General features: G+C 46.5%; 3 protein-coding genes across 3 annotated transcripts; all 3 read left to right on the plus strand.

The window, feature by feature from the left end:
- Positions 1 to 2,416: 2,416 nt before the first annotated feature.
- PXMP2 (peroxisomal membrane protein 2) lies at positions 2,417 to 15,485 on the plus strand. The gene is made up of 5 exons (XM_026717104.2): positions 2,417 to 2,607; positions 4,407 to 4,511; positions 6,686 to 6,848; positions 12,626 to 12,745; positions 14,966 to 15,485. Exons 1-5 carry the CDS (start codon positions 2,498 to 2,500, stop codon positions 15,035 to 15,037), a joined length of 570 nt encoding a protein of 189 aa, XP_026572889.2. The 5' UTR covers positions 2,417 to 2,497; the 3' UTR covers positions 15,038 to 15,485.
- A 3,188-nt stretch (positions 15,486 to 18,673) lies between these two features.
- SMARCB1 (SWI/SNF related BAF chromatin remodeling complex subunit B1) lies at positions 18,674 to 32,236 on the plus strand. The gene is made up of 10 exons (XM_026717038.2): positions 18,674 to 18,806; positions 18,932 to 19,043; positions 19,128 to 19,157; positions 22,947 to 23,076; positions 23,315 to 23,452; positions 25,257 to 25,384; positions 26,399 to 26,565; positions 30,197 to 30,387; positions 30,790 to 30,921; positions 31,487 to 32,236. Exons 1-10 carry the CDS (start codon positions 18,714 to 18,716, stop codon positions 31,524 to 31,526), a joined length of 1,161 nt encoding a protein of 386 aa, XP_026572823.1. The 5' UTR covers positions 18,674 to 18,713; the 3' UTR covers positions 31,527 to 32,236.
- A 2,990-nt stretch (positions 32,237 to 35,226) lies between these two features.
- Positions 35,227 to 58,162, plus strand: LOC113447050 (solute carrier family 2, facilitated glucose transporter member 11-like). Its single transcript, XM_087913464.1, has 13 exons — positions 35,227 to 35,374; positions 35,948 to 36,101; positions 43,860 to 43,998; positions 44,525 to 44,685; positions 49,858 to 49,982; positions 51,106 to 51,235; positions 51,576 to 51,724; positions 52,601 to 52,788; positions 53,157 to 53,267; positions 56,928 to 57,029; positions 57,174 to 57,249; positions 57,402 to 57,529; positions 57,886 to 58,162. The coding sequence occupies exons 1-13, from the start codon at positions 35,227 to 35,229 to the stop codon at positions 58,084 to 58,086; spliced, it is 1,812 nt and encodes a 603-aa protein (XP_087769590.1). The 3' UTR covers positions 58,087 to 58,162.
- The last annotated feature ends 5,325 nt before the right edge of the window (positions 58,163 to 63,487 follow it).

Raw genomic sequence — 63,487 nt, forward strand, 5'->3', positions numbered from 1 at the left:
CAAGACAGAGAACATCTCCTGAATGTTATGATCCTTAAATGGGAGGATGCATAGGGGTTAAGTGCTTTGCCCAGTGGTTTTCTGTTAGATAATAGATGAAATGCATGAATGAACTGGAAGGCTCCTTGCAGGTCTTCTAGTAGAACTCCCTGCTCAAGTAGGAGAACCTACAACTATTTCAGATACGTGACTGTCTAGTCTCTTCTTAAAAACCTCCAGAGATAGAGCTGGTCCACAATTTCAGGAGGCAAGCTGTTCCACTGGTTCACTGTCCTGTCAGGAAGTTTTTCCTTAATTCCAGGTTGCTTCTCTCTTTGATTAGCTTCCAACCATTGTTTCTTGTCCTGGCCTCTGGTGCTTTGTAGAAGTTGACCCCCCTCTACTTTGTGGCATCCTCTCAAATACTGGAAGACTGCTATCATGTCACCCCTAATTCTTCTTTTCTTTAGACTAGTCAAACCCAAATCCCACAGCTGTTCTTCATGTTTTAAGTCTCCAGGACTTTGACCATCTTTAGTTTTTTTCTCTGAACATTTTCCAGAGTTTCAACATCTTTTTTGTAGGTGACCAGAATAGGATGCGGTATTCCAGGTGTAGTCTTACTTTAAAAAGGTACCAATACATTACATGAAGTTGATTCTATTCCTGTTTATACAACCCAGGTTTGTATTAGCTTTTTTGGCTGCTGTTGCACATTGCTGGCTCATATTCATGGATAGATAGGTAGGTAGGTAGGTAGACACTCAGACATATAAATAGGTAGGTAGGTAGGCAGACAGAGATATTGATATATATCTCACACCTATTTGTGGATTAGAGTTACAAAACAAGTTGCAAAAGAAGGAGCAATCTATCATTCTGCCATCTTGTGCATCCAGTCTCGTCTGTGGATTTGGGCCACATATCTGAGGTCGCCGTTCTTCTTTCAACAGCCACGGAGATTTTTTTTTTTTGGCCTCCTCCCTGGCCATCCAGCAATTCCCACCATTTCCCAGAACCATGGCAAGCCCAGCAGTCCTTCGGAAGCAAGGAAAACAAACACCCCCTTGAAAGGCAGAGCTGTCGGGCCCTCGCCCAGGTATCCCGGCCTCCCTCTCAACTTTCGGCTGCGTTGCGCTTCTCAATAGCATCGATTCAGTGGCTGCCGGTGGAGCGTGACTGTTGCACATCTGGACAAGCGGTTAAAGCAACAGCTGGCGGATAGGGTGCCCCGAGCCACCAAAGTAAATAGAAGGGGTTCTATGTGCTGGGAACCCAGATTTAAATAAACACAGACATTTAAAAAAACAGAGCCGGGTCATTTGGCAAAAGAATGGGCTCTTCAATCTGTTTGCCCAATTTCTTTCTTTCTTTTTTTCCTTACAGAAGGCAAAAGCACTTTGGGGTCACCACTGAGTGACAACCAGGATCGTCTTTTAGAGACCCGAAAAGTCAAATCTGACTTTGGGGTGTATGTGGTTTTTTTAAAATCGTTTTCCTTTAAAATTGTTTTTCAAAGTCAAATCTGATTTCGTGGTGTATGCTTTTTTTAAATCGATTTCCTTCAGAGAATTGAGATCTGTGTAAAAAAAAAATTTTTTTTAAATCATTTTTTCCTTCCAGAGAGAATTGAGGTCTGTGTAAAAATTATTTGTTTTTTAAATCGTTTTCCTTCCAGAGAGAATTGAGGTCTGTGTAAAAATTGTTTAGTCAGAAATGGGATTTTTTAAAAAAATCTGTAATAAAACTTTTTAAAACAGGAAAAAGAAACAAAGAATCCTGGCACGAGAGAAGGGATGGGGGTTTCTCCGGGTCCTCCTGACCGCGGAGTCTCCTTCTCGCCCGTCTCCGGCTGCCTCCACTCGATGCCGTCGCCCTCACCTCAGCGACCTCGACGGCGACCCGCCCGCCTTTCCCGCGCTTCAGAATATCTCGCGAGATCCGCCGACACTTCGTAGCTCTCGCGCCCCGAAGTCTTTAAATCAGGGATGGGGAAGCCATCCACCTATGACTTGTGGACTTCCGCTCCCAGAATTCCTCAGCTAGGCTTGGCTGGCTTAAGAATTCTGGGAGTTGAAGTCCACAAGTCATTAAAAGGGCCATGGTTCCACACCTCTGGCCTTAAAAACCAATCAGATTTCTACGCCTGGGTCTCGCTGCAACGCGACGAGAGGAGCAGTTTATTATTCCTTTCCTTCCATTTCCCGTTGTCCGTGTTCGTCCCTCCTCTCCGTTCTATCAGTCCATTCGCTAATGCTCTTGTCCCGCCCTCGCCCTCTCTTCTCCGATTGAATGAAATGAGTCATCTTTCACTGCCACCCTGCTTCTCTGCCTTCACCCTCCTTCGGGCAGCCAATAGTAGGCGAAGAGCCCGCCTCCGTCACGCCCATTCGTTGCCTGAACCGGAGCTTCACTTCTTTTTTTTTTGCCTCCCCCTGCGCCGATTGGCTTAGAGGCGGAGGCGCGGCTCCTCGGCCGCCAAGGCGCATGCCCAGCGGGGCTCGCCAGGTCTGCGGGCATGTCTCCGGTGCATTCTAAGCCCAATTCGGTGCCGCTATCGCGGCGGCTGCTGACACGCTACCTGCTCCTCCTCCGCCTTTATCCGGTGCTCACCAAGGCCGCCTCCAGGTGCGTGCGCCGGCTCGCCCTTCCCGACGCCTCTTTCAGAATCAGAGCTGGAAGGGACCTTGGAGGTCATCTAGTCCAGCCCCAGCTCAAGCAGGAGACCCTTTGCCATTTCAAACAGCGGGCTGTCCAGTCTCTCCTTAAAAGCCTCCAGAGATGGAGCACCCACAACTTCTGGTGGCAAGCTGTTCTACTGGTTAATTGTCCTCGCTCTCTTCCCCCCCACCACTCCATCTCTTCCATGGTCCACAAAGAATCAATCAGCATATGGAACAGGCTTCTCAAGAGCCCCCTCCTGTGCTGGAAGAATCACTCCCCCAAGAAAATCAATCAGAATAAAGATGGAAGGGACCCTGGAGGTCTTCTAGTCCACCCCCCCTGCACAAGCAAGAGAACCTATACCAGGGGGCAGCTACCTTAAATACTCAAAAGACCCATTTGGACCTGTTTCCCACAGAAAAGAAAACTCCACGGGCCAATAATTTAACAACCAGTATGACTTGTGTGGGTGTGTGGCCAACTCCATGTCACTCACTCACTCCCACCCAGTCACCTCCTGCTCTGGAATATGGAGCAAGTCTCCATTCCCAGCCATCACCCTTACTTTCTCAAGCCAGGAGAGTGATGGGGAGGAGCCAGACAATAGTGGGATCAGCCGATAGGAAGTCACATCAGAGGGCCGAAAGAGCCGCATGTGGCTCCAGAGCAGCAGGTTGCAGACCCCTGCCTTATACAATTTTGGATAATTGGCTGTCCAATCTCTTCTTAAAAACTTACAGTGATGAAGCACTCACGGCTTCTGGAGGCCAACTGTTCCACTGGCTGACCTCACCGTTAGGAAGTTTCTCCTTAATTCCAGTTTGCTTCTCTCCTTGATTAGTTTCCATCCATTGTTTCTTGTCCTGCCTTCTGGTGCTTTAGAGAATAAATTGACCCCCTCCGTCCTCTTTGTGGCAGCCCCTCAAATACTGGAAGACTGCTGTCACCTCAGCCCCTAATCCGTCTTTTCATTAACCTGGACAATGGGACTGCAGCCCTTCAGAAAAGTATCTTAAAACAATGAATGCTGTACAATGTATGTTTAGAATAGAATAGGATAGAATAGAATAGAATAGAGCTGGAAGGGACCTTGGAGGTCTTCTAGTCCAGCCCCCTGCTCAAGCAGGAGAATCTATAGCATTTCAGACAAGTGAACAGTCTAGGCCAGCAGTAGTCAACCTGGTCCCTACCGCCCACTAGTGGGACTTCCAGCTTTCATGGTGGGCAGTAGGGGTTTTGTCCCCTACTTTATAAATCACCATTACTGTGGAACCGGTGGGCGGTTAGAGAAAACTTTATTACTAACAGAGATATGAAAGTGGGCGGTAGGTATAAAAAGGTTGACTACCCCCTGGTCTAGACGCTTCTTCAAAACCTCCAGTGATGCAGCACCCACGATTTCCAGAGGCAACTTCTGTTCCACTGGTTAATTGTCCTCACTGTTAGGAAGTTTCTCCAAGTTGCTTCTCTCTTGGATTAGTTTTCATCCGTTGTTTCTTGTCCTGCCCTCAGATACTTTGTAGAATAATTTGACCCCTTGCTCTTTGTGGCAGCCCCTCAAATACTGGAGCACTGCCATCGTGTCACCCCTCGCTTTTCTCTTCTTTAGACTTGCCAAACCCAAATCCTGCAGCCGTTCTTCATTATGGTTTAGTCTCCAGGCCTTTGGTCGCCTTAGTTGCTCTTCTCTGAACTCTTTCTGGAGTCTCAGTGTCTTTTTTACACCTTTACATTTTTATCTGATGCGTCCTTTCTTCCCACAGTGCCTTCCTGTCAGCTCTAGGGAGTCTCCTGTCTCAACTAATTGAGAAGAGCCAGAAAAAGAAGCGCCTTGACTGGCGGGAACTCCTCCGGTTTGCTACCTATGGGTAAGAGGGGACGGGTGGAAGAAGAAGCTCGCGGGAGGTGCAGCCAAGCAATTTGAAAAGTCTGGGAGGGGATCTCGTCCCTGGCGTTGCCTTTTGGATGTTGTTATGTCATGCAGTCTCTCCAATAAGCCTTCGGTTCCCAAAATTGGCGAGGCAACCCTCACCCCCATTTTTTGGCATTGGCATTTAGTGCTTGGGGGTGGGTTCAGGGGCAACATGTCAACCGTCCCACTCAGTCATCTGGCAAAGAAAGGCCATTTGTTTTGCCAAAACACTGTTCTGACCTAGGCTTCCCAAAATCATGAAGCAGACTCCTTGTCCCGATAAAACCCCTTTTATTTAGTTTGCAGTGAATTCCTCTCTAGCAAAGTCTCGGCTAAAAGTCCTTGCAGACCTTTATCAGGCTTGGAGAGTTGGCAGGCTGATATCTTTCAGGTGCCACACTGTAGCCAACAATACTTGGCAAGATTGCAGGAACCATCTTCACGCAAATGAACTGATTGCCTCCTGCAAAGCCCCACTCCCCTTTCGCTCCTCTTTTATTCCCTATGGGAGGGGCCATTCACCGTCCACCTGTGCCTTTACTCCCGAGTCGACCCTTGTTCCTTAGCTGTTCCCTTCTCCTGGCAGCTCTGTGCATGCGCACACTGGGAATAGGCTCCAGCTGTTCTTCTGCCCCACTGATGTCCGACTCCAAAGACAGCTGATACTGTCGGACGGCCCTGGCCCCACCTCTGCCTCCGATGCAGAGCAGCCTTCTCCAGACACCAGGACCAGCCCATGTTCTGCCCCAACCTTCTCACTGTCTGAATCTGCTACCAGCTCTGCTGGCTGCTGGTGGGCCACAGCATATATTTTACTGAAGCTTAAATGGTTACGGAAGTAACAGAAGCTGAATCTGAGATTTTCCCACGTAAGCAATAAGAAAAACCCTCCCTAGTTAGCTTTCTCTCGGCTGCTTATCTTTGCTTTTTTCGAAGCTTGCTAGCAACTCCCATAACTGGAAAGGTGTGGGCATTTGGGAGGGGAAGAGTGCTTGAGTTGTGAAGCAATGTTGTGGGAACTTGCATGGACTCTGACAGGAACCAGAGGTGCCAAACTGAGTCATCTTGCTCCCGACTCCAAAGGCAGCTAATAACTGTCAAATTCACTGATGTTCTTCTGCCTCACCGATGTCTGACTCCGAAGGGAGCTGATAACTGTCGGACGGCCCTGGCCCCATTTCTGCCTCCGATGCAGAGCCCTCATCAGAACCTTCCCCAGATGCTAGGACGGGCCCGTGTTCCTCCCCAGCCTCCTCACTGTCCGAGTCTGCTGCCAGCTCCATCAGCTGCTGGTGGGCCACAATACCCCTCTGTTATCATCCCCATTTTCCAGGCGCATTTGAAGATGTTTTGGTAGCTGTCCCTGCGATGATGGTTGGAAAAATGGATTGGTGTTGCATTCCATTCCCATTCCCTGGGATGTCTTGGGTTGTCATGGAGATGGCTTTCGGTTTCCCCTTCCCCTGTCTTCCCCCTCAGCTCCCTTTCCCCGTGGCTGATGGCAGACGGGCCTCTAGTTGCGAGCCAAGGATGGCAGCTCTGTCACTCCCCTTCCATTCTGGCTGTGGCTGCTGGGCTTCAGTGCTTCTTTGCCTATTAACACCCCATTAACTTCTCGTGCATTTTATTCCAAAGTCCAATTAAAAGCTCTTCTGTTCCAGATGGCAATCCCCTTAGCTCTAGGCTTTCCTTGAATTTCCTTCTCTTTCTACCTTCTGCCTGTCCTTCTGTCTGTTGGAAGGGACCTGGTAGGTCATCTAGTTCAACCCCCCCCATCCCCACCCAAGCAGGAGGCTGTACACCCTACCTCTCTGGATCTCTCCTGGGTTTGTCCACTTGGCTGGGGCTTTCTCGCTTTCTCTCTCTTTGCACCTCTCCCCCTTTTGTCTTGTCTTGAAGTTCCTTTCCTCTCTCTTTCATCCCTACCTTTCACTTGTCCTGCAAAGTGTGCAACTATACTCCACGTTCTGTGGATGGTCAATTTCCCAGGAGTAACCGGAATGCTTCCGGGGGCTTGGATGATGTCACAGCAGCTCAGCCAGCTCCTTGGGGAGGGGGCATTGCGGCTTATTAAATATTAATCTGTTTGAGGCTGGATTTTATAATTGGTTCGTTTTGTTCCTTTTGCAGTTTCTTAGTCACTGGACCTCTCAGCCATTACTTCTACCTCTACCTGGAGCAGCTCATTCCTTCCGACACGCCTTTTTCTCTCATCAAACGCCTGCTGGTGGATCGTCTCGTTGTCTCCCCGGCTTTCCTGGCCATCTTTTTCCTGGTCATGAACTTTTTGGAGGTAGGGTCTTGATTAGGAATGATCCGAGGCTCCAGGGCTTCTAGAAATGAGGGCAGCCGGTTGGACTCCGGTTCCCCTTGTTGGAATCCAGATCAGAGGTGGCATTCAGCTGGTTCTGACTGGTTCTGGAGAACAGGTAGCGGAAATTTTGAGTAGTCCGGAAAATCGGCAAATCCCACCTCTGAGTAGCCCCGCCAACCCCATCTCTTCTCTGCCTCCCATTGAGTCCCAGCTGTTCAGCTGGGTCTCCTTTGGTTGCCCTGCACAGGAGAATGGAGCTGGAAAGCAGGTTAGTGGGGTGGGGGAGGGAATGGGGATTTTGCAAGATCCTTCCCCTGGAGTGGGGAGGGAATGGAGATTTTACAGAAATTTCACTTTCTTCTCTCCAATTTCTGGCTGAATAGAGACAAGCAGTCCAACACTACAGAGGCTTCTAGGCAAAGTTAATTTTATTGGATTATATCAGGTATCCTCAAAGTATAACTCACAGTTATGTTGAGATTCATCTAATGTCCAATCTTTGCTTCAATAGTTGCCTCAATAGTGTGAAAAGATGGTTATCTTCATCCTATAGTGTTATAGCAAAGGAGAACTCCAGCACGATGCTGGGGTCCAGGTGATAACGCCCCAAAACCACCTCAGCCCAACCAGAGATCTATTCAATGACCAATCAGGATTACAGGTGTGACCACGTGACATGAACTACATCTCCCAAGAAGCATTAACTACATTTCCCGTGAAGCATTCCCTTAAGGGGACAGCTCTCAATCCCAAACTAATTCTATACTGTCTAACCAGCACAGTATCCTTCCCCTGCCACGCCCACCATGCCACGCCCACAGAACCTGTAGTAAAATTTTTGAATCCTACCACTGATCCAGAATGGATGGTTGTCTGACTTCTGCTTGGACATATCCAGTTCTACTGTCTTTACTGGGAAGGGTAGAGACAGGATTTTTTTTTCTTTCTTTCAGGTAATCAATACAGATAGGGTATTTAGGTCATCAGGACTACCAGATTCTGGCTGGGGAATTCTGGGAATTTCAGCATCCCTCCCCCCCTTTCCCCCCATTGTTTTATTTACTTTATTTGTATAACATATAAAAATTCCATTCCATTCCAAACAGTGTGTTGTCTGGGTATAATTGTTTGTTAGGCAGTCATAATCAAAATATTTACAATAGCATTCATCACAGTAACATTAATACTGTTATGACATGTACAGAATAACTCTTGAGTAACAAGGATATGCACATGGAAACGTTTATGAGAGTAGTTATGAATAATTATCCAGCCACACACAGATACACTAAATTGAGTTAAAATTTACTTTAAGAAATAGCACAATGGTCCAGGTCATATACGTTTAACAGTCCAAAGTATATCCAATTGTCATTTACAGTAAACAAAGATATCAAAGTATAAGCACAGCATAAATACAACAGAGAACCTTAGACAGCAGCAGAATGTCAGAGAGAGCAAGCTATGATCTCTAGCTCCCTCTTATGGCAATTTGCAATATAATCAACCAATCGGAATATACTATAAATCAATACAGTGATTTTGTCTTAAAGCTACAAACATACATTGTTGGTTTATATATTGCCAACCCAATTAATTGGTGGACAGATTCCTAACAAATACTGTAATAACAATAATATTTAGCTTGTGTATTTTAACAAATTTCCATTTTAACATTTATCCTTTTTTATGTCCCTGCATTTCTAACTTCTGTTTTTATTGTCTAATCATTGATAAAATAAGTCCCATGTCAAAAAGTATTCCGTTTCTTCTTTGTCCTTAATAGTAAGCGTTAGTCAATCCATTTCTGCACATTCTAATATTTTCTTAATTACACTCTCATCTTCCAGGATCTCATCACATTCCATTGTTGAGCATATACAACTCTAGCTGCAGTTAATACATGTAAAATCAAGCATATAGTCCCTTTGTCATATTTTTCTCGTAGAATGCCCAATAAAAATATTTCTGGTTTCATAGGTATATGCCGGTTTATCATTTTTTTCCCAACCAAGTATGTATTTTTGTCCATTTTTTTTGGCTTTTGGACATGTCCACCACCTATGGTAATATGGTAATAATATTCTATTGTATTTCCAACATTTAGCAGATCTATCCTTGTACATTTTTGCCAGTCTTATTTTTCAGTCTTTTTTTATTTACCATGTTTCTCATAAAATAAGGCCAGGTCTTTTTTTTTTTTTTTTTGGAGCCCCGAAAAAACATCAGGGGTGTCCAACCTTTCACCTTCCCTGGGCCACATTAGAAGATGAAAATTTGGTTTGGGCCGCACATAAAATAAAATAACAGTAATGATACCTAATCATCCAAAAAAACCATAGAAAACATAGTTAACATATTAAATTTATTTGGAAATTAAGTTAGTGAAATGTTTTTATTATTTATTAAAAATTATTTATTAAAAATTATTTTCTTTTTATCACAGTTTTTTTATCACGGTTTATTTTCTGGCCAAATTTTGCGGGGGAGCTCGCTCGCCTCACGCCTACCTCTCCTCCTGCAAATGGCCCGGCTGGATGAGGCAGGACTGGAAGGCAGAAGCAGCAGCGGCGGTGGGGGCAGAAGCGGCGGCGGTGGTGGGGGAAGAAGCGGCGGCGGCGGGGGCAGAAGCAGCGGCGGGGGCAGCGGCAGCAGGGGCAGAAGCAGCAGCGGCGGCGGGGGAAGAAGTGGCAGCGGTGGCGGGGGCAGAAGTGGCAGCGGGGACAGAAACGGCGGCGGTGACAGCGGCGGCAACAGCAGGAGGTGGCGCTCTGACGGCGCCCGCCTTTTCTGTTGCTGCTTGGCCTGGCGCTCGCCTCGCCCCACCTCGTGCCTGCCTCTCCTCCTCCTCCTCGCTGGCTCTGGCACGAAGGTTGGGGTGGGCACTGGGCCGCATTACGAGGCGACCTGGGCCGCATGTGGCCCATGGGCCGCGGGTTGGACAAGCCTGATCTAGGCCATCTTTTCAGGGGTGACTTAATTCCCGCCCCCCTTGCATCCTCACCTAAAGCGCCCGCGGGCAGCCATGCCTCGTCACCAGCTGCTCCTAATGGGTGATCATGGCAGAGTGCAGAGAGCTCCCTACTCCTGCCAAGCACCTTTGCTGCAGACCCGAGACCTTCGGCGCCCACTGCTGCTTCTGCGTTTGGAGCGCCACTGCCGTTTGGAGCGTGTTTGGAGCACCGCCGTCATTTGGAGCGCATTTGGAGTGCATTTGGACCGGCGGCACTCCAAATGGCGGCGGTGCTACAAACGCGGTGGCAGCTCCAAACGCAGAAGTGGCAGCTCCAAATGACAACAGCGCTCCAAACGGCGCAGCGCTCCAAACGCGGAAGCGGCAGCTCCAAATGATGGCATCGCTCCAAACGCAGAAGCGGCACCGACAGAAGGGAAAGCAACGACTGGAGGAAGCAGCAGCGGCGGGCACCGAAAGTCTCGGGTCTGCAGCAAAGGTGCTTGGCGGGAGTAGAGAGCGCTCCGCCATGATCACCTGTTAGGAGCAGCTGGTGGTGACGCATGGCTGCCTGCGGGCGATCCTAACGGCAAGTTCCCCCCCGCCCTTCCCCCCCATTTCGCATGTTTTGAAATAGGCTTAAATTTGGGGGGAGGGGCTTAATTTCATTTTATGCCTAGAAAACATGCTGGGTCTTCCTATTGGGAGGGCCACATTGTTGGAGAAACACTTTATTTATTTATTTTGACAACAAACATCGACAAATACAAACATAAAACATTAAATAAAACTATCATTCCATTATACGGTGTGTTGGTTGGTACATATCTCTTGTGCACAATGTCAGCAGTCTTTCTCTTCTAGTTTATATTAAACTTCATATATAGGTCAACAATACATATTAAATTGTTATTATTATTAACTCCTTATTAGACTATAATTATAAATTCACATCATCCTTTTCGAGCAAATCTCAACTTTTCCAAACCCGAATTCATAATATTCATTTCATTATAATCATTATATATATATATATCATTATGTTGTCTTATCTTTACTATTATGTTATACTTATATTGTAACATATTTTATTTCCCTATTTTCTTATCTAACCATTGATAAAATAAATCCCATATTTTATAATATTCTTTATCTTCTTGTTCTCTAATTTCTAATGTCAATTTACTCATTTCTGCACATTCCATTATTGTCTCGGTTTTTCAGTCTTGAAGTTGTTCCGTTTGAGAAACCCTGCCTTCTTAGAGCAAAGGGGTAAAATCAAGAGCCAGGGTTACGAATCACAATTCATAGGTTTTGCCCGTTTCGTTCTGAGAGTTCAATTGCATTATTCTACAGGACGATGAGTACAATACAGTAGTCTTCAACTTTGGACCATAATTGACCCCCACATTTCTGTTGTTGAGTGAGTTTTGCTCCATTTCATGACCTGCCTTGCAGCAGCTGTTAAGTCAATCGCTGTGGTTGATGAGTTAGCAACGCGGGTGTGTTGTGGTCCGCCAGCGGCCTGCGGAGCTGGCAGCAGAGTCGAACAGTGGAGAGGAACATGGGCTAGTCTGGGAGTCTGGGGAGGGATCTGCGTCCAACACAGAGATAGGGCCAGGGCCATTTGAGAGTTATGTGCTGACTCTGGAGCCTCCAGAATCTGACATCAGTGAAGCAGAGGAACAGGGGGAGCCTGTCCCCAGTGCGCACATGCGCAGAGCTGCCAGAAGGCAAGAACAGTTAAGACAAAAGGTGGGGGCTTGGGAGTAAGGCAGGTGATTGGCCCTTCCCATAAGACGTAAAAGAGGAGCAAAGGGACAAGAGCCTTTGCAGGAAGCAACTTCGTTCGTTCTGGTCGGTTTAAAATCTGAAGCTCCATGTTGAATTTGTGTACCATTTGGCCTTGTACAGTTAATTGGCAATCTAGTCATTGGCAGCATTTCAAGGGAGATAAAGGTGGGTGCTTATCAGCCTTATCCGGAAGGATTGTGGCAGACTTCTGCTGAATTATTCACAAACGTTTTGGGACCATTATGGGCTGTGAAAGCATATAATCCACAGCCGCTGAAATAAAAACAAGGTTTTTGGGAACAGCTTGTGATTGTTACTTTCTCAGGAAGCCTTGGTCAGAACAGGATGCTAAGCGAATCCAACTTGTCAGAAGGTCACAAAATTGTGATCACGTGACCCTGGGCTTTTGTCCTGCTGTCGGCACAAAAACAGCTGGCTGATATTCGACTAGGCCCTTCTCAGTCTTTGGAAGCAAAGAAGGGGAAATCATGCCAAGAAAACTTTAGGTCTTTGCCCAGGAAGTCACCAGAGTCCAAAAAAAACCCCAATTTGAAGTCACCAAAATAACACAAAAAAGCTACAATAAGATAAAGTGCCTTCCAAGCCCACCTGGAATGCAAGCAGTGTGTTTCTGGCTGCCCAACCACTTCCAGAACAGTGGGAAAGAGAGGGGGAGGTTGAAGGCGCGTATGGATCTTTCAAAACCGTGTCCCCAAATTCACAGGTTTGGGGTTCCCTTGTCATTTCCTTCCAACCATTGGAAGGGTTTCAAAGTTGGACCACTTTCCAAAAGAAAACCTGAGTGAATTTTTTTTTTAATATAGCCGCAAAACTTACTCTGTGCCTCTGATTTTTCTTGGCCTGTCCTACCTCACAGGGTTGTTGTAGCGAGGCTTCCTTATTGTATTAGAAAACAATTTCACTCTGTGGTGTTTTGGTACCTCTTGGGAGCTGGGCAGGGACAGTTTATTGTTCCTTTGCACATCACTGATAACCGTTTTCATTTCAGGGGAAGGACCTGTCTGAGTTTTCCAGAAAGGTAAAATCTGGCTACTGGACATCCTTAAAGATGAACTGGAAAGTATGGACCCCCGTCCAGGTTATTAACTTCACTTATGTCCCTTTGCAGGTAAGGGGGTCCTTTTCTTTCCTCACGTTTCATTCCCACGGATTACCGTATTTTTTTGGAGTATATACGATGCAAAGTATAAGACGCGCCTAGTCTTTGGGGACGAAAGAAAAATCTGCCTCTGCTTTCCAGCATCCATGCAGAATTCATCTGCCCGTTCCCGCTGTCTCTCATTCCCCACTCCCCATTCACCGCGGCCCATTCGCGGCCCATTCGCCATGGCGCATTCTTGAACAGCTGGTCAGCGCTGCATCAACCCCTCTCCCGCCCCCCCACTGCAATATTGGGTGTTTAAGATGTCCCCCCTTTTGGGTGTGTGTGTGTGTGATGACCCGGGAAGCAGCACACACGTAATAAATCCCCAAACGTAAATAAATGTCCTTTAATGCCTCCAACTTGGCCTCACTGTTCAATTGTTCGCAGCTGGAGATTCAACTCTTTCCAAAATAGTTTCCCAAAAGAAAGAAATACAGTCCAAACTCAAAAGAACAGATAGCGGAGAAATAATAAAACCAAAACAAACCCCACTGAAGGAATTTTCACGACAGACCAGGATAAATAATTGCAAACTTCAAGAAGAGAACAAGGCACAGTCTGTTGGAAGAACGCCAACCAAGATAAACCTCAGCCAGGAATAAAACATGCTTTGCTTCTAGCAATGCTGTGTTTTAAACACCCCTCCTTTATACTATTCCCCCCAGCTGAAGCCAATGAGGGGGATCATGGCCGCTTCCTCTCCCGTAAGCCACGTTGTTCCCTTCTCTGTTCCTCCCTGCATACCTTAGGATGAAGAGGGGATGGGCCTGGGTCTTCCTCTGACTGTTCATCCGGCCTCTGTCCTTCCCCAGCCTCCTCCACAACCTCCGGAGCCACACTTCCTCTCCTTGTCGGCTGTTCCTCCTCTCCCTCGGAGTCTGTTTCCAACAGGGGCATGACACCTATTGGGGGTGGAGGAGTGTGTCTTATACTCTGAAAAATACGGTACTTCATTGGCTTGTGTAGGTGAGTCCACTTCCACTGGCTAAGCCAGCTGTAGTGGTGACCCATCAAATCTCATGAGTCCTTGGATGGGAGACCACCAGCAAACGGCAGGGCTGTGGGCCAGACTGGGAAGTCAAGAATCATCCAGGGAGGAGACAAATCACGTCTGCCCTGGAGTTGGGAAATTAAAGGAAGCACCTCTGGGAGCCGAGCTTTTCCCACCCACCACGAGTCAAGTTTTCCACACCTCAAATTTAAATGGAAATCAAACTCGTCCATATATCGAGTGTGGTGCGGTGGGCCTAGAGGTCAAGCTCTCGCCTCACAGTCAGCAGGCTATGAGTTCGATCCTAGGTAGAGGCAAATATTTCTCTTTCTCTGGGCACAATGAGAATATCTCTGCTGAACAAAACTCCGCATTGGCGACAGGAAGGGTATCCGGCCAGTAAAACACTGCTAGCTCCATTCAGTTGCTCAGACTCCACCGTGCAAGGGATTATGGGGTCGTTAAAAGAAGATGATGAAATTTGTCCATATATATCTTTGTTGTGAAGTTATCCGGTCCCTTGTTACAGATTGCTCACTCCCTTTCACACACACACACACACACACACACACACACACACACACATCTTTATTGTACTTTTTTCTTTTACAAAATTCAATCAACTTTAACAATACATATGATTCACCTTAACAATGAATGGTAATACATGCAAGTAATAATAAATACAAGTAAGCAAATAAACCAAGTGTTATAAGTATTCTATATATATGCGTATATATTGATACTAGTATATTTTAATGTATATATAAGTATGTACATAATTCTGATTATTTCATATATAGATATATATCCATAAGTGGATAAATATATATAAATATATGTATAAATGTATCCAGCTTAATTCCAAAGACTGTAAGTACAAGTATGTTAAATAACCCTATTATCTATATTTCACCTTTCCTTTGCTCGCTCCCTTTTAACTGGAGTTCTCTATTCTTGTTCCCGACTTCCTTTCTCTCCCGCTCCCTAAGTACCAAATATATACATCTTGGCTCTGCCAAATAGGGGCACAGAAAACGCATTTGAAAGGAGGGGAGATTTCCCCTCAGTGCTCTGTTCTAAGGTGGCTTCTCTACTCAAGGACCCGTGACATTCTCATGGATTTTATTTTATTTTTATTGATTCCTGCTCTTCTGTCCCTGTTAACTGGTGTCTTTTTCTTCTCTGCGAAGTTCCAGGTGCTCTTCGGAAATCTCGTGGCCATCTTGTGGTTCGCCTATTTGGCGTCGGAGAAGAAGAGATGAGGCGGAAGCCGCGGGCCTGGCCCGGCAAAAGAGCTGGCCGTGGCTTTCCCCTGAGGTGGTGGAAGGAAGGAGAAGAGGAAGGTGGCTTGTGAGCGGCCTCGTGGCCGCTTCTTCTCTTTTGTAACTTGCCTTCTGGCTTTCAGCCTGGCATCTAAGGTCTGGATGAAGGGACTTCCCCTGTTTGCTCCCCCCACCCACCCCTCACACACACCCCTAATAGCCACGACTAACAAAAGGCCCCTGGGCTCCTCTTTTCAGATCTTTTCCAGGTGCAATTGCTGGAAAGATTTTTTTTTTTTCTGCCTTTTCTCACAGGGCGCTTATAGGGTGGTGGTTAATCGGTTAGGCAGGGATCAGAACGGGCCATAAATATGTGGGTGCGTGCTTTCCGAGCAATAAACATAATGAGAAGAGTCTTTTGAATTAAAAAAAAAAACCTACACAATGATTGTGTTACAGTTTTGTGTTTGCGTGTGTGTGTGTATCCTAAAAATACGAGTTCCAGGTGTAGCTATAAAAGAAGAGACAGACAGGGGAGGAAGCAATAGAAGTTAGGCCTCCGTCGAATGACATGTCTGAAGTAAAAATGATAGAGCTACTCACAGGTGGGAGGAGGGTAGATGGGCCTATGATGTGCGCAATGGCTAAGTTGACCAATGATGCATAAGGCGAATCTCTCTTCGATGGTAGTTTTTACACACTGGTGATGTTAGCAGAGGCCAACGAAAGCTAAGTGCATAATATAGTTCCAGAGATCGTGATGTCTCTCTCTGTGTGCAGCTTCTTTCTTTGCTGGCATCCTGCCCTAAAATGCAGGGGAGGGGATGGAGAAATTCAGGGAAGCAAAGCTCAGTCATGGGATGGTGGGGAGGACAAGCTGATAAGAACCAGAGGCGCCAAACCAGAATTAGCCAGCCGACAAGGACCCCTGGCCTAAGGAACAGAATGCGAAACTACACTGAACAATGCCAAGCAGCAAAATGGTTCCCGAAACATCAAGAGCGCGTACTGTTGGACACTGATGGACTGGTCAGGGAGGGACAGGCCAGAGGGAAGGGAAAAATGTATGACCTTTGTGCAGAATAAATACTCAGTCCGAGCTTTCCTTTCGCTGCAACCACTTAACTTGAGTAAAAACAACCTATCACTTCAACCAAACTGTAACCTAACATGGGCGTAGCAACGGCATCTTCCAGACCCTCCACTGCCACCTTGTGGAGCAAGCAACACTCACAGGCACATTTCTGCGTTCAGCCCTCAAGTCGTCAGACTTCGCTACACAACCTCTAGCGCCCCCTTGTGTTGCAAGCTCACAACGCCCCCTAGAAACAGCCATACTGTGTGCTGTACTAGCATCGCCCAAACTCTGCAGCGCCACCTACGTGCTCAAGTATTAAATCCAGCAGCAATTATACTTTCTGCTACCTGCTTGCAGCGCACCCTTGTACAAAAAAAGGGAACTGCACGGAAAATCACTAAATTTTTCCAAAGCCACCTTTTACCAATTTGAAACATGGCAACTGCTTCAGCCATGACAGATGTCCCTGTGGTACCAGAGGACTTGAACCCTCTACCCACCTTTGATGTAAATGTGGTGCCTTGTTCCCGAAACCCAATTTCAGAAGTTCAAATCTCTACAGAAGTGGCGATAGGTCTGAAATCCTACAACCTCAGAAAGAGTAAGAAGCTTACCGAACCCATGGAAGAACACTTGAGGAATGATTGGGAGAAGCAATATCACCACTACGCAGACTCATGGGCGGAGCTTGAGAAGATCTGTGACGCCCCAAAACACAAGCTGATCCTTACGGAGCTGTGAACAGCCAAAGAATGCTCTGACTTACCAGGACTGGCTTGCCTTGATCTCTTCATGACGCAAGAAGCAATCATCGCCAAACTCCCAAAAGAAATATTAGAACGATGGATTGTTTTGTCTGAGGCCTTTCTGGCCGCAAACCGCAGACAAGACCCACCCTTTGCCTTTCTCCAAGAATTTGTCTTCCGGCAAACAGAGTCCTGCAACCGCTTCAGAAACCTTCGCCTCAGACGCAGAGTTTACCAACCAAACAGAGACCGCTACCGCAACTCTGGACCTCTCCAGCCTCTACTGCACATCTCTACAGATCATCACCAAACGTCAACACATAACACTGAGATCGACTCCTCATCCACACACAGTTGGGGACAGAACTCATCAGATACAACCCAATTTAGATCTCCGAATACAAGGAGAATACAGTTTTGTCCTATGCACCACACTCGTCACTCGCTGAACAGCTGCACTGGGTTTGCAGCGAAATCACTGACCCAACGAAAAGAGTTCCTAAGCGAATACCAATACTGGTACAAGTGTTGCGAATCCAAACATTCACCCAAATATTGCACCGCCAAAGTGCAATGTCACATCTGCAAAAGTGACCAGCACCCGATTGCGCTGCATCCAGACGCCAAGCCACCACGGCAGATATCTCGCAACCCTCCTTCAAACAAGGAACCTTACTGTACCACAGAAGCACACAGGGCTCCTCGGCAGGCTGCCAAACCCCTACCTAAACTGGCGATGAGTGTGCCAACTGCACAGCACTGCGCGCCGACTCACCATGCCCTCATTTGTGCCTTCCCATCTGTTTAGCCAAAGTGTACCCTGAAGGATGCCCTGAAGATGCCGTGAAAATGTATGTGCGGATAGACACTCAAAGCATGTGCACCCTGGCCAGATCCGCACTCTTTGACCTCTTTGAGGTGCAGCAGGACGAACTTCACTTCACTGTATCAACGTGCCATGGACCAAGAAGCACGGCGGGGAGGAGAGCGACTGGACTCTGCATAGAGTCGTTGGATGGAAATTCCCGGTTCCCACTGCTGCCCGTTTTTTTGAATGCGATGGGGTACCGAATGACCACAGTCAGATCACAACACCTGAGGTCATAAGTCGCATGCCTCACCTACAGCACCTGACTCATCACTTCCCCACATCCGGAGAGAAATAGGAAGCGGGAGAGAAAGAGAAAAAACTCTGCGCTAATATTTTTATTTGACAAGGAATGGCTGGGAGGGGCGGGGCCAGGCGAGGCACCCCTTGTCATGCGCGACATTGAGCTGGCCACACCCACCCAGTCACACGGCCACCAAGCCGCGCCCACCAAATAAGCCACGCCCGCAGATTCGGTAGTAAAATTATTTGAATCCCATCACTGAAACCTATGACTACTTTTTCTTTTTTTTCCCCCAATGTATAAGGATTGTTTTCTGTACTATTCATGTGGTCTTGTATTTTCTGTTGTGGATTGCACCAGCAGAGGCTAAACCAATTTCGTTGGTTATACATGATGCATATTATATATACATGATGTATAATAACAATAGAGGTTATTATTATTTATTATAAGGCGGCATGGCTGGCTGAGGAATTCTGGGAGTTGGAGTCCACGAGTCTTAACGTTGCCAAGGTTGGAGACCCCTGTAACTATAAGGCCTTCCAGGCGCGCCTCCCTTCTTGGCTCGGCCCCACCCGGAAAGGCTTCCACGCGCCACCCGCGGCCTTCTCGGGGTCCAAGCGCCTCCACAGGAGCCCGGTCTCCACGGCGACCCGCAGCGAAGGCGGGGCCGCTTCATCCGGGTCCCCGAGGGGGCCGCGCGTGCGCGTTGGCGTCGCGCGCTAGGCCGTGTCCCAGCCATGATGATGATGGCGCTGAGCAAAACCTTCGGGCAGAAGCCCGTCAAGTTCCAGCTGGAGGAGGACGGCGACTTCTACATGATCGGCTCTGAGGTGGGTGGCAGACCGGGCCGGTGCCCGGGTTCCGCGGCCTTGTGGCGGGCAAGGCCGCCGCCCTCTTTCCCCCTCCCGGGCGGCTTCTGACCTGCCGGCGGCGCCCCTTGTGTGTTGCCTTGCAGGTGGGCAACTACCTGCGGATGTTCCGCGGCTCCCTCTACAAGCGCTACCCGTCGCTCTGGAGGCGCCTGGCGACGGTGGAGGAGCGCAAGAAGATCGTCGCCTCGTCCCACGGTGAGGCCCGCGGGGGGCTCGGGGATGGGGGTCGCGCGCGAGGGGAGGCCCGGCGTGACGCTCCCTTTGCTCTCCTCCCCGCAGAGTCGCAGCGGAGCCACAGCCCGAGGAGATGTGAGTTTCCCACGCGCGGGGGCGGGGCGGGGGGGCGTGGGGGGAGGGCAGCGGGGTCCTGAGTGGGGGAGGGGTCCCTTGCCCGGGCGGTCTCGGGGTGGGGGAGGGGAGGCTCAAGGCGGCCTGCCAAGCAGAAAAGAAGGGGACACCCCCAGCCCCCAGAAGCCGAGCAGGGAAGGCGGGGAGAGGGAACTCGCATTTAGCTCAAGAAAAGCCTCCCTCCCGTGGGCCGTCTTCGGAGGTCGCCCAGCTTGGAAGCCGAGGTAAGGGGTCGGTCCCCAGTGGCCCCGCCAGACCTGGGGGGGTGGGGGCAAGAAGGGCATGTAAAGTACTACTAATAAAGGAGAATATTTGGAGCTCAGGGCTTCTCTGAGCTGGCTGGGTTTCTTGCAGACGTTTCAGGACCCAGCTAGATAACATCGTCAGTGCAAGAAGGAGGCGGGTTGCTCTCAGTTGATATTCTGGTGTCTTGCCTGTCTGTGCGGACCGGCTCTCCATCCTTAGCAACTTTAAGACTTTTGTGGACTTCAACTCCCAGGATTCTTGGAGTTGAAGTCCACAAAGTGTTAAAAGTTGCCAAGGATGGAGACCACGGCCTTAGGCTTTGGTTGGGCTCTTTGCTGTTGGCTTCTTGGTGGTTTCCTGATCATGGGTTGGATGTTAACCTTGGAGTTAATCTATGCTGCTGTGGGTGCTGGTGGAGAGCTCCCTTTTGCATAGTCTATAGATGTTCATGTCCACTGTGTCTGTTGACAGATGATTTGTCAGACTGGCAGGCTTCTAGAAATTCTCTGGCGGTTTTTGCACTTGGCTTGGTCTAGGCTGGTCACATTTTCCCCAATTGAAATGATGGTTAAGTCTGCCTGCATGTTGTGAAATTAAAGAATTTTCATCATCAGTTAGTGTTTGTGGATGCATTCTGCCAGTTTTCTGCCTGTTTGGCCTACTAGGGGTTGTTGCAGTCTTTACATTGTATGTTGTAGATCAGTGCCCCCCTCCCCAACCTTTTGGGCACCGGGGACCTCTTCCGCGGAGACACATTTTGAGCAAAGGGAGTGTGGTTTCATGTGCTTCCTTGGATGAGGCTTCGCTAGTTTGCGCGGACCGGTTTCTGGCATGCCGCGGACCAGATATTGGGGACTCTTATTGTGGGTGACTCATCCTTCTGGGATTGCGAGGTCTTTTGGTCTGGATTTATTTTTTTTATATTTTTTTTATTGAATAAACACAACAAAGAAAAAGGAAACATTAAAAACAATGGACATGGTGCAATCATCCCAACCCACATAGTTGTCTTAAATCACTAAGTCATACAAAACATAGTACATATTTATAGTCTATATACATAGTATATAATAATGTAAACATAAACCTTAATCATTTTGCGATAAAACTTATCCCATATTTTATAATAATCCGATTCATCCTTATTTTTTAGTTCTTTTGTCAATTTGTCCATTTCTGCACACATCCAGATTTTTCTAATTCGATCATAATTCTCTACCATTTAAAATATCCTCATAAGTAATAATTTTCTCTTGTCGGAGTAAATGTGGGTACATCAAAGCTTCCAATGTAGATAGCTATATTGGTGTTTCTACGTAAATTTGTCTTTTAGCTTTATTCCATCCCTTTCTGTAGCATCTTGCAACAAATTTGATTTGATTCTTGGTTTTTTCTTTTGCCATATGAATCTCAACATCAATTTATTCAGATCATCAAAAAAAAAAAAATCCAATTTTATGGGGGCATTCTGAAAAAGAAATAATAATTTAGGTAATATATTCATTTTTACAGTCACTATTCTACCCATAAAAGATAATCTTAGTTTGTCCTATTTTTCCAAATCATCTGCTATTTGTCTAATTAATGGATTATAATTGTCATTTTTGAATGTTGTACATCTTGCAGATATACTAATCCCCAAATATTTTACTTTATCTACAATTGGGATGTCCATTATCCTGGCCAGTGTTTCCTTTTGTTTATTTGTCATATTTTTTTTAATTAATTTTGTTTTCTCTCTATTAATTTTAGCCCTGCAGCTTCTCCAAATTCTTCTATATTTTCTGTAAGTTTTGATCCTAAATTTTGTGGGTTCTCTAAGACAAAAACTAAATCATCGGCGAAGGTTTGCAATTTGAACTCTTTTTTATTTTTAGTCCTTTTCTGTTTCCTTCTTAATTGTTCTCGTTAATACTACTAAAGTCAAAATAAACAAAAGCGGTGATAATGGACATCCCTATCTTGTTCCTTTTTGTATTTTGAATGTATTTGTTGTTCCCCCATTCACCAATATTCTAGCTTCTTGCTTATTATATATTGCCGAAATTATATTTAGAAATTTTTGTCCAAAATCCATGTATTTAATTTGTTGCAAGGTGAAATTCCATTTTAAGTTGTCAAATGCCTTTTTAGCATCTAAAAATAGTGCCACCTGATCACAGCTATGTTCTTCATAATACTCTATAACCTTTGTAAATTATTAAACACTTTCTTCCTTTTCACTGGGGAATTTATGCCATTAATATTTATCGATATCAATTCACATCTCTTTATCTATTTCTTTGCCTAGTGCTTCTTATTGTTCTAATTTATTTAGGTTCTTTATCTGTACTTTTGTATTCTTCCATTTTTCCTTGTCTTCCATATCATCTATCTTTATTATTTAGTGAACTTCCTTCTATATTTGTTGTTTCTATTCCTCTTTTTTCTGTTATTTCTTTTTCTATAACTGCCTCTTGGTCTGGATGTTTTTGAAGGGCTCTAGTTGTCTTGTGTGCTATGCCGATTCCGTGTGGTTGTTGTAGTCTGTTGGTGGTTTCTGAGATATTCTTGATGTATGGCAGTGTAATTCTTTTTAGGATTGTATTGGTTGTGTTCCAAAGGTGCTTTTTCAAGCAGGCAACTGGACTTTCTTGTTTTTCTTTGAAGCTGTTTCGCTTCTCATCCAAGAAGCTTCTACAGAGCTGAAGAAGCTTCTTGGATGAGAAGTGAAACAGCTTCAGAGAAAAAAACCAGAAAGTTCAGTTGCCTCTTGAAAAAGCACCGTAGGGACAACTATGACCTAGATGATTTACAATCTCCATAGATGTTGGTTGTGCTGTACTGGGTTGAGTGATCAGGGACTTTTTGATAAAGTTGCACACATATTTTAAAGATTAATAGAGTTGGAAGGGACCTTGGAGGTCATCTAGTCCAACCCCATGCCCAAACAGGAGACCCTACACCATTTCTGACAAATGGCATTCCAGTCTCTTGACAGCCTCCAGCGAAGAAGCTCCCACAACTTCCGAAGACAAGCTTTTTCATTGGTACATGGCTCACACCGTCTGGAAATTTCTCCATATTTCTAGGTTGAATCTCTCCTTGATCAGTTTCCATCCATTATTCCTTGTCTGGCCTTTGGGTGCTTTGGAAAATAGCTTGACCCCTTCCTCCTCTCTGTGGCAGCCCCTCAAATATTGGAAGATTGCTCTCATGTCACCCCTGGTCCTTCTCTTCCCTAGACTAGCCAGGCCCAGTTCCTATAACTGTTCTTTATATGTTATCATCTTGGTTGCTCTTCTCTAATAAATCTGCTCAAACGGGTTTTGCAGGAGCATCCGTGGAGGGTGTTTTTGGCTCCCTTTTGTGAATGGGGGTGTGTTAGAACTTGAGGAGGGAATGGGAGCCCACTTTTGGCTAGTGTTACCTTCCTGACCAGTGCCAGTCTTGATTTTTGATCTTTTAGTTGTCTGAGAGGTTGTCCACAACCCCCAGTTTCCGGGTCTCCCTTTCCTGCTCCAGATCATGGCTATACCACCCTGGCCACCAGTGTGACTCTCTTAAAAGCTTCTGAAGTTGAAGAAATCCTGGATGGAAACGATGAGAAGTACAAAGCCGTCTCCATCAGCACTGAACCTCCCACTTACCTTAGGTAAGCAGCTAATTTATTTCCCTCTTGTTACATGCAAAGGAAGGCCATATGTATCTTCTGGCTCTGGCGGTGCAGCTGTCTTCCTTACAACACTTGCTTTACTGGATGTATACCACAACATCCACACCATATTTACGGCCGGTGTAAGCGTTGCATGTTGAACTCTTTCACTCAGGAAAGAAGAATGCTTTAAAGAATGTGCGCTTTTCTCCTTTTCATGAGCACTTTTTTCTTCAAGGGAACAGAAGGCCAAAAGAAACAGCCAGTGGGTTCCAACTCTTCCCAATAGCTCCCATCATCTCGATGCTGTGCCCTGTTCAACCACCATTAACAGAAACCGCCTGGGCCGAGACAAGAAGAGAACGTTCCCACTCTGGTAAGTGTAACGATTTGTTGGGAGTGAAATACTGGACTGCGGAAGCCTGAGCGCTCATTTCAGCATTCCACAGACGGGTTTTTACCTGAAAAAGAAGCGTAGTTGTGTAGGAAAAGAAAAGGCGTTGCTATACAAACCATACCGAGTACTTTCATTTTGGAGAGGTTCCAGATTTGTTGGCGTGCAAAGTTTTTGCGTCAACTAGAGACTAAGCTTTTTCAAACGCAAAAATCTTTAGCTTTTGAACTAAACCACGTGCAATAGTCAAATTTCATATAAATGATTACATGTCTTTTAAGGGATAGTGAGTTTTCCTAGATTACTGCCATTGCTTGGTAAATTCTGAAAGAAATAAGGCTACATGATCTACCGAAAAGATTGAAGAGCAGGTGGCAGTGTGATCATGAAGACCTTTGTGCAACTCTAGGGCTCCAGTTGACCCCAGCCATGGACCAAGAACCTGTGCTCGTGGTCACACGTGCCTTGGTCATCTCCCATTTGGACTATTGCAACACACTTTATATGGGGCTGCCCTTGAAGACCACTTGGATCTTATAGTTGGTCCAGAATGCAGCAACACACTGCAATACACCCCGGAGCACCCCTTCTTCAACCAACTGCACTGGCTCCCAGCAGATGTAGGTCCACTTTAAAGTACTGGTAATCAATTATGAAGCACAGCATGGAATTGGGCTGGTTTATCTGCAGAATTGGCCATCTCTAAGTCCCAAAGATCTAATAGAACAAACATGGTCCAGGTCCATTCTGTGGAGTATATTATCTGATGGGATGTGCTTTCTCTGTTGCGCTGCCCACCCTGTGGAACAGCTCACCATCTAAGTAGGGTGGCACCTAGAGTGGCCTTTCATGGGGTGCTGAAATCGTGGTGTTTCTCTTTGATTGGTGATTGGGCCAAGGCTCTTGATCACTTCTACTTTATCGCATGCCATTTACCTTTATTAGTTTTGGGGGATTTAAAATCATGTATTTATATAGATAATTGTTTGAGAATATTGGAACTATTAATACTACCAACAAAGAAAGCTTTCTAATGGAAAAAAAAACCTACAAATGGGATGAACCAAAATGTTACATCCGTGTGTATCCACAGCAACTTTAAAACTAACAAGAAGAATATTATTCTTTCTGATTAAGAGAATAACCTGAACTCCTAAAGCATATTTCCATCTATAAATGTTGATTTAAAAACCCATCAATACTTGTCAGAAAGGCACAAAATGTTATCAGTATATAATAAATTATGGTAATTGATGTTCCATTTTTTCTTAGCCAATGGCTCTGAACTCAAATCAAAAAGGAGGGAGTCGACATTTATGTCAAGCTCCTCGTGGCATCCTAATAGGAAAAAAACTATTATAAACCTTCCTAACTTTTTATAAAACCATATTTTAATCCAGTGAACAAAATTGAAAGCATAACTGGTTGGCTAATTGTTGAAGAAAATCTATCAACATTTTTAATGGAGTTCAACAGCCTGTTTGGTGAGGCCTCTACCATATCCTATCAAAAATACTCTTAATTGTATGTGATTAACTGCACTAAAACCACCTCCAGTGGTTTCACAAACATAGTAATTATAGTCCTAAACAAATTAAGAAAATTAACAGAAAGAAGTAGCTGCTCTCCCTTAGAAAGGATGGGCGTGCCTTGAGGTTCCTTCTCCTGCAAGGGTAGAACCATCCCCAGGTCCCCACCCCCCAATTTCCTCCTTTTTGAATCTGCCCCCCCTGCCCCCCCAGTCTGCGTGTCTGTTTCAGTGACGGTCCTGCCATTTTTTTCCCAGCTTTGATGACCATGACCCAGCAGTGATCCACGAAAATGCCTCACAACCAGAGGTGCTGGTCCCAATCCGGCTGGACATGGAAATCGATGGGCAGAAACTGAGAGATGCTTTTACGTGGAATATGAATGGTTTGTAAAGAAAGATGTGCAAATGGTCTAACCATCCTGATTCCAGGCATTGGAACCATTCACGAGCAAATGTGACGCTTCCCTAAAAATACATTTTACCTACTCTTAACTTCAGATTGGAAGGTGTACAGACTTGAGGTTTTTTTAACTGTGAACAGAAAATGCACCAGTTCTATAAAGGTGTTTTTTTTTAGAATAATAATTAGAATTAGAATAGAACAGAATAGAATAGAATACTTTATTGGCGAAATGTGATTGGACACGCAAAGAATTTGTCTTTGGTGCATATGCTCTCGGTGTACATAAAGAAAAAATAAAATACATTCATCCAGAATCATAAAATACAACACTTAATGATAGTCATAGATTACTAATAAACAATCAAATCATACTAGGAAACAATAAAAACACCATAAGTTGTAAAGATACAAGAATTATTTGTTTAGCAGAGTGATGGCATTCGGGAAAAAACTGCCCTTGTGTCTAGTTGTTCTGGTGTGCAGTGCTCTATAGCGTCGTTTTGAGGTTAGGAGTTGAAACAGTTTTATGTCCAGGATGTGAGGGGCGTGTAGATACATTTTTGATGTTTTCATGTAAATTAGTAAACCAGAAAATATTTTCTTTTTAACTATGCACCAATTAGCTCGGCTCAGAAAAGGCTTTGGAGTGAAACCATTAGCATAAGTTGGCCACATCTTAGGGCCCTCAAATAAGGCAACTGCAGCAGGTGTTTGAACTCACCAGGCCTAGATGGGGTCTTTTTTACACTCCTGAGTACAGCCTTGATTTTGTTAGTGCCAAATGAAAGCTTCATAGAAATGCGTTTTGAAAATCTCTTTGTGCCTGTGAATGTATTGTGTGTACTGTATTTTAAGTCATTCCGTTAACTGGTTAAACAACCAATTAAAACAGTTTTTCTTGTAGCCTGACAAAAGTGCTTCAGAGTATTTATAGCTCAGAGGCAAATATTGCTGTGGCATCTGCCTAATAACGCAGGTTTCTCGTTTCCTTCAGAAAAACTGATGACTCCAGAAATGTTTTCGGAGATTCTCTGCGATGACTTGGATTTGAATCCCCTCACTTTTGTTCCTGCGATCGCATCTGCAATCCGACAGCAAATCGAGTCGTACCCTACCGACAGCATCTTGGAGGACCAGTCAGATCAGCGGGTCATCATTAAGGCAAGGAGAAGGGAGGCAATGGGGAAAGTCCCACGAGGCTCTCTGGCGTGTGAAGACAGGTGATGCAGAGCATAGAAAGAAATCCAGAGAAAAGGAGATGCAGCAGGTTTTTTCCACACCATTTGTTACGTCTACCTGTGATTTTCTGTCCATTGGAAGCCATTCTTGCCTCCAGCACATTTGTACACCAAAGATTTAACTTCTTGCCTCTCTCTTTTCGAGCGTCTCATTACCTCTATATAAAAGGCCTTTCCCTTTCTCTCCTCCATTTAGTCATCTGTTGTTTATTGGTTTTGTATTCTACTCATTGGTTTCTATCTGTATGATAGCCTACTACTTTCTGCGTTCACATCATTCCATCACTCATTAGTTCCATTCCAGTGGTTCAGTTTTGCTTTACCGCACGCTTCTTACGGAGCCTGTTCCCTGTTTTTATGTTTCTGCTGACCTATCCAGCCCTGACTCTGTATAACAAAGCGGGCAGAAGCCCCCCTCGGATGAAGAGAGCTTTCTCCCCATCTGTCATCCATCCTTACTTGCGACGAACCACCTGCTGCTCCACAGCAGGTCTACCTGTCGCCTTCCCTCGACTGTCCCATCTTACTGTGAAATACCTTTTGGCTCTCCAGAGAGCTCGATCTTGGCATAATGTGTTCAAAATACAATACAAATAAGCCCTTGACTTAACAACCACAATTCGGACCAGAAAACCACTGCTTAAGTAACGGTCACATGAGTCCCACTCATTTTGTGTTAAGCAAATCACAGGATCGTGAAAGAAATCCTCCTTCCCCCACTGACTTTGCTTGTCAGAAGCCAATCAGGAAAGGTTGCAGATGGTCAAAACATGTGACCCCGGGACACAACGGAAACCATTATAAACAGATGCTGGCTTCCAAGTGCCTGAATTTTGATCCTACGATTGTGGGGATGATGCAATGGTCATAAGCGCAAGGACCGTTAACCTTTTTCAGTGCCATTGAATTTGGTTGTAATTTGAGGACTAGCTGTAATTTGAGCCTGGACATTTGTGTCTCAAATGGAAACTCCACATTGATTTGTTCTGTTGGTTTGTTTTTTCTTGGCTGTTCATGGCATTCTCGGGAATTTTCTCCAGTTCCAAACCATCAATATTGTTTCTGTCCCGCTTTTTCAAAGTCCAGTTTCCACGTTCCTGGAGTGTTGCAATGGGAAGTGCCAGGATTGTGGATGCAGCCACATGACATCTTGCTTTGCGACCATATCACATAACAGGGCAAATTCTAAACCCAGTGTGGTTGTAAGTTGAGGACTACCAGGACACAGACTCGTCCCAGCATCTGAATGTCTTTCCAGGGCTTTCATCACTACCAAGTACTGCAGCACAGTGTATTTTTTTTTTATAATACATTTTTATGAGTTAATCAAAGTATAAAATACAAAGATAAATTTTAAGAAGTAATAGAAAACTGAGTGGGGTGGGGGGAGAAAAAGGAAAAATATGGTATAAAGAGGGGAAAAGAAAGAAAAAGGCACCAACTTCCAACTCTCAAAATTTGGAAGCAATTTCCAAATGAAAACAAAACTATATTCTCTTTGGATAAAAAAGTCTTACCACTCCTAGGTCGGGAATAGTATGTGCTTCTGTTTACTCATTAATTTTTATAAACTCATATTAAAATAATTCCCTATATTATTTCAATGTTTGAACCCTAAAAGGGGAAGGGGGTCTAGTTTTTGATACTTTACAAACTTTAAAAAAATTACTCAAATATTATATATAAAGAGAGAAAAAAACCCTTCATTTTAAACCAAAAACCCAGAACTACATTAAAACTTTCAATTTTTATATATCACACCAATAAAAATCCAATTAACTCCAATTAGGTCATTGGATTTAAATCACTCCGAGTTTATCTTCATGGTGTAAAATCTTTTATTTTCAAATTTGATCAACAATATTTTACAAACTTTGGAGATTATTCAACGTTACATAGGACAGAAAACATACATTTAGAAACTCATTTTCTAAATACAAACTACCATAGAACTTTCTTTCAATACATGTATCAAATTTATAAAAATCCATCCTAACTAATTAAGTCATTAAATTTAAGTCTCTCCCTCCAGCTTACCTTCATAGAACAAAGTCTTTTTATTTTCAGGAATGTCTATCCGAGTCTCAAGAAATCCTCAGCCTTCTTAATATCCATGGGGAAAAAAAGTCCCAAAGTTGTTTTGTTAAAATTTTGAGATTAACTTGGAGCACTTCCCCGTTGAATAAAAAAATCTTCTCTGAAATGTCTATCTTATCCCAAACTTGACCTCTTAAAAATTGTGAATTTACTTGGCACTCTTGTTTCAAAAGCACTTGCGAAGATTATATTCAAACCATCATCATCATGAGGTCAAGATTTATATTCCAAAGTTAATTATTAGCATTGTCCAGTATTTGTTGACTTGTCACAATGGGTTTGTTTACACAATTTTTTTAAATCTAATTTTGTCTCTTGTTTTTTATTTTAAATATTATCTGTATGATTTGTATTTTAAGTCCCTAGCTGATTTATGGGTATAGGTCCGTGAAGGTGAACCTATGGCACGCATGCTGGAAATGGCATGCGGAGCCATCTCTCTGGGCACACCAGCTGTCGCCTGTTGCTCTGCTGGTCTTGGTGCACATGGGAGGGCTGTAAGAACAGCTCCCTGGCCGGCGCATGGGCACACCGGCCAGCTGGTCTTCACGCATGTATGCGCATTACAAACTGGAAGACTAGGTGGTCAGTGTGCACATGCACATTGGGAAGCTGAGCTTCTGGCGGATCTTGAGGGAGGATCCTATGATTCTAGGATTCTCCCTAACCCAGGAGAATCAGATAAGTGAAAGGGAAAGTCTGTTCCTTCGGTTGTTAAGTTGGGGAAAAAAAGACAGTCCAGAGAGAGGAGATTCTCTGGGCGTGTCAGGAGTCAGCCATATCGCTGGTTCTTTTACCGTTGAAAGTCCTAAAAGGCAGAAGCTGTTCATCCTTTCAACATCTCCATTGTCAGATCTGAGGGTCATTGCCGCACCTGTTGTCATTGTTGTGGTTTTCTTTACATTTAAGCCGAGTTTCATTATGCTTCTCACTTTCTATTATCGAAGTCTGCAGATCAGTTGACTTTTCAACTACTGCTTTTGCTTTATAAGCGGTGTGCATTTTATTTTAATATGTTGACTACTGTCTCTTGTAATTGCATTGCTGTGTTTGGCTAAAAGACCTTAGATGAGTTTTCTTTACATTATCGTTGCACGCTATTCTGAACGATGGAGATACCTAGATTTTTATAGGAACAAGCAAGTCCTAGGAAGAAGATTCTGATGGGACATGAAACGAGTAGTTGCCTTGCATGGTACCTCTGTAGTGTTTAATTTCTTTGCTGGAGTTTTTCCACTGGCTACCCCGACATGTCCTGAAACAGGTGGAGCATGGAATCTGTTGCTCTCCAAAGGAAGGTAGTCAGCAGCGTGGAGGCCTTGTGTGGAAGTTCAGTCTGTAGCTTTTGATTTCTTTGACCTTCATATTCTGCAGGAGATGGAGAGGGATGGCATAGATTCAGATTTGCTTGACATATAAATAATGGAGACCTCCTCACCTGCGTCTTCTGCTTCTAGCTCAACATTCATGTCGGGAACATCTCCTTGGTGGACCAGTTTGAGTGGGATATGTCTGAGAAGGAGAATTCCCCCGAGAAGTTTGCCCTGAAGTTGTGCTCGGAGCTCGGACTGGGCGGTGAGTTCGTCACCACCATCGCTTACAGCATCCGGGGGCAGCTGAGCTGGCATCAGAAGACGTACGCCTTCAGGTATGTGTGCTTTGATCCTGTCCCCAGCGGGGGGATCTGAGGGACGGCCGATTGGTGGACCACCAGGTATTGCTGAATATTTCCTTTGGCTGTGCTGCTCAGGACGGTTGGGAATAGACGTCCTGAGAGGCACAGCCCTCGCACTCCTACCACGTGGAGTTCGGCTGTTGTGACTGCAAGAGGCTGTAATGCAGCACCTCTGCTTCCTTGCACCTGGGAGTCCCAAGTGTCTTCCCCAATCCGAAGCCAACTTGTCTGCTTAACTTCAGATCCAATTCTGCTGGAGGTGGCAGTCCCTATAGGATGTGAGTGAGAATACAAGGGTGTGACCCTGTACTCCCAAGATTTGGAGCTCGGGACTTTTGTTAGCCCTGATCCTTCTCTCCCGTGTCATCCCGTTAGTGAGAACCCCCTGCCGACCGTGGAGATCGCCATCCGTAACACCGGGGATGCCGACCAGTGGTGCCCTCTGCTTGAAACCCTCACGGATGCAGAGATGGAGAAGAAGATCCGAGACCAAGACCGGAATACAAGGTACTGCCTCCTGCCTCTCCAGGTGGAATTAGTTTTTTTTTTCGGCATGGGATCAAACGTAACTTGGTCTAAAGTAGCCCCCACAGCGAGGTAGACGGCAAATCTAACCAAGAAATACAAGTGCAAAACTTGCGATGTTTCACCGATTTTAAAATTAGAGTTAACTAGTTCTGACGACCAGAAGAAGGGTTGTGAGTCACCTTAACTCTTCTCAGGGTCTTCAGGTAAGGTTTGGGATGGTTCATGGACCACCAAACGTATGAAAATAATTTCATAAATGCTACTTTAATTAATGGCTCTAAACAACAATGGGTTGAACTTGTGGGGTCAGTAACTGCCCTTTTGAGGAGCCCGAGCTAATTGCGCCCCTGTAGTTTGCAGGGAACTTCCCTGACAAACGTCCTCGTGCCGTGGATTGTGCGGATTGCTGGGACTGAAATGGGGGTGGGGATTTGTTCTCCCTGCACAGCAGTTGTCCCGTCTTCTCTTCCAGCCGGTTTCCCCGTTTAAACGGAAATGGTGCCAAAAAATCTGCTGATGATGACTCTTGTTGTCTTCCCTGCAGGCGCATGAGGCGTTTAGCCAACACGGCTCCAGCCTGGTAACCTCTGCCGAGGACCTTCAGTTACCAGAAGGACTGGCCTCCTGCTTGGGGGGGGGCCTGCAGCCCTCCCTGGACTAGCTTGGCAAGCCAGGGGTCCCTCCTTTCCCCAATCTCTACCTCTGGGGGTCCAGCAAAGACGAATTGTGGCAGCTGTCCAAACCTCCTTTTCCCCGGCCCCAAACCACTTTTTAAATAAATAATCCGTCAAGATGGAAGATGCACTTCCAGATTCCTTTTCTTTGTCCCCCAGTGTATACCAGTTGTTTTCCCTTTTTTTCTCTGTCTGTATGCCGAGCCGTTGGTTTTTCTTTGCAATATTTGGGGAAGTGGGGGAAATCACTAAGCCATTATGTGACACATCGTTTTGGTTTTGGTGTAGCTTGTTGCATTATCTCAGCTCATTTTTTAGTAAATGGTTAAACAAACCAGTATTATCTAGAAACTCCATTGATGGCTTGTTTTAGAAGTATGTTTCTTCCACTTTTGCCTGACCGTATGACTGTCACTCTGAAGTTCTAGAGTCATAGAAATGAGCTCGGTGATGTTTCTCTTCTGGCTGAACACGAGTCTCTTTTAAGCAACACCTGTTACAGTCTGCTTTGGAATTTTGCCCAGTTCTGCAATTGCCTGAGACGACTCCTTGATTATATTTTAATAAAAGTTTCCATCCTGATATAACACATATTGAAATAAAATGGGGATATTTTAGAAGCTGTATAAGGCTGGATTTATAAAGGTTTATATTTTTTATATTACAATTTATTCATAAACTGCTGTGGACATAGCCTACCTGGATTTCAGCAAAGTGTTTGGTACAAGCATAGCAAACTCTTGAAAAGTTGTACAGGTTCTGGCTTAACCCTTGAGTGGTTCAGTGGGTAGAAAGTTGGGTCAAGGATGGAGCCCAGACTGTGACTGTCCATGGGCCACTGTCTGTGACCTGTGACAAGTGCCACATTCCCGGGCTCAGCTCTAGCTCCTCTTCAGTTCAACCGTGTGATACACCAGAAAGATTGCTAGGTAAGATTTATCTTTTTGCTGATCATACATACATACACACACACACACACAATTGTCATGTCCCTTTTTTCAGTACTCTTGTAACTTAGAACGGTCACTAAGGGAACTGCTGTAAGTCGAGGACTACCTGTAGTCACCCAGGAATCCAGTCTGACTTGAAAGAATAAAAAGGGAATGCAGTGGCCTCTCACTGATTTCTATCAATAGTCTCTGTTCTCACCCCACCCTTAATAATGCTTCCCAGGCCTTTTTGCCCTATAGTAGATACGGGGGACGAGGTGGCTCAGTGATAAGACACTGGAGCTTGCTGCTTGGAAAGTTTGGCGGTTCGAATCCCTAGCGCTGCGTGACAGGGTGAGCTCCCGTCCTTTGTCCCAGCTTCTGCCAACCTAGCAGTTTGAAAGCATGCATAAATGCAAGTAGAAAAATAGGGACTCCTTTGGTGGGAAGGTCACAGCGCTCTGTGCGCCTTGGGCATTTAGTCACGCCAGCCACGTGACCACGGAGACGTCTTCGGACAGCGCTGGCTCTTTTTAACGGAGATGAGCACCGCCCACTAGAGCCAGAAACGCCTAGCACACATGCGCGAGGGGAACCTTTACCTAGAGTTGATAGGAGGGTTTAAGGCATAAAATTAGGGGCAACTCCTCTGTATCCCTCCTGAAATCTCAGGTTGGACTTGCCTGCACTGAATCAAGAATGGGAAAAAGACAGAAGCCGCCTGCCCCAATTCCGTAAGGAGCTTGGCAAGAAGTGGGAAAGGAAGCGTAGTCGAGGGGAGATTTCCTTTGACATCTTTAGTCACCGAACATCAGTTTTAGAAGTCTGTTGTGATCTGCCAAGCAGATCCAGCTGCCCAACCCCCTTTCCGGCGTGCACATGCATGCACACGCGTGTGTCACGAGGAGGCGATGGGGAAGACATGGACAGGGAAGTGGGGGTGGGGGTGGGGAACAAGACCGCACCTCAGGTCTGATCAGAATGGCCAGATTCAGGACAGGGAGCCTTTTTTTTAAAAAAAAACGGAGTTTGTAGAATAAAAATAAATTAACACATTGAATTGTGCTTTATAACGTCCAGCCCCTGAGATGCTAGAGTTGTAAATGACAAAAAAAAAATCAGAATATGAGAGGAGGAGGAAATTGGAAATTAAATCAGTGAAAAGGCTTCCAAGAAATAATAAATATTTCTATAGCATTACTATGCCCTGCTATACTGCGCCACTTTTATTTGGTTGTAAACAGGCTAAATCTTCTCTAGGCCAAATGGGCAGCATGTAATAATAAAGTTGTTCTAGTCAAGAAGTCTTTGTTTAAAAAAAAAAAAATTAAAATCTCACAGTGAGCATTGCTCTTCTTCCTATCCATGACTGGTAGCATCTCTATCTTTGTGGCTAAACATTAAGAAGTTACGCCATACTGATTATATTGAATGGCCACATGTTTGTTATATTTTGATATCTCTGCAGCAGTCCTGTGGTTTTCATGGTTACATGTTTCATTCTTTTTTTAAATACAGATTGAGTTTAATTTAATCGATCGAGTGGTTAAGGCTGCAACCTAGAAAACCGGGAGACTGTGAGTTCTAGTTCCGCCTTGGGCAGCAAAGTTGGCTGACTGACTTTGGGCCAGTTTCTCTCAGCCCAACTCATCTCAGGGGTAAATAAATAGTTGTGGAGAAAATAAGAGAGAGAGAGAGGAGCTTTAGGCCTGTTCGCCACCGTGAGTTATTTTATAAAAACGATAAAGGTGAGACGTTTGTGAGAATTACCCTTTGTGGCTTCCCCCATTTACCCTTTTCCACCCACGTCTACCCGGCACAATCATTTGCTGCAGAAGGTCCTTAGGCTGCTGTGCGTTGGGGCTGTTTGGGGCATTTGGGTGTGTACAATGTAGGTGAAGGGACTTCTCTTTTGCTTATGCTACCATTGCTGCTTCTGATGCTCTGTTGGGTTCATTAATCCCACAGAGTCCTAATGCTCGGTTTTGTCTCTGGATGTTGCCATTGGTAAGCCAAGGATTGTAGTTTCCTATTATTCATGGACCCAGGCAGCTGTTTATTGAAAAGCAAAGGGGTTGCCAGACACTTATTTCTCTCTGCAGGCGGCTGCCCTGACCAAGTAGGGAAGGGCAGAAAATACATATTTTTTTCCCTTGGGAAGAACTCCACGGTAGGAAATAATGTAGACCAGCGGTGTCAAGCTCAAAGCCCGCAGGCTAGATCTAGCCCACAATGTGGTCGGATCTGGCCCATGCCGCTGTCCCAGAACAGTAAGGGGCCAGCCTGTGTCACTTCGGCCCGGCCCATCCTGACAGGCGTGCATGTGTGCAGGTCCGGCCCACGCCATCCTGGCAGGCGCGCATGTGCCTAGGAGGCAGGCGCATGCTGGGATGAGGTGGGCCAGGCCAGTGCGCGCGTGCACCCACCGCCTCCTGTGCAGATGTGTGCCCACTGGGGTGGCATGGGTTGGGCCTCTGCGCACATGTGCCTGGTGGGATGGGATGAGCCGGGCTGAAGAGACATGGGCCAGTCCCTTACCGTTTCCAGGATGGTCTTTCAGGTGTGTGTGTATGTGCAGGTGTGCAGGGGAGGTGTCTGGTAGCAGGGGTTCCACAGCTGGCACTCCAGGAAGCAGACGTGGCAGCGGCAGCACTGGCAGCAGGTAGTCAGGGAGGCACATGATGCACACCATCAGATGTGCCTGCTCCCATTCCCATGTGGCTGGGACAGGGCAGGTGGCTGCCCAGCGCATTCAGGAGGCCAGACCGTGTGTGCCTCCTCTCCCCTGCGCCTCTGTCTCCGGCTACTTCTGCTGCAGGCCAAGACAAGGTGAGGAGACTGTGGGGCGGCTGCTGCTGTCAGAGGCCATTGGCCCACCTACTCCATCCTGTCTTGTTTCTTGCTTGCTGTGGGAGAGCAGGTCGCTACTGGTCATCTCGCCCCTCCTTGGCCCGTGCAAGGAGCATCTTCCCTTCGCACACTCGACACACCTCGGCACTGCTATAGCGCCATCGAGGCTGCCAGCAGCTCGCGCAGGTCCACGAGGCGACTGCCGTTGCCCCCCGGAGCACCAGGCCCACCCAGCTTGAAGGAGGCAAAGCGGCCAGCTAGCAAATCCAAGTGGACGGTGGTAGAGCGCACCCTGGCTCAGCCGGCAAAAGGTGGCCATCCCAAGCCGGGAAAGCCAGATCCCCACCAGCCCCATGGCTGCCCAGTCCCATACGGGATTGTATGCCTCTCCCCTCCCCACCGCCCATCTTTGCTGGGCCCGCGCATGCTCTTCCACCTCTACGGCTGCTTCGCCTACTTCTGGCTAGTCTGGTCTGCTGAGCGGCCGTGGTGGGAGCCCACCGCAGGGCCAAGGTGCCTCAGGTACATGAGGGGAACACGCTCCACCCACAGGCCAAGGGCAAGACCACGAGGGGGCCAAGGAGAGGTTTAGCGGCGACTTGCTCTTTAACTGCAAGGCAAAACAGACAATGGGACGGAGTAAGCACGTCCAGCGGTCCTCGTTGACAACCAGTCCGGTGGTGGCAGAAGGCTCCGGAACCTCAGTGTGGGTCGGATCAGCATTATAGTTGTCTCTGAACTTTCTCTCCTCCCCCCGGTCCCTGGAGGACAATTATAACGCTGATCCAGTCCTCAATGAAATCTAGCTTGACACCCCTGACGTTTCTGCTAGTAGAAGAAAGGGAAAAAAAGTGGGCATATATCCATTGTAGTTGTTTCTATTCTTGAATTAAATGTAGTTTATAACCAAAAAGCGTGTTTTGTCAGGGAATGTGTGATGCTTGAACCAGAATCTCAGTAGTGTTTGTTTCTCCGGTTTAAAAGTCCCACCTATTGTGATTTTGATCTGGATATGAAGAATACTGAAGAGAAAGACTGATAGTAGACTGGCAGTACTTGAGGGGTTCTCGTAGAGAAGAGGGGCTCAGCCTCTTCCCCAAAGAACTTCCTTGGAAACATGAGTTACTGTGCGTGTTCATAACATCTCCTCCTCTGGCCTACGAAAGGAGCCCTCTAGGCAAAGGTGTATGGTTAATGAGGTGTAACTCACAGGACAGGAAACCGTAGTGTAAAATTTACAGCTTAAAATACAGGAAGATCAACAGGACAATAAAAAACCCACTTAGAAAATTGTTCCTGTGGGCTATGGCTCTACTGTCCCAGAGGCAGCATGGTAGTAAGGTTAATCTTTGACACATAACTCTCCCCAATTTAAATTCATCATGTATTATCTGAATTGCAACTTACCTTCATCATGTCCAGTAATTGCAAACCTCTAGTAACTTATGGAACAACAGACCTCAGAGTCAGATGGCCAAGGCCCGTAATGGTGAACCTATGGCACGCATGTCAGAGGTGGCATGCAGAGCCCTGTCTCTGGGCATGCGAGCTGTCGCCCCAGTTCAGCACAGGCCTCCTGCCGGCCAGCTGGTCTTAGGATCTCTGCTGCACATGTGTGGGGGAGTGAGGTGCACATGGGTTGTGCGCGCAGAGGTGGGGGCAGAGGTGTTGCCTGCGCATACGTGGGATGTCACGTGTACATGCATGGTGGTGCAGAATAATGTCAGTCTGCTCCATTCAAAATCCAGGAAAGAAACGCTCAGACTCCAATGGTTAGAGCAAAGTTTTCTCTTTTACTAAATTTCAAAGTGGAAGCTGTGGGCCGTGCACGTTTGTTGCATTTTGGGAATACGCACAGATGTGCTTTGGGCACTTAGTGCCAAAAAGGTTAGCCATCTCTGGCCTAGGCTGTGGAGAGCCCCGTTCAAGACCATCTTTGGCCATGAAAACTTTGGGACTTTCAGCCCAACCTGCCTTACAAGGTTATGGGAATGCTCTAGATCAAGGGTGTCAAACTCATGTTGTCACGGCGTCATCACGTGATGTATCGGGACATTTTTCCCCTTCTCTAAACTGGGCATCCGGCCCGCGGGCTGCGAGTTTGACACCCCCGCTCTAGATGAAAAGTTAAATTCATAATGTGAATTATGAGCTGGAAGATGTGACAAGGCAAGGCTCACATTCTAGCAGAAGCCCCCAGAGACCCTCTGCCTTTCATGGTTTCATGGCTCTGAAGCTTGTTCTGCTCATGCTGTACAGGGCGCGTGAGCTGCGAAAGCCACACGTACCAGGCAGGGCTTCCTCGGACGGCATCGAACCCCATTGATTCTGACATCCCTAGCAGACTATGCTTTCTCTTCAGCTGATCGACAAGGCTGGGGAGGGGCTTCAGAGCAACATTGTCCCCCAGTCTGTAGGCTTCTAGAGTATTCCCATTCTCCTTGCCTCCTGCTCCCAGTTCAGTGGAAACTTTCAGAGCAGCTTCCCACCTGCCAAGCTAAATGTTTGTATCACGGTGTAACGGGTGACTAAGCACACATTCCTGACTTAGAGATTCAGACAGTCCTCCAGCATTCTTCCCAAAGGGTTCAACAAGACTGGTCGGGGGCGAATCTCAAGCAGGATGAGCGCACTTCAGCAAGTGGTACAATTTTAAGTTTTATTTATGGGATCAGCTGGTGGACTTAGCTATTCTTCCAGAAATCCATGGGACGTAGTGGGGTAATCACTCCTCTGGGGAAGCCCAGGGCTTGCAGGAGTTGGGGGGGACCTCATCATACTTCCCTGGGTGAGGGGAGCTACTCCCCAAAGCAACAAGACAGCCCCGCAGTCTGCCAGGTAGAGGGAAAGTTGGTCTTCAAGGGAGATAACTGGTTGAAAAACAAGTTGAAAAACTCCTCAAGGGAAACAGCAGCCGCAGTTGTGATTTTTAAAAGTTGGCCAAGCATCCGCCTTGCTGCAGTAATGCCGATGCGGATTACTCCAAGACAAAAAGTGACAGAGGTTTCATTCTTCTGGTGGCTTTTAAGACATGGAGCTGGTAGCAAGATTTCAAGGTTGGTGAGTAGGTTCAGATATTTAACATTCCAACCACCTGAAATGCAATGTGAAAACCACAAAATCTCTAGGCAACAATCAAATTCCTCTCAAAGGAAGCCCCTGCAGGACAAGGTTAGGGAGCTGCCAGTCCCCAAACTTCCCTTTGGGCCAGTCAAATGTGGCAGATCGCTCCCCAGAGTCCCCCCGTCCCCCCCAGCCTTCAAGGTTAAGCCGCTGCACCCACCACACGGAATAAGGCAACTGAATCTTGGAGTTGGGGAAGAGGGGGTCATTTCTGATTTGTTTATTAATAAAGTTTAAAGCATTGCTTTAAGCCAGAGGTGGGTATTCAGCAGGTTCTGACCAGTTCTGGAGAACCGGTAGCGGAAATGTTGAGTAGTTTGGAGAACCGGTCAATCCCGCCTCTGACTGGCCCCGCCAATGCCATCTCTTCTCTGCCTCCCATTGAGTCCCAGCTGATTGGCTGGGTCTTCTTTGGTTGCCCTGCCCAGGAGAACGGAGCTGGAAAGCAGGTTAGTGGGGTGGGGAGGGAATGGAGATTTTACAGTATCCTTTCCCTGCCACACCCACCAAGCCACACCCACAGAACCGGTAGTAAAAAAAAATTGTATCCCATCACTGCTTTAAGCCCATAATGAGTCCCTTTGTATGTAACTAAATAGAAATTTAATTTACATAGTTCTATGTACATAGTTCTGTAGATCAGGGTCCCCAACCACCGGCTGCGGACTGGTACTGGTCCGTGGAACATTTCCTACCAGGCTGCCGGTTTACTGGGCGCCGCCATCTTGTTTGACGAGAAAGTGCTTCCGGGTGAGCTTTTCAGGTTGGAAAGCGGCGTTTGGGTCCTGAAGGAATCCTCGCGCCTTAGTTTCATTGAGGGGGCTTGCAACTGAAACTAAGGCGCGAGGATTCTTTCAGCACCCAAGGCAAGGCAAGCTGAGCGACCATCCCGAAGCCATCCCGGAGCGAAGCCCATCGACAAAGGTACAAAGGAGGAGTTGAAGGTGGCAGGGAGAAGCGGGGGATGGCTGGCTGGCCGGTCACTCAGCTCGCCTTGCCTTGTCATGCGTGCTGATGCCGGTACCGGGCCGCGGATCATTTTGTGATGCCGGTACCGGGCCGTGGCACAAAAAAGGTTGGGGGCCACTGCTGTAGATAGAACCTCTTATGTACAGTGGATATAGAAAGTCTACACATCCCTGTTAAAAAGCCAGGTTTTTGAGATGTAAAAGAAATCTGATCAGGATAAATCACATCGAAATATTTTCCACCTTTAATATAACTGTACAAATAAACTGAAATCTTTTAGGGCAAAAATGACAATAAAAAAACTTACAATAATGTGATTGCATAAAGTTGACACCGATAAGCTAATACTTTGTTGAGGCACCTTTGGATTTTATGGCCACATTCAGACTTTTGGGATAGGAGCGTCTCGGTGTGGCATGTCTTGCCTTGAGAATCCGCCCGCTGCTCCTCACCAAAGAGGTCACAACCCCACAGATTTTCAGTTGGATTCAACTCTGTCCTGTGCTGGGCCTTTCCCCCAAAACTGATCTGATGAAGCCATTCTTTTGTTGGTTTGGAGATATTATTTTTGGGTCGTCGTGTTGAAAGGTAAAATTTCTTGTCAGCCCTCTCAACTGGCTCAGCTACAAAAGAAAAACTCTCAGGCCCGTGGTTAGCCCAAAGTACACTTTATACTGAAGCCAAGTGGGTTTCAGAAAAGGCAATGTTAGGCCTGGGAGTTTTGTGCCCAAAGCATTCTTAACTTCTTAATTCCATCCACCTACCTGGTTATCAAAGAGTGTCCAATTAGGTGCTAACACATTGTTTGGGTAACAATCCCTGTCTTTGTGCATTCCTTTGGGTGACCTTGGAACGGCCAGTGATTCTCGCAGGATGCATGGTTTTGATTTCTAACGCTGACCTTCCCTTTACTCCACCCTACTGATCTCTCCCCTCCGTTGCATATGGCAGGCTGTCAACAGGTAATACATAGCACAGAACAGTGGTGGCGAACCCTATGGCATGCGTGTGCCAGAGGTGGCATGCAGATCCCTCTCTCTGGGCACACGCGGCATCGCCCCAGTTCAGCTCCACCACATTTCTCTGTGGGATTTCTCTCCATTGTTTATAGAGAAACAAGTTTCCCTGCATATAAAGCAAAAACTCACGAAGGAAAAAGATCTCACCTCTTGCAGAGCTGCTGTTGGCATGCCCTGCCTCCTGCCAGCCAGCTGGCCTTTGGGTCTCTGCGGCACATGCATGGGTGCACCAACGTGTGTCCACGTGCCTTTGGGAATTGCACACGCTGGACATGTATACCTAAAAGGTTTGCCATCACTGGCATAGAAGAACGTCAGCTCTGACCTTCCTCTTCATCTTCAGCATTTTATTTTATATATATATATATGTATATATATATATATATATATATATATATATATATATGTATATGTATATTTTTTTATTTTTAAATACATATATAAGTATTGAATACCTAAACAACGTGGCATCTGGGTATCATTAATTTTGATACCAAATAATAGAGATAATATTGACAATCTTGGTAATCTTAGTTATATTAATCAGACATCATTATAATAACATTGTACATAATACAATAATCTTTCAACTTCTGACCCTTTCATCTACATACTGATTGTAAAATACTATATAGTAATTGTGATGACCCGGAGTGTGACACAAAAATAATGAAGTCACAAAAGTAGAATAAATTCCCTTTAATGCCTCCAACTTGGCCCCCAATGTCCAGTTATCCTCGGCTGGAGATCAAACTCTTCCAAAAACAATCTACGAACGGAAGAAGTCCAAACTCAAAGTAAAGCTAATTAGAAATAAAAAACCAACACAAACCACACTGAAGTAATTAACACGACAGACCAGGATGATAAATTGCAGACTTCCAACAGATAACGCAACACCTACAGTTGGGAGGATGCCAAAAGCCAGATATGACAAAAATAATGCACGCTTTGCTTCCAGCAAGGTGCTGTGTACAAACGCCTTTCTTATTTCCTGTTCTTCCAGCTGCAACTAATAAAAGGGATCAGGGCCTTTTTCTCCCCTGTAATCCACATTGCTCCCTTATCTGTTCCTCCCTTCATGTCCTAGGATAAAGAGGGGGTGGGCCTGGGTCTTCCTCTGAATGCCCAGCCGGACTGTGCCCCTTCCCCTGTTTCTTCCACAGCCACCAGAGCTACACTCCCACTCCCTGTCAGCTGCTCGACCTCCCCCACAGAATCGGACTCCAACAAGGGCATGGCAGTAATGTGCATAATAATATTTCCCCCCTCAAATTTCTACCTCTATTCTAAATCTTAAAATTACACATGTTATATTAATAGGTATAATATTTCTATCTATAATCTTTTGTTCATTTTAGTATTTCAATTCTTGTTGATTTTTGGCATGTTTTCCATACTCCTCCCTTGGGATTTTATATTAATTACATTAATCATACTCACATCGTTATAGTAACATATTAGAATTAAAGTTGTTAACATTGTAGTGTTTGTTCCACCATGTATATTATTAATTATTCAGTATTTTGATACACAATGCTATTAACCATAATAATGTTGTTTATGTGTACAAAATACAGTTTATAGCTTCTAAACCTTTCAGTACATACTAATTTTAAAATACTATATAAGAATATACATAATATTTCCCTTTTTCTAATTCTTACCTCTATTATAAATCTTAATAGCACAAATCTTACATTAGTAGGTATTCTATTTCTATCCAGCATCTCTTGTACTGGTTCAAACAGATGAAATAAAGAAAAACTATACTAAACTACCTAGTAAACAGAAAAACCTGAAGAAATACAGGGAAAATTTTTAAAAGGAAACAGAGTCATTAAAAATCAAAATGCTTATTCCATCTCTTTCTACAAACATATTTTTAAAAAGGAAGAAACAAAATTATCAATTGTCTGGCACGGTTCCATGATTTTAATGTTGTGATTTAATTTTTAAACAATGAATTGTACCTAGACTACATGAAGCACCAGGTAGCCTGAGCTACGAGCATTCTTGCACTGGCCATCTTTTTTACTATCTGTGTTGGAGATACATTCTGTAGCATCTGCCACGCAACACCTGCCCCTTTCTCTGCTTTTTCTACTTCTCCTAGACCCAGGACACGGAAGTGCCATCACCCAGGGAGCTTCCAGCATCTCCTGCCTTCTTGCCTCGATGCGTGTGGTCTTGGGGCACCATCTGCCTTCTCTAAAAAGCTCTGGCGGTGGCACAGACAGCTGCTGTCCTTAGGACAGGCACTTCAGGCCACTCCCAGAGTCCCTGAGAGTCAGAAAAGCATGCATTTAAATTTAATTATCTATTTATGCAATGCATTTATCTCAACAAGTGACTCTTGAGTTGCAAACCATATTCAATAAAAAAGAAAAGCGATGACAACCATATAGAACAAAAATTAAAATACTTTATACGAATGCAGCCAGGAGATGGGACCCTGAGGCAGGTCTTTAGAAAGGCCAGCAGGGGGAGCCATCCTAATCTCTGGAAAGAGAATGTTCATAGGGGGACATGAAGGCCACTCCAAACAATGATCCTTAGCCAACAGGACCCAAATGCTAGGCTGGATTGGACAGGTCCCCGGGGAATATTATTGTTTACTATGGATTTGTCCTTATTGCTAAGACATGGCTGCCATGCCAAAACAAGTATTTCACTGACAGCTAAGAAATAAAATATTAAATTATATTCAGGGGGCGAGGGGCAGGCATAGGAACATTCAACCTATGAGAAACTCTGGCGATACAGCATCACCCTTAGCCTGTGTTATTTTCTATGGTGGCCCCAGTTTTTACAGTATGTCCCACTCCCTTTTTCCATCGGTTTGCCTGTCCCCTTAAGGGAATGCATCATGGTAAATATAGTGAAAGGTATCCTGGGAAATGTAGTTCATGTCACGTGGCCACATCTGTAATCCCGATTGGTCACTCATTTAACCCTCCATGGGTTGGGGGAGGTTTTCCTCATCCTTCCCTGAACTCACGAACTCATGGCAGCTGCTTTCTATCACTACGAGATAGGTTAGGAGATAACCATCTTTTACCTACAAGACAGATATGCAAAGGATGGGTCATTAAAGAAGAACTTCATCACAAATGTGAGTTATGAGGATACCTGATGAACCAATAAAAGTACTTTGTTATGGATGTTTTGTGGAGTTCATCCACCTGCATCTGTACAGCTTACAAATCCATCACTGTACAGAGTACAGAAAACTCCCTCCCTCTCTCCCCGCCCTTCCTCTCTCTCCTCCCTTCCCTTGGAGGGTGTGAATCCCAGCAATGGGCACTTGGGAGTCTTCAGCTCTGATGATGGTCCATCCACTTCCTGCCCAGGTGCTGCACTTGCCAGACTTTACCTGTGATTCTTCCCCAGGTTCAAGGTAAGATCCTGATCCTGACAATCTGCGCAGCTGGGATTGGCGGCACTTTTCAGTATGGCTACAATCTCACCATCATCAACGCCCCCACTGTGGTAAGGCAACCCTTTTCTTACCACGCTCCTTGACCACCTCTCATTGGAACAGGCCCCCAAGGAAGGACAGCCTCTCAGCCCCTTCCCCGCCCCCTTGCCCCGGTTTTGGGCCCGTCTCGTGAGTTCCTTGGCAGATGCCCCCCTCACCTCTCAAGGTGAAGAAGGGCAGCAGGACAGGTTGGCCTTGGGCCTCTATCAGGAGACACTAACAATACCCTCAAACCCCTCTGATGTGTAGCCGTGTCCTCTTGGGCAGGGGATTCAGAAATGGCAAATGGCCACTGGGATGGCTGCCCTTCCCTTAAGCCACTGGCCTTCTGGACAGCTCTCAGATCTTCCTGCAGTTTTTCAGGAGTCAAAGCTTGTGGAGCAACTCAATTTAGATCCCTTCCTTCATGGCTCCCCTCCCCCACTGCCACACTGGCAGACCCCAGAGCAGCTGGTCTTCAGTGGGTTGGGGGCTCCGTGTGATCCAGCTCTAATTTCTCCCACACAATATATATATTTTTTTCTCTGCACCCTGTAGTTCATCCAGTCCTTTATTAATGAAACCTGGCTGGATCGCACTGGAGCTGCCTTGGAGGGAAAGATGATCACGCTGGTCTGGTCCTTCATTGTTTCCGTGTATCCCTTGGGGGGCCTGGTTGGTGCACTAATCGCTGCTCCCATGGCTGTGAAGATGGGCAGGTGAGTGGCTGGGAGGTCTGGGCTGGGCTGGGCCAGCCTCTCTCAGCAGGAGGAGTGTCTCCTGGTGTCTTCTGGAACTGGATTCAATGAGAAGCATTTGGATACTGGACTCTGGAGAGCTCTCTTTATCAGCTGCGTATAATGAAACCAAATGGAATGTCATTGAAGCTCCTTTTTGCCTGCTTAACTCTATCCTGGTAACCTGCTATTTTCTCCATGTTGACAGGTTCCATTTGGATGATCCTGATCATGAATACAGCCTAGTCAGGAGTGAGGGGCAGAAAACCTGGGTGCTCCATACGCTGCCAGATGGAGCTGGGAGCTGGAAGTTGTAGTCTAGCTGTACAAGCGTTCTTGTCAGAGGGCTGCAAACTAAGGAGGGTGAGGGCGGGATGGGGACAACCGTCTCTTTCCTCCCGTGTGGCTGCTTGCAGACCAAGGAATGCAGGGTCCCAGGAGGAGCCCTGTAAGCAGAGACCCCTGGAGTTTCATTGGCATCCAGGCACGCATTGAGGCTTTCCAGTCTGCACTCCTGCGCCCAGATTTCTCTCAGGGGTTGGCATCATCAGCCTTGGAGGCGCAGTGGTTAGAGTGCTGTACTGCAGGCTCCTTCTGCTGCCTGCCGGCTGCCTGCAATTTGACAGTTCGATTCTCATCAGGCTCCAGGTTGACTCAACCTTCCGTCCTTCCCAGGAGGGTAAAAATGAGGACTCAAAATTGTTGAGGGCAAGAGGCTGGCTCTCTGTAAACTGCTTAGAGAGGGCTGTAAAGCACCGTAAAGTGGTATAGAAGTCTATGTGCTATTGCTATCTCAGCTCTTGGGAAAGGATTTATGGCGACTCACAGCAGCCAGGTGGTCGCGTGGCTCAGTCGCCACAATTAGGTGGGCATGGCTGGGTGAGCATGGCTGACTTGACGTGGCTGGCTCAATGCCACTCACTCAACATGGCTGACTCGGTACAGCTGGCCAGGTGGGCATGGCGGGGTAGATGTAACCAGCTCAGTCCTGCTGCCTCGGGACAGCACAGAACAGGTCACACTGGCTAACTCAACAGGGGAACAATTTGGTGCCCCACAAGTTTCTCACCTCCCCAAACTGCTGGCAGCTAAGCACGTGCATACATGCAGTGTGTGTGTGTGTGTGTGTGTGTGTGTGTGTGTGTGCATCCAGCACACCAAAGGAGATGTTCTTGTCCCAGATATCCGAGTGCTGGTATTTCCCAGTCCGATACCTCCTCTTGTCAAAGCAGGAGGTGGAGAAGGATATGTGTGGAAGCGTGCTGGAGAAAGTTTGCCAAAAGCCGTTTCCTCTGGGTCCAAATTCTGCCTTGACCAATCTCTGGAGAGAAGGAAGAGGCACAGGGGAGGCTGGCCAGGCAAAGCAGGAAGCGGAGGGTGGCATTGCTGCATGTGGAGGTGAGGGGTTCAACTTCTGCCTTGACAGATCTCTGGAGAGCAACGAGAGGAGGCAGGGGAGCAGGAAGGTTGGCCCTTCTGGAAAGGGGGTCCCTCACGCAGCTCCCCCGCCACCCCTTCTTCTCTCCAGAGATCTTTTCTTCAACCAAGAAAAAGAAAGAAAGAAATGACATCCTTAATATATTATAAATGAGTGCCTGAAGACTGTACAATGTCCTGGTGCAGATCAGCAATGACATGATTGATGGATTGATTGAATTTATATTGCCGCCTATTAGCCCATGGCGACTCGAGGTGGCTTACAGAATGTTTAAAAAAAATATTTAAAAAAAATAAAAATAAAAAAACAAAAAAGCAATAAAAAGTAACAAATAATCAAATAAATGAATAAAGTACAATAGAACAAAATCTAGAAAAAAAAATCACCCCCCCAACTCCCACCCCCTGCCCCAATGACAGCACGAGCCATTTGATGGGCTCACTCCCGCTCTGGATCCCCAGGCCCGCTGGCAGAACCAGGTCTTCAGGGCCTTCCAGAAGAGTATTAGAGTGGGGGCCATTCTAATCTCGGGGGGGGGGATGATATTCCAGGGAGAGGGAGCCACCATGGAGAAAGCCCTTCTTCTGGGTCCCACCAGGTATATCCCCCTCGGAATGACCCACATCATCATTCCCTGCCTCCCCGGTCTGATGGGTCGGGTAGATGTGATCGGCGGGAGACGTTCTCTCAGATCACCTGGTCCCAAGCCATGAAAGGCTTTAAAGGTGACAACCAGCACCCTGAATTGCACCTGGAAGCAAATCGGCAACCAATGCAGCTCCTGCAGGAGAGGTGACACATGTGCACACCAGGGTCTGCACAAAACCACGCGGGCCGCTGCATTTTGCACCAACTGGAGCTTCCGGATGCTCTTCAAGGGCAGCCCCATGTAGAGCGTGTTGCACTAATCAAGACTGGAAGTGACTAGGGCCATGATGGCGAACCTATGGCATGCGTGCCATAGGTGGCACGCAGAGCCATTTGTGCTGGCATGCGAGCTGCAGGCAAACTTACCTCACTGCACATGCGCACACTTCACAGCTGATTTTCAGCCCATTTGAGGCCTTATTCAGCCTCCCAAAGGCTTGAGGAAGGCTTCTGCAGGCTTCTGCAGGACAGGCCGAAAACTAGCCCTGTTTCATCACTTCCTGTTTTTCCGAAAATACCAGAAGTGACGAAACAGGGCTAGTTTTCGGCCTGCAGAAGCCTGCAGAAGCCTTCCTCAAGCCTTTGGGAGGTGAAAGAGGCCTCAAACCAGCCGAAAATCAGCTGTGAGGCCCAGTCAGGTAAGGGGGCGGCAGGGGTGGGTGGGGATTGCATCCACATGTGTAGGGGGCATGCGGGGCACACGTTGCCTTCTGGGTGCTGGCACGTGAGCACAAGTGTGCAAGTGCATGCACAATTTTTGGCACAGGAGCCCAAAAAGGTTAGCCACCGCTGGGCTAGGGCATGAGTGACTGTGAGTAGGGACTGTTGGTCCAGGAAAGGGCGTAACCGGTGCACAACCGACAGTTGCACAAAGGCCCTCCTGGCCACGGCTGCCACCTGCTCTTCAAGTAGGAGTCGTGAGTCCAGGAAAAACCCCAGATTACGCACAGGTTCTGTTTGGGGTAGTGCCACCCCATCCTAGACCAAAGGTAGCAATTCTCCCTGAGCCAATGAACCCCAAACCCAGAGCCATCGGTCTTGCAAGGGTTTAATTTCAACCCATTGACATGATCAATTGTTCCCCTTTAAAAACCTCTGCATTATGTTTTCCAACTCTAGTTTAAAAATAATCTTCATAGCCAATTTTTTGTAATAACTGCTTTGCTGATAGGTTGGCTTATATAAAATGGACAATTGCTTTTAGAACTAGCCAAAAGTAAATCCGCACCAGAAATGACAGTAATATTTATGATGATTTATATATATATATATATGTATATATATATATATATGTGTGTGTGTGTGTGTGTGTGTGTATGTGTGTATATATATATATATATATATATATATATATATATATATATAAGAGAGAGAGAGAGAGAGAGAGAGAGAGAGAGAACAGATCAATGTATGAACACTATTATATATTCTGCATCCATGACCTGCAGCAAATATACTTGTCTTTCTGGCATAGACCTGCTGTGGCTATTTCTAAGCAGTAAATTATGCCGCAATCTGTTAATATCTAATGAAACTCTAGCTAAAAATGTAGACAAAATTGGGGAGAAAGTCCACTGAATATCAAACAATCTCAGAATTAAGTCAAGAGTTTCTGAAGTCTTTAAACAACTGTAAGTACAATAATCCATTATATGTGGGGACCTGTTTATTTCATAAAAGTATTTGTTTCATTTGCCTGCCTTGTGCAGGACCAGGGAGCGCTGCTCTCCTGCCTCCTCTCCTTGCTCTCCAGAGATCGGTCAAGGCCGAAGTTGGACTCAGAGTGTTGTAATGACGAGGCAGTCGAGGTGTTTGATCATGATCAACTGAATCAGGATGAACTTTATTGGAGTCTTGCATTTATACACATTTTTAGTAATCCTCCAACATTGGTTAACTTTGGTTTCTGCTTAACTTTCGTTACTGTTTAGCATAGTAATGAACACAATTAATTATCTCTAGTTAAAGTCTAACATATGTTTACTTCCTCTCTCTAATCCTCCTTTACATTAGTGACTTGGTTTGCCTGAGTTGTAATTGCTTGTAAACACTCCTTATCTGAGGTTTGCCATCCAAGATAAGAACATTCCTGCAATTACAACTCTACACGGAGGAAACGGCTTCCTGCAAACTTTCTCCTCCGTACTTCCGGGCACAGCAGCATCGTTCTCCACCGCCTGCTTTCCTGGGAGGGGGCACCAGACAGGGAACCAACAGCAGCACTCGGATAACTGGGATTGGGACAAGAACATCTCCTTTGGCGTGCTGCGTGCACACACACACACCATTTCAAGCTTGGAGACCTTTATTCACATCTGAGATGACAAGCTGCCAATCATGCCTGGATTTGGAGGAGAAGGACTTCTCCTTCCTCTGTGGATAAAACCCCCAAACTTGGAATGCAGGGTGTGCTTGTACACATGCTTGGCAGCTGACAGTTTGGGGAGGTGAGATGCTTGCAGGGCACTGAGTGTCCCCTCATCAAGTTAGCCAGTGCAACTTGTTCTATGCCAACCCAGCCATCCTGAGTCAGCAGGGCCAAGCCAACTGCACCTACCCAGCCATGCCCACCAGGATGTAGCAAGCCAGCCATGTCGTGTGAATGACGTTGAGTTGCCCCACATCAAGCTGACTACACCCACCCAACCACACCCACCTAGTCATGGTGACCCGGCCACAATCACCCAGCCATGCCTACCCAACCATGCCCACCAGGATGTAGCAAGCCAGCCATGTCGTGTGAATGACGTTGAGTTGCCCCACATCAAGCTGACTACACCCACCCAACCACACCCACCTAGTCATGGTGACCCGGCCACAATCACCCAGCCATGCCTACCCAACCATGCCCATGTGGCCACTGAGTCATCCACTTGGGGGGGGGGAAAAATCCATTAACATGCCACTCCTTGTTGAAGATCTTGGCAGCAGAACCCAAGCGCTCTTCCACTCTGGCCAACACAAGGAGCCAGCCATGATGTTGAACGATGGCCCCAGAGAGGCCCAGGAAAGAGAGAGACACCAAGTGAAATAAGCCTTTGAAACTTTTCTCCCTTGATTCCCCGAAGGAAGAAATCTTTACTGCTGAATAACGCATTTGTGGCCCTCGCTGCGCTGTTGGTGGGGTTCAGCCGGCTGGCGAAATCTTTTGAAATGATCTTGCTGAGCAGATTTTTTGCTGGCATCAATTCCGGTAGGTCCAAGACGTGCGCGGATACATGTGCAACTTCAGCATTTTGAAAAGCAGTCTGTGGTCTCTGACCAGGGTTTTGTTCCTTGAAGAGAGGTCAGAGATGCAACCTGGAGCCAAGAATCCATCTGCTTTTCTTCCTCCGTCTTTGCCTTCCAGTGGCGGGCGGGTGGGGAGGTTCTCGATCTCTCCGTTGCTTTCAATACTATTAACCATGGTCTCCTTCCTGGCTGGCTCTGAGGATTGGGAATGGGAAGACAGACCTTTGAGGGGGGGGTCTCTTCATTTTTGGAGGGCTGGTTCCACTCTTGTGACTAGGATACATTGATGATGCCCAATTATGTCTTTTAGCACCAGACTGGCCAAATGAGGCTGTCAAGATTAGTCCGGGAGGGAGGAGCCATCTCTGAGTCAATCCTATCAATGGTTGTGGATATAAAATCTCCTGCCTCGGACAGGCTGTTGGACTAGAAGATCTCCAATCCTGTGATTGTATGTTTCTATGTGAGGGCCACTGAACGTGAGGATACTCCATCTTTAACCTTGGATGGGGTAGCAGCACCTCCTTATTTAAGGGCAGTACAGGATCTCCGGATCTTTATGGACTCACAGCTCCTGCTCAATATGCAGCTGATAGCTGTGGATAGGAAGGTCTTTGCACAGCAGCTTCTACAGTACCAGTTGTGTCTTTTTTCTTGACCAGGAGGCTCTTCGGACAATCGGTGATGCCCTAGTGTCCGCTCTTGCAATGCACCTCAAAGACCCTTTGGAAGCTTCAGCTGGTCTAGAATGCATGGCATGAGCGGTGATGGGCAGGCCTTGATACGCCCGTGGGATTCCTCTCTTCTACGAGCTGCATTGATTGTCAGGGCTTGGGTTTTTCTTAAGGACTCCCTATCTACCGTGATACCTGTTTGGTCGAGACCAAGGAAGCGCAGAAAGCCTCGTTTAGAGGCAGAAAAGGGAAAGGGAAGAGGTTTCGTAGAATACAACTTTGGCTGGAAAATCCACTCATTTAGCATGAAAAGCGGTGGCTGACCAGTCCCGGTCACCAGAAGCCAAGGGGTCATAATATATGTCATAAAATAAATGTTTCCTTTCTGAGACCGGGACCTTGTCTGCACAGGAGTGGCCATGAGCATCCAGCCCATGTATTTGGGGGAGAGCGCACCCAAGGAGCTCCGGGGAGCTGTGGCCATGACTTCAGCATCTTTCACAGCCCTCGGCCTTGTGCTTGGCCAGGTGGCCGGACTCAGGTGAGACACAAAACTCTGGGGCAACCTGGGGTGTGTGTGTGTGTGTCATCTACAAGGCACACCCTTGGGGTGCTTGGGGCCTGCTGTATGGTACCCAGGGCTGGGCTATGCACTGTACCTTAAACGAAACTCTAGACACGGAAAGCCGCTGGGTAGACAGGTGTCCTGCCTTGAAATAGACAGGTGTCCTCCCCAAGCCTAGGCAGCACACAACAAAAGGGCCTGTTGCCTCTCTTTTGTACGGATTTATGCAGAGGCATAGCTGTGATGACAATTGGCCAGTAAGTTAAATGAGACCTTGCATTTGTTTCCATAAGTCTGAGTCTGGATTTTAACGCAGGGAAATCTTGGGAGCAGAAGAGAGCTGGCCTATCCTTCTAGCCAGTAATGTGGTGCCTGGGTTGATCCAGTTGATGCTTCTGCCCTGGGCTCCAGAAAGCCCCCGCTACCTCTTGATCGACCGAGGAGATCAAGATTCATGCATCGCTGGTAAGCAAAGGGTGGCCAGATTGGCCTCCTGCCCTGAGGGGTAGCCCAGAGAACAAATCATTATAGGGACATGGGAGGGAAAGGGACATTGTGGGGGAAACCAGACTCATTACATCAGGCCATTTTAGGTCCAGTGGGGATTACATTAATCCTTGTACCCTGCAGAAGTCATCTTTTCTCCCAAAGGCGACTTTATCTGGTCCCATCTTGCATAAATTGTGTAATTTGTGCCCAAATCCTACCCAGCTGCTGATGTTTCTGCCGTGAGATGCTGTGCGGTTGTTGCACGTGCTCTGTTTTTCTTGAAGGGGGTCAGAACATGTTGAGAACATGTTCTAAGGCAGGGGTATCAAACTCAAGGCCCGCGGGCCACATCCGGCCCATGGGGTGCTGGAAATATCAAAGGACCAGTCTGTCGGGTCTCTGGGAGCTGAAACTGGCTGCGTGTGGCCCTCCGTGCCTTGTTTTTTTTTTTTTCCCTCCACAGCCTCCTGCAGCACTCTGCTGGCCAAAAGCCAGGCCAAAACTGGGCTGAAAAATGGAAGGAAAATAGGATGAAAATGGCCCCAAAACGGCCCAAAAACAGGCTGAAGATGGGGCTGCATTTTTGGCCAGCAGAGTGCTGCAGGAGGCCATGGAGGGTGAAAATGAGGTACAGTGGGACTGGGTGGACCCCCCATGCCCTATTTTGGCCAGCAGGGTGTTGCAGGAGGTATCCGTCCATCTCGCACGCCCCCCACCCGCCGCCAGCCCGTGGAGAAGAACTACAATGCTGATCTGGCCCTCAAAGAAATCCAGTTTGACACCTCCCCTGTTCTAAGGCAACCCATGAATCAGGGACCCAAGGACACCAGGCTCCCTTTGGACTTCTTGCAGCTTTACAGCAACTGAGGGGCAGCGAGGACCTGAGCGGCGAGATGAAAGAAATCCTGGCAGAGCAGGCAGCCCTCCAGGGACAGGCAGCCAAGGCACCCTGGGAGCTCTGGAGGAACCGGGCTGTGCGGTGGCAGTTTATCACCGTGGTGGTGCTCAGCAGCGCCATGCAGCTCTGTGGCAATGATTCTGTAAGTCCAGCGGCCAGGCCAGAGCCTGCCCACTGCTGTCCTGCATGCCCTTTCCCCAATAGGCCTGGGAACTGAGGTGGGGTGGATATCTGGAACCGGCTGCTTCTCCTTAAGGAGGCTGCTGGCAAGCGGCACACTAAAATGTGCGGCGGTCGGCATCCTCTAATTGTTTTTTGAGTTGAGTTTCAGAAAGAGTTGGGGGAATATTTCTTTGCTGCTTAAATTGTGATACGCTTTTGATGCTTTACATTGCTATTTTCATGAGTTTCCTATCTCATTAATAAGCAGATTAACCTCCTTTACACAGCAATAGGGGCTCCGTTGAGCAGGGATACAATGATACTAGCTTTTATTCTTTATTCCTGCAGATGTACTTCTACGCTTCGTCTGTTTTCCAAGAGGCAGGGATTCCGTATGACAAGATCCAGTACAGCGTGATTGGCACCGGGAGTTGTGAGCTCATCATGTCCATGACTTGCGTGAGAATTGTATCTCCCTTTCTTCCTACTCAGGGTGGTCTTCTATCCAGACCAGGGCTCTCCAACCTTGGCAACTTTAAGACTTGTACACTTCCATGCCCAGAATTCCTCCCAGCTTTGCTGTTGAAGTTCACAAGTCTTAAAGTTGCCAAGGTTGGAGAGCCCTGGTCTAGACTATTGCAAGGAGTCCTGCTCCTTTGCAGAGCTGCCTGTTATTTCTGAATAGTATCCAGGGCAACTTTTGTCACAGCACGGAATGGGTCTGCTTTGGATCATCCTCCCTTCTCTTGTGTTACCTGCAATTTCTCACCTTCTTCCAGTGATTCTCACCTCTCCTCTTGTTCCCTCAAGGAGACCCATCTTGTCGGCCCAGAGAATTATGTATATAGTTGTTGTCGTTGATGTAAATCTGGGAAGTCTTTGGACTGGTGCATTGGAGCTGTATTCTTGTCAGTTACTGGATAAGGTCCCTCTAGCCTTCACCACATCAGTCACACCTGTGTTTATCTTGGGTATCAGCTAGGGCAGTGGTTCCCAACCTTTTTTTCACCCCGCACCCCTAAAGAAATTTCACTCGAACCTCACACCCCCTGACATTTAGACTTTAGAAACTACCGAACGCGTTAAATATATGGTAGGATTGAATCTTTTCAGCTATGTATGTGACGGCCACTAAATAACGATACTTAACTCTAAAATGAAAACAAAGTCAATCCATTGCATAATAAATAAAAATGCCAACGTATAGCCAATATCCTATTATTTACCTGGACTTTTCTCGCACCCCCTGGAATATCGTCTCGCACCCCCAGGGGGTATGAGCACCCCAGGTTGGGAACCCCTGAGCTAGGGCAATCTTGGTTTCTCTCTGTGTTTTGAGATCCCAACTTAATGGGTCACTCAACATGTAGGCAAGTATCTTGGACAGTTGGGGGATCCATGATATATATCTCACAATGAGGCCCTTAACCAAATCCTGAGTGATCAGTGTTGATGTGATCAGGATGGGAGCGGCAGGGTGGGACAAATTGCAGCCTCAACAACAGATTTCCAGGGAATGAGGCCTCTACATCTATGTTCTGGAGTTTCCAGCTCCAAGTGTTTGTATCTTTCTGCTCAAAGAGTGGAGAAGATTTCAAATTCAATTGATGAAGTCAAGCCTAATCCCACTGTCACTGTTGTATAAAAAGACTCGGGCCCTGGTACCACTGAAGGTCTTTATCGGTATAAGTAGAACATTTGTAGTTCAGGGTTGAAATGTGTAGGATGAACAGGCAGAAGACTAGCAGAACACATCCATGAACACCAGCTAGCAGTCAGAAGACATAATGAAAACTCTTTAGTGTCACAACATATGGACAGACTTAACCATAGTTTCAACTGGGAAACAGTAACCATCCTAGACCAAACCACATCCCAAAATGCTAGTTCATTCCTGGAAGCCTGGCACTCTGACAAATTAGACGTCAATAGACACACAGACAGAAACAACATCTACATAAACTTGGAAGAATAAACCCTCACTAAAGCTTAGAATAATAAACTTTTGGTCCCAGTGACCGACTCAGACTGGATTCTGCATCTACATACTGCGCAAAAAAAGACAACACGTCAAAAAGGGAACAAAAAGACCAAAATACTTCCCCGTCAGCAATCAGCATCTAGATCAGGGTGTCCAACCTTGGCAACTTGAAGACTTGTGGACTTCAACTCCCAGAATTCCTCAGCCAGCTTTGCTGGCTGAGGAATTCTGGGAGTTGAAGTCCCAAGTCTTCAAGTTGCCAAGGTTGGACACCCTGATCTAGATGAACATAGATTGACCCCAAGATTAACATCATATCAACAATCAAGACATAAGCAATGCCCCAATCACAAAACTGCCAAATAAGCCAAAACTGCCAAAGAGTAAAGAGTTCAAAGAACCTCCAAGACCACTTCCACAACTGGCAGGGCAAGCCATTAGAATATCCACTGAGAGCAAACCCCATTCCTTACCAACACTGATGATATTACATAGTTTGGGTGATGAAATGGCTGCAAGAAAAGAACCAAAGATACCTCGTCACTGGAAGTGCCCCCTGACTAGATGCCAGCAACTGCCCACCCCCACCCCCAAAATCAACTTTGAGTGGGATCCAAAAGACAGGCAGGTATTCACATTCACAGTTTGTATTAAGAGCAGCACTGCTTGTGATTAGCACTAATAAACCTGAGGTTTGAGCAGGGACTTAGACATGTGCACTTAAGCCTTTAACATCACACCATTAAGTATGAAACAACTTCCTGTTGCAGCGTTTTGCAGGCCTCCATCTGTTATGTTTGAAGTTGAATCCTTCTGCCTTCTGATTCACCTTAGCTATGTTTCTCCTTTGCTGAATGGAGCAGGCTGGTCCTACTTATTGGCAAAGTGTTTGGACCAAAGGCCGCCTTTCTTCCTTTCCTTTTCACAAGAATTCTTATCACAGTCATGACCAGTGAATTCTCTGACTTGCAGGTAAATCAGCTTTACTTTATCAGGCTCTAAAATAAAATGGTCCCAGGTGTCTCTTGTGTTCTGAAAAGCACTTTGGTCTTCCTTCTATCTCAGCACAATTTCTTCCTATATTTTGCCTGACCTGACCAGCTCACTAACTTTTCTTTTGTGTTGCTTGGTGTGACATCGTACGAGGACTAACCATTTTGCTTCTCCCATGGGCTGATCGTTGGCCACTGAGCAATGAGTTGTTATTTCTCTTGTGCAAAAATGTTGGCTAGGTGATATGGTGCCAGTCACTCTCTCTGCCCAACTCATTTCACAGGTTTGTTGTTGTGTGGTGGGGAAAACAGGAGCGTAGGTCTTGTAAAAACTGAAGGTGGGATATCAGTGGCTTGTCAGCTTCTCAGCTCTGGGTGATGATCAAGGCTATTAGGTGCCCCTTCTCTGCCTTATCAGGGACATCTGCCCAATTCCTGGGCTGCTCTTTGCAAAGCATCCATGAGTGGATAGAGGAGCGGCTCTTATTCTCTGGAGCTCAATGCCTGTCAGTCCCCTCAAGCAAACTCCCTAGCAGGGAATTGTTGGCTCTGTGGCTCTGCATGTCCATTGCAGGACCAGGATTGCAGGCTCCCAATGTTTTGTGGAGGATCCTGAGCAGTCGGGCCCCGGATCCACCGAGAGCTGCTTGTGTGGAGGCAGCTGTGAAGTTTTTTTTACATTTTCAGTATAAGAAAAGAGCCCTTCGATTTGGGCCATTTGTTTACAGAATGCCAATAGGAAGAAAAACTTCTTGTCTGTCTCTCTTGGAATGCCACGTGACTGGGATACTATCTTCTTTCAAGGACTGCAAAAGCTAGCTGTATATATTGCGCCACTCCTTCTTTTTAATCGGGTGAAGGATCACATTATCCATATGACACCGTAAAAAACCGAATCCTTCTCAGTAAACGGCCTTCCTTGTAGCTTCTTCTGATTCCAAAATGTGCGGACCAAAACCAAGAGGATGATCACCGAGTCAGTCTCTAGAAAGTACCAGCCTGTCGACCTCCCACAAATTTCCTTTGTGTCTGTTCAATAGGGGAGGGCAGGAAATCGATATGTTCAACGCGGGAGGGGAAGATCTCTCTGTGGAGAACCTGGGTGGGCCACCCATTAAGGGGCTCCCCTGTAATGCTGCCTTCCAGAATCTCCTCATCGAGTGCGTTGGGCGACGGGTGCTGCTCATAGGGGGGTACAGCCTCATGGCCACCTGGGCCATCCTGTTCATGGTAGCATTGTCTCTACAGGTAAGAGCCACTCTTTGTTCCTTTGGGTTGAAGGACCCCGGGGCTTCCAATTTAGCTAGGGTCACCTGCGGGGCACTTCCTAATTTGCCTATTTCCCCCCACCCTCCCCCCTTCACCTGCCCCACCACTCTTTCGGCCTTGCAGGACCAACTCAACTGGATGCCTTATCTTAGCATGGCCTGCATCTTTGCCTACATCCTGAGCTTTGGCATCGGACCAGGTGAGTTACGAGAGCCCCAACAGGGTCTCAACAGGGGCATGGAAAAAACCACCATCCACGACTTAGGAAAGGTAAAAAAAAACTGGGCTGATGTTGCCGTATTTTTATCTTCCTTCTTAGAAAGCAACATTTAATTTGCATGGTTTCTCTAGCTGGCGTGACAGGAATTATACCCACGGAGATTTTTGATCAGGTCTCCCGCCCGGCTGCTTACACAATCAGTGGTTCTCTGCTCTGGATCAATTTATTTCTGGTGGGCCTGGCATTCCCTTTTGTGATGGTAAGCTCTCTCTCTCTTTATATTTCTGGAAGGCATCCGTTAGTTCATGTGGGAGCGAGGAGTTTTTAGGCAGACGTTCTTTCCATCCATCAATGGAAAGGATTGTCCTAGCTGTGGATTCAAGGAGCCCCCCCACTCAAGACTAGGTGTTCCTCCTGTTCTAGATCCAATTGTGACTCCTCCCGATTGCTACACAGTCACACGGCCAAGGATGTCCTCTCCTAGCAGGTTGGCGCTGCAGACCAAGGAGGCCTCGTTTTTGTTAAGGATTCCTTTACAGACAAGCTTTGGCTCTGCTTGCATGCCCCTGTCAGCCTAAATTTATGTGCTGATCCTTTCTTCTCTCCTCCTCTCAGGAAAGCCTTGGCTATTACTGCTACCTGCCCTTCTTCACCGTCTGTGTTGGAACCGCTCTCTATGCCTGGTTTTTCCTCCCAGAGACGAAAGGAAAGAGCTTCCTAGAAATCTCCGAAGAGTTTGTGAAGCGTAACTTTGGAGATCGGCCCCGTGACAACGCTTGGGTGTGTCCTGAGGAAATCATATCCACTAAGTTGTAGCTTCAAAAGAGAGAGAACAGCTCACCCAGGAGACTGGATCATGGCATTCTTTTTCTCCATGAGGATAACGTGGGGTTCTTCTTCACGGTGTAAAAATCCTCATTTCCTCCTCCCTTTATCAAACCTGAAAAATGAAAAATGGCCTCCCGGGGCTGGGGGAAGTGCTACGGTATGTGCCAGTCCAAGCTCCGAATGGAAGTACCCTGAATGAAACGGTGCCCTCCCAACACCCGTCTTGTTCCTGCCATGGAAACGAGAGCTCCCTTCTCTACTCAGAAGCTTGTCAAAGAAAGATGGAACCGGAAGTGATAGCAATCATTCGGAATATAGCCAGTTTGTTGTAGTGAGGCGCCAGGCTAGAAACTGGGAGATGGTGAGTTTTAGTCCTGCCTTAGACACGAAGGCACCTGGGTGACTTTGGGCCACTCACTCTCTCTAAGTCAGGGGTGTCCAACCGTGACAGCTTTAAGATTTGTGGACTTCAACTCCCAGAATTCCTCAGCCAGCTGGCTGAGGAATTCTGGGAGTTGAAGTCCACAAGTCTTAAAGTTGCCAAGGTTGGACACCCCTGCTCTAAGTCCTAGAATGAAGGCACATCATTTCAAAAACTTGCCCCCAAAAACCTATTAGTGATTGGTTCACCAGGAATCAATGCTGACTTTAAAAAGGTGTGAGTATACAAGCACACAAACACACACCAATTTCTTGTCCGTATGCAACTAGCTGCACCTCTTATGCTGCAAGATGGAAAAAAAAGATTAGGGTTATATAGTTATTTACAAGCTGCCCAATTTAAATACATAATTCTGGGCAGCTAATGGATTTATAAGAAAAAGAATTTAAAAGCACCTCCGAATTAAATGAAGAGAGGTTAAATAATGCAAAAAAAAGGGGGAAGAAAACCAAGCCCCCCGCCCCCCAATTAATTAGAGAAAAGGTATCTTTTACTGGAAAGTCAAGTGGTAGCATTAAAAGAATTTCTGAATCTGAGAAAATGAGCGCGTAAGTCACATATACAAAGTAAGGGCAACGTTCCCACCCACAACAGTTCAAGCTGTCCATCCGATTAAAAGTTGTATATAACGTCATGTGGGCATCTCCAGGTGATGACGAGGCATCCATCCGTTGACCTTGACATATTTTGATAAAGTGGTGCGCTTATGCATAGCATAAGAAAGAAGCATAAACAAGAAACTTTCCCCTCCCCTCAACTTATACAGTTTTTTTTCGGAAACCTCCAGCTCGCTTCCCATAACTATTTCACTCCTCCTCCCCCCCGTTACTTATGACAGCCGAAAGATGCGAAGCAAAGGAAAAGAATCTTGAAGGCTGACATTCACCCACCATGCCGGGGACTGCTGCCTCTTCCCAGGGGATGGTCATGGGAGCTCCTTGGTTAAGGTCTCTGCAATCCTAGAGCAGGGGTCCCCAACCACCGGGCCCCGGACCGATACCGGTCCAGGAACATTTTCTACCGGGCCTCCGGTTTGCTGGGCGCCACCATCTTGTTTCGATGAGAAACTGCTTCCGGGTGAGCTTTTCCGGTTGGAAAGCGGTGTTTGGGTCCTGAAGGAATCCTCACGCCTTAGTTTCATCGAAGGGGAGGGGCAGCTTCGGACAAAACTAAGGCGTGAGGATCCTCTCAGCACCCAAGGCAAGGCGAGCCGAGCGACCGTCCCGAAGCCGTCCCGAAGCGAAGCCCATCGACAAAGGTACAAAGGAGGAGTTGAAGGTGGTGGGGAGAAGCGGGGGACGGCTGGCTGGCCAGTCACTCGCTCGCCTTGCCTTGTCATGCATGCTGATGCCGGTACCAGGCCGCGGATCATTTTGTGATGCTGGTACCGGGCCGTGGCACAAAAAAGGTTGGGGGCCGCTGTCCTAGAGTTATCACAGCAGCAGGGATTGCTGCGATTACCACCGCTAGGCGATGTGATCATGTGATTTTGTGCTTTACTATCACATTGTTTAGGGATGGAAATTGCAGAGCCCACTGCCACTTGGGCCCTGTATCACAACTACACCAATCCTAATGCTGGGGAGAAGAGCTGGGAGAAAAGAGAGAGAGAGAAAGAAAGAAAGAAAGACGATAAAGTGTTTGGAGGTTAAACCCGATGAGGAATGGTTGAGGGACCTAGGGTTGTCTAGCCTATCAAAGAAAAGGATAGAGGGTGACATGAGCAGCGGTCACAGAGAAGAAGGGGGCAACTTATCTCCCAATTCCTGGGCTGCTCTTTGCAAAGCAGCCGTGAGTGGATAGAGGAGCGGCTCTTATTCTCTGGAGCTCAATGCCTGCCAGTCCCCTCAAGCAAACTCCCTAGCAGGGAATCGTCGGCTCTGTGGTTCTGCATGTCCATCGCAGGACCAGGATTGCAGGCTCCCAATGTTTTGCAGAGGATCCTGAGCAGTCGACCCCAGGATCCACCAAGAGCTGCGTGTGTGGAGGCAGCTTCCAATTTTGAGAAGTTCGGAGGACTGGCAAATCCCACCTCCGACTGGAGATTTTACAGTCTCCTTCCCCTGCCACGCCCACCAAGCCACACCCACAGAACCGGTAGTAAAAAAAAAAAAATTGAATCCCACCACTGGGCTGGACTCAATACTTTAATCGATTCAATTTCACGCTCTGCGGTATCTCCCAGGGGCCAAAGTGGTGGCTGAAGCATTTACCATGGCAGACGTGACACTGGGAGCTTAGGACTTCCTCTTAATCACTCTGAACCAGATTTCTGTCCTTCCCATTCGTGGGATTTGGTGGCTTCCAGGTAAACAGTCAACCCCGAGCATTGCGACCATGATCACTACCTGATGTTCAAGTCTTCCAGTGATTTTCCTCCTATACTACAGGAGGACACGATCCTTCTGTTGGATTCCTACTCCTCAAAGCCATCTCAGTCAGCTGCCCCTTTTCACACATCTCCCTGCACAGTGGGATCAGCAGCTCCCTGTTACTGATCAGCCCAAAGGATGACCCAAGTCCAGAGGAGGAATTCATCCATCTCCTGGCTTCAGGCTAAAGAGGGGGCCGGCCGGGGGCGGAGGAAACGGTGACCTTCTTGAAATTGTTAATCCAACATGGCATGCCCTCCTCCAATAGCCAAGAAGAGAGTAGAAATCAAGTGGGCCATAGTTCTCCTAAATATCCAGATTCAGTGAATGAAACTTGATCAGCCTGGCCACTGCCAGCTGGAGATCAGAAAGAGCCCTTCCAGAAAATGACAGCTGGTTTCCTCTTGGAGTTTGTGAGTATCCCGCACATTGGGGGGGTCCCCACCCAGCCCCCACTTGGAAAGCTAACCCTGACCCTCATCCTCGATGGGGATATGCAAGAACGGTTTCTTAGGCAACAGGGCTGAAATGTCTTCTTTTTTTTAAGGTCTAATAAAACAAGATGCTATTCGAGAATGGCTCACGCAAGATGCCTCCCTGGCTGAGTGGGGGTGTGTGGGTGGGGGGGGCGGGGGGGAGAAGAGGGAGAAGGCAGCGTCGCAAGAGTCTAGGATTGTAGCCAAGCTCAATAAATGGAACTCTAGCCTTTCTGTGGAATTGATTTCCTGGTCTAGTTTCTTGGACTGACTATCAGAGTTGGGAAGGATTAAAAAAAAATCATGTTGTGCCACCTGCTCCATGAAGAATCAATTAAAGGATCTCCGACACATGGTTGTCCAGATTCTGTTTGAGGAATGGAATGGAATGAGAATAGGAATAGGAATAGGAATAGGAATAAGAATAGAATAGAATAGAATAGAATAGAATAGAATAGAATAGAATAGAATAGAATAGAATAGAATAGAATAGAATAGAAGAATAGAATAGAATAGAATAGAAATAGAATAGAATAGAAAGAAAAAGAATAGAATAGAATAGAATAGAATAGAGAATAGAATAGAATAGAATAGAATAGAATAGAATAGAATAGAATAGAATAGGTAAGGAATAGAATAGAATAGAATAGAATAGAATAGAATAGAATAGAATAGAATAGAATAGAATAGAATAGAATAGAACAGAAAATATGAGCCGGACTCGACTGGACTCGACTGGAATAGAAAGAATAGAATAGAATTAGAATAGAATAGCAGAGTTGGAAAGGATTTGTAGGTCATCTAGTCCAACCCCCTGGTCAAGCAGGAGACCATACACCACTTCTGACAGATGGGAGTCCAGTCTCTTCTTGAAAGCCTCCAGTGATGAAGCTCCCACAACTTCCGAGGGCAACATCTGTTCCATGGGTTGATTGCTCTCGTTGTCAGAAAATTCCTCCTTATTTCCAGGTTGAATCTCTCCTTGTTCAGTTTCCATCCATTGTTCCTTGTCTGGCCTTTGGGTGCTTTAGAAAATAGCTTGACCCCCTTCCTCCTCTCTGTGGCAGCCCCTCAAATATTGGAAGATGGCTATGATGTCTCCCCTTTCTAACAGAGAAGAATTCTCCGCTTCCAGTGACTGCTTTTGCACTGGGCTGATTGTTTAGTCAAGGAAATTCCTCCCACCTTCAACCTGCTTCTTTGTAATTTGACTCACTGATTCTAGTCCTGCCTAGAAGTAATAAAGAATAAATCTACTCACTCTTCTACTCAGTGAACTTTCAGCCAGTTGAAGATGGCTGTCCTATCATCGTACAACTGTCTTTTCTATAGATTCAACAGCCAAGAGCCGCAAACCATTCCTCTTAAGGCTTTGGTTTCCAGATCTGTCACCATTACAATTATCCTTCCTTTGAATTCACTGTCATGGGGCCAGTTCGTCTCTAACTAGGAGTGGCCTTCTAGCTTCATATGATCTCTACTCTGTGACTTTCTGAATGTTTCCCAAAGTAGACTTTGCTATTTTCAGCAAAAAAAGCTTTTTTTTTTAACCTTCAATTTGGAGTATACCCAGATGCTTTTCTCATATGCTTCTCCCACATCATACATGTCTGCCTTTTTTTTTCTTCCCAGGGACAGGCCTGTCCTTTTTGTACAACTTTATCCTATTCAAGAATGTCTACAACTTGATTTTTTTACATTACACTTTCCAGGGCAGGATCAACACTCCCTTACTCCCTTCCAAGCTGCAGAGATGCCATGAGGGGCTTTCTGTGTAATCATACAGTCAACTGCGAGTCCATCTAATATAATCTACCCCATGTTTTACCAAGTTTATGGAAGAGAATAATATGAGGCACTCTGTTGAAGGTTTTTCTGGGTTCTTTGGAGAAAATCTGTGAGGCATTCCCTTCCTTGACCAAGCTCGTCACTCCATCAAAGACGGAGAAGAGCTTAGTGTCACACCATGTAAGTCATCCTGGCTCCTATTTATTGTAGTACTGCTGTCCAAGTGCTCACAAACATATAGCTTGTTAATTTATCCAAAAAGGTTACTCCTGCAGTGTCTTAGGACATAGAATAATAGCATTGAAAGGGAC

Source organism: Pseudonaja textilis, chromosome 15 (assembly GCF_049901715.1).
Source record: "Pseudonaja textilis isolate UNSWEBS1 chromosome 15, rPseTex1.2, whole genome shotgun sequence".
NCBI classification, from domain to species: domain Eukaryota; kingdom Metazoa; phylum Chordata; class Lepidosauria; order Squamata; family Elapidae; genus Pseudonaja; species Pseudonaja textilis.

Bases quoted from the DNA above. Each gene is read 5' to 3' on its own strand.
- PXMP2 (XM_026717104.2), top strand. From the start codon at position 2,498: ATGTCTCCGGTGCATTCTAAGCCCAATTCGGTGCCGCTATCGCGGCGG. The intron at 4,512-6,685 runs GTAAGAGGGGAC...TTCCTTTTGCAG, and splicing joins CTCCGGTTTGCTACCTATGG to TTTCTTAGTCACTGGACCTC. The intron at 12,746-14,965 runs GTAAGGGGGTCC...TTCTCTGCGAAG, and splicing joins TCACTTATGTCCCTTTGCAG to TTCCAGGTGCTCTTCGGAAA.
- SMARCB1 (XM_026717038.2), top strand. From the start codon at position 18,714: ATGATGATGATGGCGCTGAGCAAAACCTTCGGGCAGAAGCCCGTCAAG. The intron at 19,044-19,127 runs GTGAGGCCCGCG...TCCTCCCCGCAG, and splicing joins GATCGTCGCCTCGTCCCACG to AGTCGCAGCGGAGCCACAGC. The intron at 19,158-22,946 runs GTGAGTTTCCCA...TTCCTGCTCCAG, and splicing joins GAGCCACAGCCCGAGGAGAT to ATCATGGCTATACCACCCTG.
- LOC113447050 (XM_087913464.1), top strand. From the start codon at position 35,227: ATGCACACCATCAGATGTGCCTGCTCCCATTCCCATGTGGCTGGGACA. The intron at 51,236-51,575 runs GTGAGACACAAA...ATTTTAACGCAG, and splicing joins GGCCAGGTGGCCGGACTCAG to GGAAATCTTGGGAGCAGAAG. The intron at 57,530-57,885 runs GTAAGCTCTCTC...TCCTCCTCTCAG, and splicing joins TGGCATTCCCTTTTGTGATG to GAAAGCCTTGGCTATTACTG.